Source organism: Nicotiana tabacum, chromosome 18, assembly GCF_000715075.1.
Source record: "Nicotiana tabacum cultivar K326 chromosome 18, ASM71507v2, whole genome shotgun sequence".
Taxonomy (NCBI): Eukaryota; Viridiplantae; Streptophyta; class Magnoliopsida; order Solanales; family Solanaceae; genus Nicotiana; species Nicotiana tabacum.
Window position 1 is genome coordinate 104,876,993 of NC_134097.1, and position 72,089 is coordinate 104,949,081.

Here is a 72,089-nt window from a genome sequence, read left to right on the forward strand (position 1 = left end):
TGTCTTCGTACAACCCTATACTCTTTCATAACATTAAGATTTAAAGTTGAAAGCTGAGAAGCTGTAGATCCCAAGAATGTCTTATAAAATCCTATTATTTCTGCCTTAGTTACGTCCTTACTTCATCCTTATTTATATTGATTAGTCTCTTGATCCTATTTTGACTGATCCTGCTTTTCATATTTGCAAAGAAGAAAGCATTTTTATAATCTCCTAGCTTCAACCATTATATTTTGAACTTCTATCTAAGGATACTATCTTCAATTTTGTCTCTTTTTTTAAAATTGTTGTTTGATTCCCATATCATTTAAAAAAGTTCATATTGGTGATCATGACGCCTCATTTGGACTTGAATATTTGCGAGCTATTGTCTTGGATTTTTTATTGTTTCAATCCCTCTAAATTATTTCATATTAGCTGCTTGAGACGACCCTTAAAATATCTTCAGTTTCTACCAGACTCTTTCCATAAAGTATCATTTTCATGACCTCAACCAAGTATTATCTACCACTTTCAAGAAATCCCCGCAAGTATATTATCGCCAAGTCTTATGCATAGATTTGAATGGTCAGAGCAACCTTGATCCAAAATAGATACCTCATGTATTGGAAAAAATCAAGTTAACATTTGGAATTAATTATGTACTGACATGTCAAGACACGTGGATCAATGAAAGAATGACATCTAGCAAAGAGTATTCAAAGAGACATGAGCCTTAATAGGTACGGGCAAAGATTCAAGAAAACAGGAAGGAACGATTACTCGGATCTCTTGGTAATTTAAAGAGACATGGGAGGAAAGAACCTAGATAGCAAAAAGCACAGATACATATTATCCGTAATTAATGAGCATCAATGATGGAAAACGTTACAGAATCATCATGAAACAGTTACGATTACCAATTATAATGATACGTTAATGCCATTAAATGCTCATTATGGCTCTATTATGAGAGGAAAGAAACATAGTACTTAGAAATAGATATAAAAGGAGAGAAATAACATTTGTAAAGGAACACAGATTATTATTGGAATACACTGATTTACTTTGCTTACTCATCTATCTTTCAATTTAATTCTTCTTATTTGTTTCATATTTGATTATCAGTAACCCAAGTTGTTCTAAAATTAAGCTTTGACCGAAATCCCTATTTTCTGGTTAAACAAATTGGTTATGCTGCCGGGATTCTAATAATCTTTTACTTTCCAAACCAACTCTCTCGTCGAAACAATCATGTCGAATGTCAATGACAACAACCAGCAAGATTTACAACACCAAGAAAATCAGCAACGACAGGAGAATCAACAAGGTGAAGGAACTCCAGCTCCATCCCCTCTCCTCGACAATCCCGAGAGGGGACTCCTGACGGATCTGAATCAAATATGAATGATTAGTTCGAAAATAACCAAGCTATTGATGAAGCTTTGAAAAAATTAATCGCCTAACAGGTCAGTAATACTCTTCAGGCTTTTGCTAACCAGCTGCCAGGTGCTGCACCACCAACACCAACTCCAAATAACAACACCATGGAAAATCCTGGCTCAGGACTCACTAACTCAGGCAGTGGAGGAACTCCTAGCGAATCTCGTGATAGAGGCTCAGGTAACCCAGTCAATTCTAATTACATAATTTAGTACTAACTTTACAAAAACAGCTCAAGGAGTAGAGCGATCGCATAGAGCAGATACCTGGAGTGCCACCTATAATCAAGGGAATAGATATGGACAAATACTCTCAACAACCTTGGAAGCCAAGTGTCACTCCTTTGCCAATTCCAAAGAAATTCAAAATGCCCGATATTCCAAAATATGATGGAACAACTAACCTCCGGGATCACGTAACCGTATTTACAACTGGCGTAAAGGGCAACGATTTGACCAAGTAAGAAATTGAATTAGTACTAGTCAAAAAGTTCGGAGAAACGCTCACGAAGAGAGCATTAATATGGTGTTCTCTTTTACCCAAAAATTCTATAGATTCTTTTGCTGAGCTTGCAGATTCATTTATCAAAGCACACTCGAGAGCTCAAAAAGTTTAAAAAAGAATGGAAGAAATTTTCAAAGTAAAACAAGGAGATACGGAGTTGCTCAGGGAATTCGTAGACAGGTTCCAGCGTGAGAGGATGATGTTGCCACGTGTACCTGATAACTGGGCGGCTATGGCCTTTTGCTAGTAATTTAAATGAAAAAAGCTCAGAACCCATGAGGATACTCAAGGAAAGTTTACGAGCATTTCTAGCAACTTCTTGGAATGATGTTTATAACAGATACAACACGAAACTACGGATAGAAGAAGATACTATCATTCAGTCTCGAAAAGATGAAAGGGTGAGTTCAAGGAGAGCTGAAACTGAAAAAAGGTCCCGCAAAAACAAGTACGAGCCTTACATGGGACCAGCAGGAAGAGACTCGCATTCAAAACCAAAAAACCCAAGGTACGATAATAGATCAAGAGATAGAGAGTCAGGTTCATCATCAAGGTTCAGAAAAGAACGAAATACACGAGAGACGCGAGATGATGACAGAAACTCGAAGGAAAAGATCGGCGGTTATAGTTTTAATGTTAGCACATCCGAGTTGTTGGTTGTTTTAAGAATCATGGGAGACAAGGTACGGTGGCCAAAGGAAATGAGATAAAACTTAAATAGGTGAAATCCTGATTTTTGGTGTGAGTTTCACAACGATCACGGTCACAAAACAGCAGATTGCAGATTACTACAAGGCGAAGTAGAACATTTATTAAAACAAGGGTATTTAATTGAACTGTTTAGTGAAAAAGGAAAGCAGGCATATATGAAGAATAGACAGGAACCGCCAAAACCTCCTTCACCAAAAAGGACGGTCAATTCATAAGTGGAGGGGAAGAAACTAATGGTGTGACATATACGGCAGTAAAGAAGGTATCAAAAATTACAGTTACCCACGGGAAATGAGTTCGACAGGTTTTGGAAGAAGATATTATTATATTTGATGAAGTCGATGCAGATAGTGTGCTACCCCACATAGTGATGCACTGGTAATATCTTTACTTGTACATGACACTAATGTAAAATGAGTTTTGATTGATCCAGCTAGTTCCGTGAATATCATTCTGTTAAGAGTGGTAAACGAGATGCAAGCCGATGATAAGTTGATACCCAAGGCACGCACCTTGTCTGGTTTTGACAACTCGAGCGTCGTAACGAAAGGGAAGATAATACTCACCACATTCACAGAAGGAGTAGTCAAGGATATAAAATTTCAGGTAGTAGAAATGGATATGGCTTACAATATGATTCTCGGCAGCCCATGGATTCACGAAACGGACGTTGTTCCATCTACCTTACATCAAGTTATCAAGTTTCCATCACCATGGGGAATACGACAAATTCGTGGTGACCAACAAGTTTCACGAAGCATTAATTCCGTTGCAGATTCAAACGCAAAAAGTGACAAAAAATAGCAATCACATAACGCGGCAACATGAACCTCAACTGAAGATAAGCAAACAGATGTAGATTCGAGGCCCGATACTATTCAGGAACTAGACAAAAATGAAAATATTAAAACAACGATCGAGGAATTGGAAGTTGTGGTACTATTTGTACATTGGCCGGACATAAAAGTCTACATCGGAACCAACCTCGGTCCAGAGATGAAACGTAAGTTGATTGAATTTTTAAAGGCTAACACAAATTGTTTTGCTTGGTCCCATTCAGATATGACAGGTAAACCACCAGAGGTAATGACTCACAAATTAAATGAAGACCCATCATACCCACATGTCAAACAAAAGAAAAGGAAGCAAGGTTCCTTCAAGAATCAGGTGATTCAAGATGAGGTGCAAAAACTTTTAAAAATCGTCCATCCGCAAGGTAAATTATCCAGATTGGTTGGCTAATACTGTAGTAGTACCCAAAAAGAATGGTAAGTGGCGAGTTTGTCTAGATTATACTGATCTAAATAAAGCTTGCCCTAAAGATTTTTTTCTATTACCGCATATAGATCAACTAATTGATGTTACTGCATGGCATGAATTATTAAATTTTTTAGATGTCTATTCAGGATATAATCAGATTAAAATGGATCCTCTAGATGAATAAAAAACTTCCTTTATCACAGACAGGGGGATTTACTATTACAAAGTTAGGCCGTTCGGTTTAAAGAATGCTGGGGCCACATACCAAAGGCTAGTGATCAAAATGTTCCAAGAACACCTAGGAAAAACCATGGAAGTATATATTGATGATATGCTGGTCAAATCACAACAAACAGGGGATCATATTCCACACTTGACTGATACATTTCAGATTCTTCGCAAATTTAACATGAAGTTAAATCCCGAGAAATGTGCATTTGGCGTGTCATCAGGTAAGTTCTTGGGATTTCTTGTTTCTAACTGTGGCATTGAAGTAAATCCTGCGCAGATTAAAGCTATTGAAGAAATTTCGGATATACTCACGAGCAAAAAAGAAGTTCAAAGGTTGACAGGAAGAATAACAGCCTTGGGGAGGTTTATTTCCAAGTCATCAGAAAAGTGCTTCAAATTCTTTTCAGCTTTAAAAAGCAAAACCAATTTGAATGGTATGAAGAATGTCAACAAGCGCTTAAAAATTAAAGACATACCTGTCAAATCCACCATTGCTAGCCAAACCAAAAGACGGAGAGAAATTGCTTATCTACCTTGCAGTTTCAGAAGTAGCAGTAAGTGTCGTACTAGTTCGAGAAGACTAAGGTAAACAATCACCGATTTATTATGTTAGCAAATCTTTGCTAGATGCTAAGACTCGATATCCTCATTTAGAGAAACTTGCATTAGCCTTAATTATGGTATCTAGAAAATTGAGACCTTACTTCCAATGTCATTCTATCTCTGTAGTAACTGCCTACCCCTTACGCAATATATTGCATAAACAAGAGTTATCGGGTAGATTAGCCAAGTGGGCTATAGAACTAAGCGAATATGACATTACATATCAACCTAGAACTGCAATAAAGTCACAAGTTTTAGCAGATTTCGTGGCAGATTTTAGCCAGGGGATACAGTTGGAGGTAGAAAAAGAACTACAGGTATTTAACGGATCTAATCCAGGTACCTGGATCTTATTTACTAACGGTTCATCAAATGTAAAGGAGCAGGCCTAGGGATTATCCTAGTACCCCCTGCGAGTGAAACCATACGTTAAGCAATAAAATGTTATCCAATCACTAACAATAAGGCAGAATATGAAGGTGTCATTGCAGGTTTAGAATTGGCACAAGAGCTCGGAATAAAGCAGGTCATAATCAAAAGTGACTCGCAGCTCGTTGTTAATCAAATGCAGGGGACTTATACGGCAAGAGAGACAAAGATGCAACAATACCTGGAAAAGGCACGGGATCTGGTTAGACAATTCTAAACTTGGAAAATCATGTAGATACCAAGGGAAGAAAATGTCAAGGCAGACACTCTAGCTAATCTTGCATCCGCTGTGAAAGTAACAAATGAACAAAACGCTTCCGTGATACATTTATTTCATTCAGTGCTTGATCAAGACAAAAATGAGGTAAATTACAATAATTTAACTTAGAATTGGAGAAACGAGATTGTAAATTTTTTGCAATACGGAATACTACCTGAAGATAAGAAAAAGTCTCAAGCTCTTCGCCAAAAAGCTGCTCGTTACTATTTAAATCAAGGCAATTTATATCGAAAAATTTTCGGTGGTCCTCTAGCAAGATGTCTCGGGCCTTCTCAAATGGAATATGTGATGAAGGAAATACACGAGGGACACTATGAAAATCATGTCGGATGAGAGATCTTTAGTGAAAACCATAATTAGAGCTGGCTATTACTGGCCAAACATGGAAGAAGAGGCAGAAAGCTTCATGGATAAATGTGACAAGTGCCAAAGATATGGCAACAACATGGATCGGCTAGCTGAATTGTTACATCCAGTTATTGCACCATGGCCTTTTATAAAGTGAGGGATGGATATTGTAGGTCCACTACCACAAGCCAAAGGTAAGGTAAGATTTTTGTTAGTACTCACTAATTATATTACTAAGTGGGTAGAAGCAGGAGCCTTCAAACAAGTGCGAGAAAAAAAGGTCAGAGATTTCATCTGGAGAAATATCATATGCCGATTTGGGGGTGCCGAAGGAGATTGTATGTGATAATGGTCCACAATTCATTGGTGCACAAATCATAGAATTCTTCCAAAGCTGGCAAATTAAAAGGATTTCCTCAACACCTTACCATCCGGTGGGTAATGAACAAGCTGAATCAATGAATAAAGTCATTATCAACAATTTGAAAAAAATACTGGAGGAATCAGAGGGCAATTGGCCAGAGGTATTACCCGGAGTCTTGTGGGCTTACCGAACAACAACAAAAACAACTATGGGAGAAATACCATTTTCACTTGTATACGGAGCTGAAGCCTTAATTCCAGTCGAAATTGGGGAGCCAAGTACGAGATATACTCAAGTTACTGAAGAGTCGAACGAAGAAGAGATGCGGGTAAACCTGGATTTACTTGAAGAAAGGAGGGAAATCGCATTAATAAGGATGACAGCGCAAAAACAAGTTATTGAGCGCTATTACTGTTACAACCCATATCCACATGTGTTAGTTCATTCCATATATTAGTTAACATAAATCCAAGAAGGAATTATCTTTGAGATGATAAGAAGTCAATCCTATTGGTCTTAAGTGATACAAGAGTGTATAAGGGTGATTAACCAGTATTAGAAGTTAAACGAATCAAGGATGTTGTAACTCGTATTTTCAGGTAATCTAGCGGTTCTTGATACACTCAAGAGGTCATTTATTAAGGTATTTTAATCATATAATATCCGTATCATAAGTCTTGAAGTCAAACGAGTTATGAAACAAAAGTCGACAAAAGTTGTCGCAACTTAGGTTCATAATTTTACTTAAACATTAGGTCAAATGTTTCTAATCTTTTCTCATAATTTACAAGGAATTACAGGGTGATCTACCAACCAAATTAAAGATCTATGAGTCTAGTTTCCAACTCATTAAACCGTTTATCGATACGATCTAGGAGTAGAGAGATATTCGCATTTTCGTGAGACTGCGCCAAGCACCTCTCTATGGGGCCCACTAAGTCGGTTTAAGATATTTGGACCTATATAGGATGCCTCCAACCCGTTTTAAGTCATTTATTTTCACTATTTTCAGACCTTAGAACCCTAGGAACATCCTCTCAAGGTTCTCTCAAGATTCAAGACCCAAAAAGGGGCAAACAACACAAATCAAGTGTCGGGAATTCCGTGGCGCTAGTAAGTCTCTTGTTCTTCTTGTTGTTGCTCATTTTTGTGTCGTTTCAGCTCGTGTGGGAGGTTGTTTTAAAGGGTTTATGTTCTGTAAATACTCCCTCATGTTCTTAATATCAATCCTAGGTAATTTCAAGCCTTCTAAAGTGATTCTAGTGCCGAAAAACACTAATTGATCGCTAGTTTCGCTCTTTTGTTGTTGTGGCAGCATTGGAGGGATATTTCATGGAAATTTAAGGTCAAATTGGAGTTGTTCTTTCTGTATAAAGGTAAGGAACCTCTTACTCTATATGTATTTAATATTATCCAAGTTGCGGCTAAGCCATTGAAGCTAGAACTTGTGAAATATATATCGAAAGGCTTGGAAGTAATGTTATTGTTTTGTGGACTGTTTTGCGTTGTTGTTGGGCTGCGTATTTTACTACTATCTTGTGGAGTTTTGGAGGAGGAAGGGTGTGGAGAAACACAATATATATGTAGGGTTATGGGCTGATAGTTATTCGTAACATTTCCAGGTTGTTTGACACGACTACGGTGGTCGTCGTATGTATGGAGTGATTAGGCTGTGTGTGGACTATTTTGGGAGGCTCAATATGTTTATTATTGATGTTGTTTGGGCTGTTTGGTGATTGTTTTGAATGGTGTGAGGTCATATATATAGGGGAGGTGCTGTCCGTTTCATCGTAAAATAGGTTGTGGTCGATACATAATAGTTATGACGCTTAAATGATAACGATAGTATCATTTCTCTTATTGTAGACTAAGGAGTTTTGACAATTGCATAGCTTGAGATTGGGGCATTATATACAAGGCATGTGAGGCTATCCCTTTCCTTCTTTTGCACGACTCCGATTGTACATAATGTAATGAACGATCTTCCAAGATACTCTACTCTTAGAAGCTAGCAGTACTTACATTGTTTTCCCTCTTATGGAACGATTGATGTTAATGTTGCTTCTCTTATTCTTATGTTATCAATGTTATTGGTACTTCCTGATTCTTATAAGGTTTATAGTGAAGAGTTAGTCCTAATAACGTGTACAGAGGATACCGACCTTACGTCACTCCGAAAGGTTTAGAATGTGATTCCATGAGTTGAGCATGCATTATATATATGTATCTATTTTACTCTACCGAGCCACGCTATAGTTGGCCGGGTACGGCACCTATTGTGCAACCACTGATCAGTTGGGTTTTACCGAGCTCCACGTGGCCGGGTACGATTCTACCGAGCCTATTATGGACGGGTACGATATGATGATGATGATGCCCACAGAGGCGAATGCTTTAAAGGTTTATGTATTTATACATATGTATCATGCATTTCATGTAAGTAGCCCTCAGAGGTACTAAGATGTTACAGGTTGTATATTCTCTATCCTTACTTACATTACTGATCGTATTTATGGTTCCTTGCCTTACATACTCAGTACTTTATTCGTACTGACGTCCTTTTATTTGTGGACGCTGCATGTCGTGCTGCAGGTCCTGATAGACAGGCAGGTGCAGCTCCCCCACCACAGTAGATTGTCCAGTTCAGCGGTGATTGGCGAGATCCCTTCTCCGGACTTGCCTTGGTCTTGGTATGCAATTTTTGTTATAGACATTATGGGTATGTCGGGGCCCTGTTCCGGCTATGTTGCAACACTTATGTTCTTTTAGAGGCTCATAGACAGGTGTCGGCTCATGTATAGTTTGGTATGCCTTGTCGGCTAGTTTTTGTTGTATAGTCTTTCATAGTAGCGTGGTAGCTCATACCTTATACGTAGTTTCTTGATTGTCTGGTCATCCCCTGCTATGTATGTTCATGCCGTCATATTTTATTGCTGGTTGTCCATGATCTAGGTCTACCATTTATATTGATCTCGTCAGCCTTAAAAGATAATAATGAAGGTTAGATGAAATGTACGTTGGTGCTCGGCAAGTGTGGTCGGGTGCTAGTCATGGCCCTTCAGTTTGGGTTGTGACAATTACAATCGGAAAGCTCGTCTCAGATACTTCAAGATTGGGGACTACGTACTCAAGAAAGTTTTCCAATCCATGAGGGCAGCCAATGCAGGAAAGTTGAGTCCAAATTGGGAAGGGCCTTACAAGATTTATGGTATCACAGGAAAAAGGAGCATACGAGCTTGAAACTTTAGATGACAAGATTCTACCTTCAAATTGGAATGTTGTTTATTTGAAGGAATACTACTTCTAAGGAAAGGAAATACCAACGATCAGGTATCCCCCCTCACGATTTTTATTTTTGAATTATTAAAATTTTACTAACAATTTTAGATGATAGGCAAAAATTTAGCCCGCACTAAATGATGAATTACGACCTGAAAGACACGTGGAAAGAACATAATTCCCGGTCTAGAGTTACAACTATTCTGATAGAAATTTAAATGGGTTGAGCATTCTTTATCTAAAATCGTACCTCCGAGTCCAGTATGTTTTTCCTTTTCAGGAAAAGGACCGCATGGAAGGAATAATCAAGTGCTCGAGATTTCATACTTCAAAGCTCTAACACTTGGGGGACTATATAATATACATATGATATATGTATAAGGAAGGAAAAGAAGGCTGAAATTTTCAAGTCAAGCCTAAAGTTTACTCAATAAATATCAAGTTCAGAACAAAGTCACGAGCCAAAAACGCAAGTCTGATCCAAAAACTTGTGAAGAATACACTTGTGGATACAAATTTCAACGAATATTTAGGTTAAAGGCAGTATTTAGCCATGGGTCATAAAGAAATCCTTGGATTTTCTTTTTTACAAATCTATTGTAAAAGAAAACAGTTACGGAAGAGTTATAGAATATAATTAAATTCATGTATGGTATTATTTAAGCTTGACAAGTTCGAATGAATTTTTTTCTCAAAGTTATTTCAAAAAACATGTGTGTTCCTATTTCTCTTTTCGTATGATTACACCATTATGAATGGATGTTGATCCTAAACTATGTAACCTACCTCCTCTCCTGCTCCTAGTTAGAGCAAGAGGAAGTTCATCAACAATAGGAATTTTTTGGGGATTAGGGTTCGAAGAAGACATAGTTGTACGAGGAAGAAAAGAAGATTGAATATTCAAAGAAGGAAAACTCTTATGAGAAAGAAAAGACAAAGGTTATATTTATACTCAGAAGCAACGTCAAACAATAATGTAATGATGGGAACGTCATGATGAAAACTGTCACTTCGTGATTGATGTAAGCCGTAAAAAAGCCTTAAAAGGCGCTGAAGGGTTGGAGAACCAATCAAATGTCACCATGTGTCACATGCATTAAATAGAAGTGACATGCGAAGTGTTAGTTCTGGAGAAAGTATGATGATATGTAGAATGGTGGCAAAAATTCCCGCTTTAATGAGATCAAGTTCCCAAATATTCAATTGATGAATAAATGGCAAGTGGAAGGATTATTTATATTGGAAAAAATAAGTTAACATTTAGAATTAATTATGTGTTGATATGTCAAGGCACGTGGATAAATAAAAGAATGACAACTAGCAAAGAGTATTCAAAGAGACACGAGCCTTAATAGGTACAGGCAAAGATTCAAGAAAATAGGAAGGAACGGTTACTCGAATCTCTTGCTAATTTGAAGAGACATCGGAGGAATGAACCTAGATAGCAAAAAGTACAGATACATATTATCCGTAACTAATGAGCATCAATGATGGAAAACATTATAGAATCTTCACGAAACAATTATGATTACCAATTATAATGTTACATTCATTATGTCTCTATTATGAGAGGAAAGAAATGTAGTACTTAGAAATAGCTATAAAAGGAGAGAAATAACATTTGTAAAGGGACACAGATTATTATTGGAATACACTGATTTACTTTGCTTTCTTTTGCTTACTCAGCTATCTTTCAATTTAATTTTTCTTATTGGTTTCATATTTAATTATCAGTAACGCGAGTTCTTCTAAAATTAAGCTTTGACCGAAATTCCTATTTTCTGGTTAAACAATGGGGAAAGATAATCATCCAGTATGCATTCACCAAAGCCCAAACTATTCTGCTGAAGACGTGACTATTAGTCCAAGTAAACCACACGACATACGTCTACATAACTACTATACCAGTATCAAACAGATAGTCATTACAATCTCTTACTTCTACTACGTGTACATGGCTTCCACAATGCCTATCCTGGGCTAAGAGGATAGTGTTATGATCTCCCGTAGTTAACCAAGGTCGTTGTTGAGTGCCTTGAATTGCTCGAAGTTCCTCCCATAGCATGTTCCTCTCTTCAATGGTATGTAGCCCATAAGCAGCTGCAAAATAGAATTATATGTTCATGTTATTACATATTACCTTGCCATGGATACACTCCTCTAGCGCACTTATCATCGTATAATTAATTACTCTAGGATCTTAGAGAATTCGTACTCTACCTCTATTACTTTGACTATAGTTGTGATACCAGCCTCACCCTTACTATCCTTATCCTTCATTCTGAATGCAATTTTTTCTTTGATTCTATGCTCAAGACTACTATTTACGAAATATTTTTATTCCTCAAGCACTCCTCAAACTCTTTTTGCTTGTAGCATTTATTAAACCCTCTAATATTCTAGGTAATAAGATTCATGCTTGGATATGATAAGAAGATGTGCCCCCGAATCTACCTCTCCATTCCTCTGTTCCTTCCTTGATTTAGTCATACATCCTGCCTTTTGTAACTAGGAATTTGTCTTATCCAATGGACAAAAACCATTTACAACATTCAACTCATGTCGCCCACCGCTTTGCACTCCCTTAGCAGCTGATTTGCCTCTGACGGTCTGCCACTGTTCATCTTGTATTTGGCTAGAATTTACTACCCTCGCTAGGGAGAATTTTTATTTTGTATCTCGTACAATTGGCGCTAGTTGTATGAGGCATCTTTTTGTCTCACAGTTTTGTGGACCCAGATTTTTGTGGACCCAGAAGTGTAAGATTGGGGTCCACAAATTTGTGAGACAAAAAAGAGCCTCATACAACTAATGTCAGTTGTGTGAGGCACACCATAAAACTTCTCCCTCCTTGAGGTTCTGCATTACAATAGTCCCAGCCTCTCATTTTTGCATCTTTTTGTTTTCTATCACAACGAGCATTCGTACTCGCGCGTTGCGCGAAAAATGAAAAAAATAAAATAATTTTTTTTACTTGAATAATACGATGGACACAAAGGAGCATGAAAGAAATATGATTTTGTAATTCATTCGTTATATATGTTAGGTCTTGTTGCTCTTCATATATTTACATACATAATCGACACACATTGTGTTTTCAGACAAAGAAAAAATCAAGATAGATCGCATACATAATTTACTTAAAGCTTCTAGCCAATACTGTAAAGTAAATTTTTGGGCTTTATCATTCTTAGATAAACCTTTGCCTATCTGCATGAAGAAACGAAAATGTTAGAAACTAATTACTTATAGAATTGATGTGATCCAAATTTCTTTGACAGCTCTAGTTTCTCGCTCTTGACCATCACGAAATTGATGTCTCATGCTTCTCGAGATCAAGAAATGAAATAGAAGTGTGTTCGACTTATGCCAACTGTAATAGCTTCCACCTGTAACAAATCGAAAAGGGTATCAGAAAAAATTAAAATCAATACAACTTTATTTTAACAGAAAGGAAATCAAAATACATACCAAATATGCTGAACGAATACTGTAATATATGGTAATTTTTGTCTCGTCCAAAAGCTTTTGCATACTTTCTCTAAAATTATAGTTGTATCATATTTTGTGCTACTACTATATGCCAAAAGCTGTAAGATTTTTCATGATTTTCTTTTAAGGATAAGGACTTGACAGACTTATCAGTTTGGGAATATTAAGCAAGTGTTTGTAATGGACTGTGCAAGCTTGCGAGAGAAAAGTAGTTGTACGAAAATAAATGTGCATTTTCAATCAACATTTTATGGTCCTTAAAAACACACGTTTCATAAAGAGATACCACCTGAGTTGAGTAAATTCCAATTAAATGAGCTTCCTGCTCATTAGTTGCAGCTTCAACAATACATAAGTTTATGAACTCATCATGTGTACCTCCAAGTTGAGAATAAATGCTAACTAAATCATCTTCTTAATGCATAAATCCATAGCATAAAAATTTAAGATATATCAATCAAAAATTATCCCGAGCACTTCTTAGAAATAAAATTACATCAACTTTATTATTTGAACCGGAAAAGAAGGAATACCAAAGAAGATGGATAAATAGTACTAATTATAACAAAATTGTTGACTTTAATAAATTTTTCAATCAATCGTCTTCCCTACTAACTTAGAATACATTGATCATTTGTGGTTTATAAAATCTGAATAACTAGGATATTGTACTAGTACAAAAAATAGTACTAAAAGAAAGGCATGTTAGAGCTCAATTGATTTGTGTTTTCAATTTTAAATTTTCTGAAAAAATCAACTAGCTTGTTCATGTTCAACCTCTTTCTCCTCACACAACCAAACAAGCTTTGACAGATAAATGCTATTCTAAAATCTATATTATAAAAAAAGTTAATAAATAAAATTTATTTTAGTTCAACCCCATTTTCACCTTGAATTGGTCAAACCAGCTTTTCTATAAACAACTATAGATCTAGAATATAGGAACAATGAAGTTAAATAACTATAAGAATAATTCTATATAAAAAATATGCTATAAAATTAATAGTTTGTTTAATTTAAAACCATACCATAGATTCGTCAATTCCAAATTAGAAAAGATACAAAGATGTGAATGATCATCGACAATCAAAGCCATAGACCCAACTAATAAGAAAGTTTTAAACAACCCAACACCCACACAAGATAGAGATAGAAATTTATAAACTCTTTTGGTTGTTATGGTGGCCAGCAATTTTGGTTGCCGATGCTAGCGGGTGAGATTTTTGTAGTATAGGGTTTTTCAATTAAGGTAACTCCTGATTTTTTTTTTTATAGTCTTTAGACTAAATTGAGAGGGTATATATTTAGGCGGGAAGCTATTTAGAGGAAAAAATAAAAATTAAAGGCAATACTAAAAGCAAAAACAATAGTTTTACTATATGTTCTCTTGAATGACAAATAAAGATATACTAATTACTCGTTAATTTATTGGCCGCCAATATTTGTCTTCCATGAATATATTAGCGACAATTAGTTTATTGTTATAAGCAATTGTCACTAACTCCTCTTTTTATTGTAGTGCTTGGAAATTCCCCTTTTCTTTTTAGGAGTTTCTTATGCATTAAATAATTTTTTTTCAGTTTCTATTTACTTTCTAAAATTGTTAGAATTGGTAAACTAAAAGAAGATGTCTGGAAATTCAGATGAGTAGTGACAGGTAGTCAAAAATTGAAGTGATAATACTTTAGAAATTTGCGTGTTAGTCCTCTCAATGCGCTGAATTGTCATGATAGGCCTATTCGTAAAACTGTTAATTTTTAAAAGTCTCAAGTATTTATTTGTTTTAAATTAGACGTTTACATAATTCAACACATGCAAAATGAGAATATGTCATGCTTCTCATTTGTCATTTGCCAATTAGACTGGGAAATTTTTGTTCTGGCATTTGAACAAATAGCAACTTTGTATTGGTTAAAATTTGACCGTCATGACTGAACTAACAAAGTGACTGGGTAGTGAAAGATAGCGTAGCCCACTCTGCGTCTCTTTCCCGACACCCGTCGAGTCGGAAGAAACAGCGCCTAAAAGGACGACCGAGACATATTGGAGGCAAGAGGGTGTCGGCCCAAGTAAAGGACAAGGGTGACTTGACTATATATAGTAGGGAAAACCTTCGATTAAGAGGGTTGCTCCCTCCTTTCTCTCTCTGAAGCTCTCTTCTTGTATTCTTGATAGGAAGGAAGTAATCCATAGAAGAACATGTAAAGTTATCCCCATCGATCGATGGGAGACACAATATTGAATTTCAATAAGATCATTTACATCCCTTTTATCCTGTATGCGATCCATACTACTAGTTCTTTGATCTGGAATTAATTATGTCTCACTAAGATTTACCCCTTCATCTTCTTTGATTGATTTGTTCAAAAAGGTATCGATATCTTTTGAGTCAAACAATCTTGTTTTTTCATTATTTAAGATTTGTTCTTTTATGTATTTTTTAATGTTCCTTCAATAGAAAATAGGCAGTCTCTTGCATGGTCTCCTCAAACTCTTTGGTTGTCTTTTGGAGTATTGTAGACATGTGATTTTTGACCCTCCCCAAGGTTTTACATATTTTAGCCTTTAAATACTTAATTTAGGTCTAATATAGTTCTTTCGACTAATTTTAACTCTTTTATATTATCTTTATCACAAAATTAAAAAAATACAAAAATAAATAGTTCTATATTTCTCTATTTAATTCACGCATTAGGTATTTTAGAAAGGTATATTACTTTGAACCTATTTTATTTTAATATAATCTTTGAAAATAAAAAAAATAGTTTCATATTTTATACTATATAATTTAGTTCAATTAATTAGATTAATTTTTGTATTATGTAATATATTATCTTATATTAAAAGAAATTTAAATAAGATTTGGACATTTATTTCTTTTAGACAAGAGGAGTTGCTCTGATGGTAAGCAACCTCCACTTCCAACCAAGAGGTTGTGAGTTCGAGTCTCCCCAAGAGCAAGGTGGGAAGTTCTTGGAGGGAAGGATGCCGGGGTCTATTTGGAAACAACCTCTCTACCTCAGGGTAGGGGTAAGGTCTGCGTACACACTACCCTCTCCCGACCCCACTAAGTGAGATTATACTGGGTGGTACCCTCTCCAGACCCCACTAAGTGGGATTATACTGGGTGGTTGTTGTTGTTGTTGTAGACCAATATTAAGGTCCAATTTCTTTCTTCTCTGACTCATAAGCCCATACCCCCAACAAAAGGGGGAGAAATTTAAAAATAGTCAGATTTACAACTGGTCATTCAAAAATAGCTACAATTTCAAAAGTAATCGAAATTTAGCCATTATTCATGTAAAGATGAATCTGAGCGAAAACACTGTTCAAAACCCGGAAAATACGCCCGTATATTTTACTGGAGTTCCAGCATAAGTATGCTTGAACTCCAGCATATTATACGGGAGTTCCAGGATAACTATGCTGGAACTCCCGTATAATATGTTGGAGTTCCAGCATAAGTACACTAGAACTCCAGCATAATATACGGGAGTTCCAGCAAGTATAAATGTCCAGTATAATATACTGGAGTTTGGAGCACCGGTGCTCCAGTCTCCCGTATATTATACAGGAGTCAGCAAAGTATACCGGTCCAGCATAATATGCTGGAGTTCGTACACAGATGCACCGAACTCCCGTATATTATACGGGACCGGTCTCTGTTGCAGCAAATAGTGGCTATTTTTCATTGATTTCATAAACGGTAGCTATTTTTGATTGACCAGTCCGAAAACTGGCTATAGCAACAAAAGGACCATCAGATTTTTGAACCTAAAAAAGAGACAGCCGTTGCCCTAGCTTCTTCTTGGTGGAGACAACAACAAAGACTCTAGCAGAACCCTAGACTCAAAACACCATCGCCACTGCATCTTCCTCGTCTCAACACCACCATCTCCATCTCCCTCACCAACAACAACCAGCGACCAACCTTCCATCAACCAGAATCGCTGCCGCCGGCTGCTCAACCAAAACCCGCCGGAACTCCACAAAAAAGCCACCGCAGAACACCAAACGATCCCTTCTTCTTCGAAATAGCGGCGGCAGACCTGAGACCAGTTGAAGCAACGAAACTCCTTTCTTCACCAAGCAGCTTCAGCCGTTTCCAGCCGCCGGACCACCCCCATCGCCGCTCTTCTTCTTCACCTCACACCATCGGACATCCCTTCTTCTTGACACCTTCAAAACAGCGGCACCACCAAAAGCCATCGTCTCCAATCCCTGAAGTGAAGTGAACGAACAGAGGGATATAGAAACATTAATTAAAGGCTTCAGTTTCGGATCTTATCGCCTTTTCTTCTTCTTATTTCCCCGTCTCTTTGAACAATCATAGAACAATTAAAAAGTAACTAGAGAAGGCAGAAATCGAAAATAAGAGGTCGAAAGTTTTGTGAATTCGAGGTGAAATTCCGGTTTCTGTTCCGTCGTTCGATCTTTTTTGCTGATTGTTACTCCGTGGAGTTCCCGTTGACGGATTCTTTCTTTTTTCTCCTCGCTGGATCGAGTGTAAGGCTGTTGAAGGAAGTTCTGCTATTGAAAACCATTTAAAGGTCCACTTCTATCTTTAATATCTTACCTCTTGATTTTTGTCACATATGTGTTTGGATGGTTGATTCAGATGGTTTCCACGTTTGTTTGTGATATCTTTTGATCCTTTGATAAATTTTCTTGAGTTTGATGGTTAGATTTGCTAATGACGTGAAAGTGACAATAAGAATGTCTTTCTTTGTGGTGTTTTTATGTTACTGATTCAACCGAATGTGATTTAGCTTTAATGAAGGGAGAGGTTCCAACTTGAAAACTTATTCTGAATTGATTTCATTGTTTGGGTTGCGGGGTAAAAAAAAAAAATTAAAAGAAAATTCAGGTTCAAGATAATCATATTGTTCTTTTATTCTTGTTTTATTAACTTTCCGGGTAGAAGTATGTTTAGGCCGTCATTACTTGGGTAGGCAAGCCATAGGATTTTCTTAGTATCGAGGCGAGAGGTCGTTTCTTTTAGTTTATTATCCGGGGATGCCCCGAATGATTTGTGTATATTTTTATTCGGGGTATGCCCCGAGGTATTTGTAAATGGATGCCAAAAGTAGAAACTTGTAGTATTTTTATTTTATTTTCATTTTTCTTTTTCTTTTATTTAGGTAGGAACAACCTCGAGCCTCTTGTGTGTTTATTTTTCTTTCCATGTGTTTTCTACCTCAATTGAATATTTTAAAAGCCGACTAGATCAAGTATGCAACCGTACTAGTCACGGGACTTGGGGAGTGCCTAACACCTTCTCCCCGAGTCAAATGAACCCCCTTACCCGAATCTCTGGTGCAGACTTAGTTTTGTAGTCTCAAGTGTTTTAAAAGGAAAAATTATTTTTAGAAAAACACTGATCTGACACACTAAAATCAAATGTCAGGTGGTGACTCTGAGTTAATCCTTTTGAACACTATCTTTTGTCACTTTCAAAATTGAAAAATCCTTTAAGCTTTACTAAATTCCTTTTTATTAATTTAAGAGGGTTAAGTGAAGTGGTTAAAAAAGGGGTGTGACATCTCTGGCGACTCTGCTGGGGAGTTGCAGGTTCGAGCTGGTACTTGATCTTGTTGGCTTTTAGGATATTCGGTTGAGGTGTTTGTTTTCTTTATTTGCTTTGTTTATTTGCTTTGTTTGTCTTATTTCCTTGTTTTGTTGGTTATTGGTTTATCGTTTTTCTTAATGTGTTACTGCTTTATAAGCTGTCATCATTTGCATAACCATGGGTCTTCGTTCTGCAACAAGTTTCGGAGTACGCGTCGCGTGCACGAATTCTTTGTTGAGTCACCCTTAATTTAGGAGGGGGGCTGTCGGACATATGAAGTGGGTGGAAAGCTTGAGCAGCCACCATCGACCATACGCTCCCCCGAATTGCTTTGTTAGTGAAACCCAAACTTAGGTCAGCCTTTAAGACATTTTTATTTGCATAATGTCATTTAGACTTAGTAGGGCTCGGTTCTAGGTACTGTGTCCCTTTGTATGAAGCCTATCCAAATTTTGTCAAAAGGGGCCGGTGGCCCAAAAAGACATTCAATCATCCCTATGTGATACATGTTGCATATTTGAGGGTAAAAAGATTGGCGGACCGATGCTTGGGAAAGAAGGGTAAAAAATGTAGCAAGTAGGGCCCAGTTATATTTTTCTTTCACAACTTTTTCAAAAAAAAAAAAAAAAATGAAAACGAAAAATCCAAAAAAAAAAAAGATTTTGCACTTTCCCATCATTTTCCAAAAATCCAAAAAAAAAAAGAGTAAAAGAAATCCAAAAAGATTTTACATTTTTCATCATTCTTAAAACAAAAAAAAAAGACAAAAAAATATAGCTTTTCTAAACTAGTTGCATTTTTTTTCCAAAGCTTTCTTCCATGTCCAATTTTCCCGAACTACGCGAACCTGATTCTCGTCTTTCGGGGCAGGATACGTAGGCAACCCACATAGGGTCCGGTCTTCTTAGTAAGTCTTAGGTTCTTGGCTTCGCGGGGTCTTAGCCAAATCTTGCATGTCTAGCCACTTTTGGCCACATCGACCATTCTTGCAAAAATGGGGTCATTTGCGCAAAAGTGGTTCAATTACCCATGTCTTAGGATTCTGAGTCCACAACTAGGTGCCATATTACTTTGAGGTCCATCCTCTTTGAGTTTGCATCTTTAGCCACTTCTGGCCATATTGGCCATTTTTGCAAAATGGGTTATTTCTGCAAATTAATTTTTTGGGCCATGATTATTGGGAGTGTGTATCTGAGTAGTCATCCATGTTGAGTTTTCAAAAATAGCCCAATCATGTCTTGCATGTGTCCAATAGGAGGTGTTGTGGTCTCACTTAGTGTCTCGAGTCACTAATCTATTTGGTCTTATTTTTATCATTCAGGTATGGATTCATTTACTACAGCTCGAGCATGAGAGATACCTCAGGACCATTGCATGAACGAGCTGTTTGAGGAAACTTTTCATTTTCAATCTATTTTATGTTTTTAAAATTTTTAGTCTTGTACAGTAGTATCGAGTCTGTCAGTCTAGTTAAGACTGTCGAATCTTTTGTTATAGTACTTGCTTCTATTCTTTTCTAGGTTCCTGTCTTTGGCTGCTCCTTTATTTCCCAACTCCTCTAACAAAGCTAGATCGCATCACCTCCCTCTGCCCGTTGATCATATCTACCTCAACTATTGCTTCCCCACCTTATAGCTCGAAATCAATTACTAGTCATTTTAGGTGAAATAATAGTTTTGGACACGTGTTTTCGGGCGAAGAAGAAGTGCGAGATAGAGAGAGGAGGTTGGTCTTTGAAAAGAGAAGAAGAGGGAGATTTATGAATTCCTTGAGTGGGTCTGTGGTGACACTCGTGGATGACATTGATCCTTGAAATTGTCGAGAAAGTACACAATTGTAGGTTTTCTCGTGAAATTGGGAAAAGAGTCAAAGACCCAGTTCAGCTGTTAGCGTACAGATTGTTTTAGTTGCGATGAGTTCAGGAAATGTGGGGTGGCTGCCATTGATGAATGTTGTTAAATTTAAGGGAGTGCCAATTCTGCAGCAATTGCATTTGGAGGAACGGTTACTCAGGACTTCACCTCAAAACTGGTGTATTGTAAATGATGGAACCAATGAACCCACAATTGTCATGGGTATTTCAGGGTGAGCTATCAATTTTCACCCTATTTATGGTATGACTCTTTTTTTCCATAGTAGTACTTTTGCTAGAATTGTTTCTTGATTGTTTTTATTGGCGGGTTCATTATACAACTTGTTTTGACGATTGGATTTGCACTTTCCTTCTACTTCACTAATTAATCTTTCACCATCTTTAAACTATATAGTGCTTGTGGGAAATGGTGGAGTCAGGAAGGGGATTCGAAAAATACGAACCTAAAGCAATTTAACATATCTGTGTCATAAATACACTGATAATGAGGCCAGTTTTTCCACTTTTTGATATTGTTTAGGCTGTATATTCTTTGGAGCTAAGCTATCAGTATTAACTGCACTGCTGTTGTGCAAGTTCTGATCTATCAGCTTACAATTGATGCAAGAAGTTATGAGTACTTGATGTATGCCATGGCCGTAATGATAGGACATTTTTTGTTTTATGTCTCTAATTGAGTTAATTGTATAACAACATTAACCATTGTCACAGAAAACCAGCTGAACTTCTTGAAATCGGTTCTGTTTTGCAAGACAAGATTCCAGTAGTAAAGAGGTTTACTGGAGGAGGCACTGTAATAGTCGATCACAGGACAGTTTTCATCTCCTTCATATGCAATAAGGATGCTGTCCCTACTGTACAACCATATCCTAGGCCCATCATGTCATGGAGCAGCCAACTCTATAGCAAGGTGTTTCAAGGAGTTGGGGATTTCTCTCTTCGTGAAAATGGTACTTTTCTGCTCCAGGATTATTTTCATTGTTGACTGTCCAGCTTTTTGCAGGAAGAGCTGCAGGTTTTCTTCAAGAACCAACCCCCCCCCCCCCATCTCTCAAAAAAAAGTGTAACCTTGCTTTTATGTCAAAAAAAGGGACTTGCTTTTAAACTTTGTTATGGAGGAAATACTTGCTTATACTTGCTGTATGGTATTTTTGCACTATATATTTCTCTATCTATATATTTGTGACACTGAGTTAATTTGATATTGTTGAAATTTATTTGACTAATCAAAAAACAAAATTAGAAGTTTCAATTGGCTGACAATGTATTTTTGCATGTACTTGTGCTAAAAACCAAGGTTGAGTGTCAGACTAACAATGCTATTATGTTGCACTCATCAAGGGAGCTTCCTTTTATGTGGATTTAATTATTTGTGGTAGATAAGGTTCACACACTTTCTAACTAACTTCCTGACAAGAAAAGTGCCATTCATTGGATTGGATGCTTCCTTTTCTGTTTTCTTATTTCTTCTTGTTAGCAATATTGTATTCTTTCTTCTCTGTGCAGTTGGTTCCCATTTCTATGTACATTGTGTTACTTGGCCTTAAAAGAATTGTGAATACTATCTCCCCCCATTCTCTTGCCCTGTCTTGATATCCGTCTGACTGCTTGTTTTGTCCTTTATTTTTTGTTCTTTCTCTTTTGCTCACACGGAGATATGACTTGAGGAATCCTTGTTTTATGTCTTGCTCACCAGCTTTCTAAGACATCCGACTTCATATTGTTTTTTACATGATCACAGACTACGTTTTTGGCAACCGCAAGTTTGGGGGAAATGCTCAATCTATCATAAAAGGCCGTTGGATCCATCATACATCCTTTCTTTGGGATTATGAGATGATGAACATGGCTTATCTCAAACTTCCAAAACGAGCTCCTGACTATCGACAGGTTTGCAAAATTTTCAAGTTCTTTGTTCTGCTTGGTAAATAGTCTTGTGAGCCTTTTTTTATGAACTTGACGCAGCTGATTTTTGAACACTCTGTTTCTGGAAACACCGATTTAAGTTGTTGGCAGAATAAACTTAATCGTGTTCAAGATCGATGCAAAATTTCATTCTCGTACACTGCAACATATGGAACAACTATGTAATTAATAGAATTACATTATTATTGAATAATTTCATAATCGTACATATTTTTCTCTTCCCTCTAATATATAGTACATTTAGGTACAGAGAATAGATAAAGCATTTTCATATAGAAAATAGTCGTGGTGGTGCTTGCACTGCATGCATACTCTTCTAAGCTGATGGTGTGAAGACCTCTAAGTTGGTGCTGACATCATGGTGAAAAGATGAAGCATGGGTAGTCTTCTCTGTTTCACTTGGCTTGAGGAATGGGTACTGGGATTAATTACTTCGGAAAATCTGCAAAAATTGGCTCATGTCACTGTTAAGGGCTGTCCCAATGTGGTTATAAGATAAATTTACTGAAAGGCTCTTTCATGTGTTCTGAACAAATCATCCCTGAAACTATGGTTGTGGACTTGTGGCAGTGAGCCTAAGAAGTTGTTTACTATCAAGTATACTTGGTAGTTGGCTTGGCTGAAAAGGTAAAGCTAGTTAATCTCAGATTGCAAGCAGCCACAATGTTGAAGTCTGTGGTACATGCATCGTCATTTACTCACATATGAAATTTCCAAGTTTGTCTTTTACGCCTTTGTAGTCTTCTAATTTCCTGCCTGCATATCACCTAATATATCATAATCTTGAGTGTAAAATACACTCGTGTCCTCTTAACTAACCTCTTGCTTAAGGTCCACATATGAAACTATCCTCTTTTCAAGTGCTCACGTGGGCAATCAAGAACCCAACTATTTCATTATTCTGAATTTTCCCCTGGAGTCATGTCCATACCAGGAATCCAAGTTCCAATAACTGCATGCTGTTGTGATGAGCTGAACCCAGACCTCCCTCGCGATGAGCATGCGCCGCATGCTCTGTGTTTGGTACTGGAGGGGGAGCATGTGATGGACATGCTATGGGACCAAAACATTCTGTTCCAGGCTCCCTGCCTTGACTGCACCGTGCTCTCTTTTCTAGCGATAGTTCCTGGCGATATCACCTCTTTCGGGTCATTTTCCAACAGCCACTTTTTCAATAAATTCCAAGTGACCAAACTTTTTCTGACTATTTTCAGCAAGTTTTGTGATGCCTATTGAATCTTTTTATGTTTTTGACGATAAATAAACTCAAATTGGTTTTCAACCTTAGCGGGCATGTGAGAATGTTAAGTGCCAGTGTTAGAGTGTTAGAATTAGAATTTTGAAAGAATTAAGTTCTTTAGTTGGATATTCTCACACATTGACAAATCTTTATATATGTTGAGTCTGACACCTACAAGTAGGGTTCTAGTATATATTGAATAAACAAGTTATCAAAGTATTCCTTCCTTTTTCTTATTTTTCACATTAGACTTTTCTCTTAGATGTAAATATCTTCCTCAGCTGCTACATCGTAGTACCATTATATCTTTTTTAGCAAACTAAACTAGTAAACTTATTTATTGACGTGTTATTCATAACTTATCAACTAGATGAGATCCACAGTAGTTGGGATCCATTTGTGCTTATCACTGATTCATTTACTCCCTCTCCTGGAGTGCTTGTCCTATTTTTCTTTCTGATATTCAAGTGATATAATCTTTGGCTAATAATTCTCACAATAATTTTCTTCAGTGTTAAGTTGGAAAACTTACATTTATCTGTATTCTTTTTCGTAAATTCTAAATGTCTGAATGTCATTTAAATAAGAATTTTTTATAAATCCACTTAACTCAATCTAAAGTATAATCATATAATTGTAACAAATATTATTAAGGGAAAACAGGAAGATAACTTCTACTTATTATATGAGATCCACTGGTGTCAGAGCCTACTTGTGCCTGTACCAAGGTCTCGATTGGGAAGTTGATGAGTTCCTTATGTGCAAGATAACTAAAGCTATCCATGATTTTATCTTATGGAACGCCGTGTCTAAACAATGCCTTTTGAGGCTCTAGTAGCTAAAGTAAATATGGAGGAGCTCTTGTTTGCCTGTTATGTTTGGAGCCTCCTGGTCATCTCTATGGTGCATTCACTCTAGGCTCTAACACTGTTAACTCACTAGGAGCCTGAGTATTCTGTGGCTTGAAGGTTTCTAGCCAGATTCGTCCCTGGAGGCCTTCTAAGCCACTGTCTCGACTTCTGGACGTAGAGAACATTTAGTCGAGTATCAGCAACTGGTGATAAAACCTATTCCCAGTTCAATCTTGATCAGTCATTTTTTCAGAAATGGTAGTCAACGCAATCTGATGTGTCTGAACATTCTCCAACATCCAGATCATGCTCTTGCTTTCACCTCTTCGAAAGGACGTAACATATTCCCAATCCTAGCGACAGCCGGTGCTTTCTTTGGTAAAGTATTCCACAGAGTATCGAAGTAACAAAAAGTTGTTTCTTTCATGAGCTTCCTTACTGTACTCTAACTCTGTCATTTGATGTCTCTCAACCCTGCTCTCATTTCTGCTTATAGTACTTTTCCAGCTTATTTCACTTTAATGCCTCCACATGCTTTTTAGATGGCTTTGCGAACTTGAACTTCTTAGTATTTACTAGTGTTTTTCAGTCGAATTATGCATGCCATGGAAGTCTTATAGCTGAGAGAGACTGCAACATGATAATTACACCTAAGTTCTTTGGTTTGAAGGGATCTTTTATGCTTGAACTTCAAGTTGAGTATAAAATATTCTCATGGTGAAGTCTTGCTATGGTTTCTCCATGGAATTATGCATGTCATGACCAACTTATAGCTGAGCAAGACTGCAGCATGATAATTACACCTATGTTCTTTGGCTTGAAGGGTGTCTTTATGTGTGAACTTCTAGTGAGTTAAATATTCTCACGCTGAAGCCTTGTTCCTATTTTACTCTCATTTGTTACTTCATACTTGACAATATGCCATTTTGGCTCATGAGATACTTCACTACTTTTTTATTTGTACAAGTTACTTTTGCATTGAACATTAGTAATTTGCTTGCTTTAGTCTCTGATGGAGAGTTTGCCTACTGGTTATTCAGGCAAGAGACCATTCAGACTTTATCTGCCGCATGAAGGATTATATATCTCGGCAAGAATTCATAAATAGAACCATATCTGCACTTGACAGCCACTTTTCTGTGACTTCTCTGGAGCTTAAATCATATGACTGTCCTGATGACACGAAATTTATGCCCTCCTCTAGACTGCTGGGAAAACAAGAACTGGAGGAAAGTTTTGAGTCTGAATCTGGGAATGTCATATTTCAGTCACTGTAACTGCTACAAGATAAGAAGACCTTCGCTTGAGGTGCTACTGTATGTCAATGTACCTTAATTGGTTATTCGTCGAGGAATAATTTTCCCTTTTTCCATGAGAGTATTTTTGTTGGATTGGGCTCCTAATCTGGTTGTGGTTGCCTACCTCCAACTCATTCATGTTGCTACTTCCTCGGATAAAAATACTAGGAGGAAGTGCTACCTTTTACCATTGTGCGTTACAGGGGGCATAATTAAGTCCTTGTTTGTAAGCACATCGATTGAGCGTTTACATTATTAATTCACAGGACAAACCACCATCTTTACAGATACTGTTTGTAATCTGACCATCTCTCTCGCCTTCATTTGGTTGTGGCTTTATTTCTTGCAGCAAAAGGACTTTGCTTCAAAATGTGAGTTGCCTAGACTTTGATTCCAAGAGTTTGTTGTAGCTAGTAGAGGTCTTCAGTCATTACCAGGAAAGAGAAAATTTTCAAATGTACATTTCCTGTTGATTGGTAAGTTTTGCTTTCCAATAATCATAGCTATTGTGTTAGCAAGCATACGCACCATGCATGCTGTCATAGGGGCGTTTTTCTGTCCGCCGAAAATACTGCCAGCCGGTATACTTTACTAGCTTCAGTATAATATACTGGAGACTGGAGCACCAGTGCTCCAAACTTCAGTATATTATGCTGGATCGGTATATTATACTGGAACTCCAGTATACTATGCTGGAATATTTTTTCGGATTCTGAACAGTGTTTTCGTTCAGATTTACATGAAAAATGACTAAATTTCGTTTACTTTTGAAACTGTGGCAATTTTTGAATGATCACTTGTAAATCTGGCTATTTTTGAATTTCTCCCTCTATAGAAGGTAGTTTTCTCTTTATTTATCGAGAAAACTACCTTCTATAGCCCCTTAAAATTTTAATAACCCATGTTTTGTCCCACTTACAGAATATGGCCCTTCGGCCCAAACATATTGCATTTAGTAGCAGAAAAGAATGAGCATGACAACACAAGCGCCTGTAGCTCAGTGGATAGAGTGTTGTTTCGTAAGCAGAATGTCGCAGGTTCGACCCCTACATGGCGCAATAGAGTAACCCTTTTTTGCCACGACTTATTTTGTATATTTTTTGTATAGTAACAGTCTTTTTTTCTATAGTGACGGTATATTTTATATATTTTTTGTATAGTGACAGTCTATTTAGTATATTGACAGTCTATTTTGTATATGTTAGCGGAAACGTAAAAGAAAGAACACAAGATTTAACGTGGTTCGGATCAAAATAATCCTACGTCCACCAGAGAACAGTTGCATTTTTAATATTAACAAAGGAAGGGGAGAGTTCCCAATTACACTTAAGAGAATTTCTCCCTTAACTCTCTACTCACTACAATTTGTTGTATTATTTTTGGGATGATTTCTACAAATGAAGGAGTGCATCTATTTATAGAGGTAAAGACCTCCTCTTGATGTCATTGGTGACATCAAACTACCTCCTCTTGATGTCATGAGTGATATCAAAGGAGGAAGCTTCCTCCTAGCATCCACACCAACTCTTTCCACCAACTCTTCCAATTGGCATGTTATTGTTGATTAAACATAAACCAACACCTTCAATCTTCACCTTGGTTTGCGTTTCGAGTGTGCGTGTGAACAACTCTGGCCAAAACTTCTAAGCTTACTGGGCAACCCCGTTGTAAGAAACAAGAAGAATCAAACCATTGTTGAACATACCACCTCCACCTAACAACTATTCTTTTCGGAGTTGCATCAGTTGATGCATACCCCCGCCAAGTCCTTGCAGTGTGCAAACTTAGCGAGTGAGACTATCTTGGTCAACATATCTGCAACATTATCGTCTGTGATAACCTTCACGACCTTGATAGTTCCCTCTTCAACAACATCTCGAATAAAATGAAATCTGACATCAATGTATTTAGTGCGCTCATGAAATCTCTGATTTTTCATTAGATGAATAACACTCTGACTATCACATCTAAGAGTTGATTCCAGCTGAACCAAACTCAATTCTGCTACTAAACCTTTCAACCAGATAGCTTCCTTCACCGCCTCCGCTGCTGCCATATATTCTGCTTCTGTCGTAGACAAAGCGGCAATCGACTGCAGAGTCGACTTCCAACTAACGACACTGCCAACGAGGGTAAAGATGTATCCAGTTGTGGACCTTCTTCTGTCAAGATCTCCTGCATAGTCAGAATCTACATAACCGAGAATTGAAATACCTCCACCACTTTTTTGAAAGGTCAGACCAACACTAGAAGCTCCTTTGAGATATCTCAATATCCACTTGACAGCTTCCCAATACCTCTTTCCTGGGCTGGACATGTATCTACTTACCACACTTACAGATTGAGCAATATCTGGACGTGTGCATATCATAGCATACATAATGCTACCAATTGCACTGACATAAAGAATCTTTGACATATGCTCCACCTCATCCTCGGACTGAGGCATTTGTAAATCTGAAATTTTAAAATGAAGAGCTAATGGTGTACTTACAGGCTTGCACGTATGCATATTGAATCTCTCGAGAACCCTTTCAATGTACCTCTTCCGAGAAAGATGTACAACACCGTCTTCTCTTGAAATCTCCATACCAAGGATTTTCTTTGCTGCTCCTAAATTCTTCATGTCAAATTTCTTACTCAACAGTTTCTTCAAAGCATTTATCTCTGTAATGTTGTTAGCAGCAATAAGCATATCATCAACATACAACGGTAAATAAATCATTGAGTTACCAGACATCTTCTTGTGATACACACAACTATCAAATGCACTCATTGAGAATTCATGTGTAGTCATGAATGCATCAAACCTCTTGTACCACTGTCTAGGGGATTGCTTCAAACCATACAAAGACTTCTTTAGTTGGCATATGTGATCTTCTTTTCCCTCAGCTAGGAAACCTTCAGGCTGATCCATATAGATTGTTTCTTCTAGATCACCGTGTAAGAAAGCAGTTTTGACATCAAGCTGTTGAAGCTCCAAGTCAAATTGGGCAACCAATGCTAGTAGCACGCGAATTGAGCTATGCTTCACGACTGGAGAGAAAATTTCATTGTAGTCAATTCCCTCCTTCTGACTGAATCCTTTTGCAACCAATCTCGCCTTGAACCTAACATCTTCCACTTCAGGAATTCCCTCTTTCTTTCGGTAGACCTACTTGCATCCAACTGTCCTCTTTCCCTTTTGTCTTTTCACTAAGACCCATGTCTGATTCTTGTGAAGAGACTCCATCTCTTCAGTCATGGCTAACCGCCATTGTACAACATCCTTGCAAGAAGTTGCTTCAATATACGAGGAGGGCTCCAGATCCTTAATCTCTTCTTGTGCAGCTACGAACGCATATGCAATCAAGTTTGCTTGATCTATAAGGCATTCCGGTTCTCATGTCTGCCTCTTCTCCCTCCCCTTCGCAATTGTGTATGGTTCATTGACAGCAAGTTCTTCAAGGTCTACATCTTCTGACTCATCTTTAACCTGAGTCTCTTGATCCTTTTCCTTGGCAAGCTCCACCGGAAGCTCCACCTGCTCGTCGTTCTTGTTTCCTGAAAACTCCACGGAAACTTTACGGGGATCAAGTATAGAGGATTCATCAAAGGTGACATCTCTACTAACTATAAATTTGAGTAAAGACAAACACCAAAGTTTGTACCCTTTTACTCCATCCACATACCCTACGAATATGGCCTTCTTAGCCCTTGGTTCAAGCTTTCCTTCATTAACGTGATAATAAGCTGGACACCCAAATACTCGTAAGTATGAATAGTTAGAGGGTTCACCTGACCATACCTCATTCGGAGTCTTAAAGTCAATTGCCGATGCTGGAGATCGATTGACAATATGAGCAGCAGTGTGAACTGCTTCAGCCCAAAATACTTTGGACATTTTGGCTTGTAGGAGCATACAACGAGCCTTTTCAAGAAGAGTTCTGTTCACTCTCTCGGCAACTCCATTCTGCTGTGGGGTATGCCTGACAGTCCTATGTCTTGAGATCCCATGAACCTTGCAGAATTCATTAAACTCTTCATTGCAAAACTCCAAGCCATTGTCTGTGCGAATACTTGATTTTTCGCTCCATTTGATTTTCAACCAAAATCTTCCACTCTTTAAATGCTTCAAAAGCATCACTTTTTGCCTTCAAAAAATACACCCAAACCTTCCATGAGAAATCATCAATAAAAGTGAGAAGATACCTCTTTTTGCCCTTCGATGGAAGTTTAGAGGGACCCCATAAATCTGAATGGATGTAGTCTAGCACTCCTCTTGTCTTGTGTTTGCCAGTGCTGAAGCGAACCTTCTTTTGCTTCCCTAGAACGTAGTGCTCACAGAAGTCAAGTGTGCTGATCTTCTCACCTTCCAAAAGGTTACGATTGCTCAACATCTCCAGTCCACGTGCGCTCATATGACCCAGTCTCATGTGCCATAGTCTTGCCTTGTCATCATTAGATAACTGCACTGTAGATGCATTTGCAGAGCCAACAATGGTGCTTCCGGCCAATGTGTAAAGGCCGTTCTCCAGCTTGCCTTTCAGCATGACTAAAGAACCTTTAGTCACCTTTATAGTTCCTGCTTCGCTCATGTACCTGTAGCCTTGTTCATCCAGAGTACTCAGGGAGATCAAATTCTTCTTCAGATCAGGAACATGACGGACTTGTGTAATAGTCCTCACGACTCCATCATGGTAGCGAACCCGAACTGAGCCAATGCCAACTATTGCACAAGTTGCATTATTGCCCATTACTACGGTTCCTCCACTTTTCTCATAGCTGCTAAACCAGTCTTTTCGGAATGTCATATGCAGAGTGCAAGCAGAGTCTAACACCCATTTGTTTCCATAACTACTATTATTATTACACGATGTTGTTAGTACATAATCATTATCAAAATCATGTACCTGTTCAACTATGGATGCACTCGCCTTTTCCTTGGACTTTGACATTTGGGCAGTCTCGTTCAAAGTGCCCCTTCTTGCCACAACCCCAACACTCTGTATTCTTCTTGTTCACACGAGACTTTGATCTGTGCTTTGATTTGCTCTTTCCCTGTTGGCTAGTCCGGCCTCTCACAAAGATTCCACTTGCCTGGTCATCTCTATCTCCTTCAATGTGCCTCTGCACATCACTAAAGTTAAGTGCCTGCCGCACTTGCTCAAGCTTGATAGGCTCCTTGCTATACATCATTGAATTCTCAATATCACGATATCCTGAAGTCAATGAAAATAGCAAAGCACATGCAAGCATTTCCTCCTCCTTTTTAATTCCTGCAATCTGTAAGTCCATGACAAGTTTATTGAACGCATCTAAATGATCTTGTAACGAAGTACCTGACCCCATCTTAAATGTGTGAAGACGCCGTTGTAACAACATCCTTGTTGTCACTTATCGGTCTTGGTATAGCCCTTCTAGCTTTTCCCATAACTGTTTGGCCGTCTCTTCGGTACCCGTACTCACTTCACAAAGCACGTTAGGTGCAAGGGATAGTTGGATTGCACTCAATGCATCCCCTTCAATCTTCTCCTTGTCGGGAGTTGATATATCCTTAGGATACTTTTCGTCAATAGCATGGATTGAACCTTCCTTCCGCAGTAACGTCATCATCTGGATCTTCCAGATATTGAAGTTGTTGCGTCCACTGAATCTATCAATTTCAAACTTCATGGAACTCATCTTTGCTTGTTCTTCCTCCTTGGATCGTTAAAGAATCCTGTTGCTCTGATACCAATTGTTAGCGGAAAAGTAAAAGAAAGAACACAAGATTTAACGTGGTTCGGATCAAAATAATCCTACGTCCACCAGAGAACAGTTGTCTTTTTAATATTAACAAAGGAAGGGGAGAGTTCCCAATTACACTTAAGAGAATTTCTCTCTTAACTCTCTACTCACTACAATGTGTTGTATTATTTTTGGGATAGTTTCTACAAATGAAGGAGTGCATCTATTTATAGAGGTAAAGACCTCCTCTTGATGTCATGGGTGACATCAAAGGAGGAAGCTTCCTCCTAGCATCCACACCAACTCTTTCCACCAACTCTTCCAATTGGCCTGCTATTGTTGACTAAACATAAACCAACACCTTCAGTATATAATTTTTATAGTGACAATCTATTGTAAATAAATTGTATAGTGACAGTTTATTTAGTATATTTTTGTATAGTGACAGTCTATTTTGTATATATTTTGTATAGTGACAGTCTATTTTGTATATAATTTGTATAGTGACAATTTATTGTATATAAATTGTATAGTGACAATTTATTTAGTATATTTTTGTATAGTGACAGTCTATTTTGTATATATTGTATAGTGACAGTCTATTTTATATATTTTTTAAATAATGACATTCTATTTTTGTATATCTATTGTATAAAATTTTTATAGTGATAGTCTATTTTTGTATATATTTTGTATAATGACAGTCTATTAGTTATAAATTGTATAGTAACAATCTATTTTGTATAATTTTTGTATAGTGACAATTTGTTTTGTATATATATTTTGTATTATACCAATATTCAAAAGAATTGCTCTATATGGTGATGACTCAGAATTATCTAAAATGAATTTTAAATATTAGCCTCATATACAATTGTTTATGGTGATGACTCAGCACTCCATTGTCGTTGATTCTTCGTTGTTGTTGAAATACATCCATTTAAGGCTTATGGACAATGGTTTTCATCTGAAGATTCTGATCGATCGGTAACGTTGACCGTGGCACGCCGTTCTGATTTTACTAATGATCGACGACAACAGAATCATTGTCGTCCGTCCGATTCAACGACCCGTTCTCACCCACGACCATGATTATTCCTTCTTTCAGCAACTATGTGCCCAATACTGGTCCTTTTTTCTCCTTCTTCTTTAAACCTTTCTTTCCCGTTTTGGGTAGGGGCGAAGCTACAGTTCGTCAAAAAATTACACTATATATACAGGTAAAAAATTTGAATTTACATATATGTAATACATATTGAACACCCTTGCAATAAAGAAGAGGCGTAGCCCAGTGGCAGAGGGTGGTCAAGAAATCCTCACGGTCGCAGGTTCGATCTCCACCCAACACAATTTGTGTTGCGTTTTAATTTTTTTAAGACTAAACGACGTCATTAGATTAAACTAATCAAAATTCCTAAATCACTAAATGGTCAAAATCGATCCCTCTGCTCTCAATTGCTCATTCCTCACGCAGACAAAGAAAAAACCTAGAAATTTTGGTCTCTATCTTCTCCAATCTCTATGCCTCTCTGCATAAATCACTGAAGTTTGGGGTTTGGAACTTGGAAGTTCTGGTTGCTCTCTCTCTCGGCGCTATTCAGTATTCACAACAGCTCTATTTTTGTGGTTAGAACTTAGAAACTCTTGTCTAATTGTCTTTTCTTTTCTGTTTTTGTTTCAAAGTTTTAGTTTTGCTTCAAAGTTTTAGTTTTCAGTATTCACAACAGTTTTAGTTTCTCTTTCCGATTTTTGGTTTGGTACTGTGGTTAAAAATGGTTTACTCAAGAGATTTGAGCCTAAATAGACACTAATGGATATAGAATATTCATGTAGCGCCCGACTAGTTTAGGTGTACTTGATTGATACATAGATTGAAATCTCTTTTTTGTTTGGTATAGGGGTGGGGGCACTTTCTGTCCACGGGATTGTTGTGCAATAGTTTTAGAATACTATGCTAATCCTATCATCTGGAAAAATAAATTAGTAAATTTGTTGAATCCAAGTTTAACACGGGTTCGAAGTTGTTTTAAGTAGCTTCCATTTAGTATAAGTGCATGAACTGGTTCATTGAGAAAAGACTTGTGTGTTCATGTAGATATAAGTGTGAGACTTCAGAGAATTCTAATTTGCCATAAAAAGCAAAAAATTTAGTATTGGAATGAGATGAGCCTAATTTTAAATAGAGCTTAATGACTGCAACTTGTTAACTGAAGTTGAAGATACTGAAGCAGATAGTGGTGTCACACCTCCTTTTTCCATACCCGCGAGGGGCGTAGGGAGTTTTCTCCAATTAAAGGACAATCGAAAGGGGATTTATTTGTTTATTTCAGAGTCGCCACTTGGGAGATTTAGGGTGTCCCAAGTCACCAATTTTAATCCCGAATCGAGGAAAAGAATGACTCTATATTACAGTCTGCGTACCAGAAATCCGGATAAGGAATTCTGTTAACTCGGGAGAAGGTGTTAGGCATTCCCGAGTTCCGTGGTTCTAGCACGGTCGCTTAACTGTTATATTTGGCTTATTTATCTGATTTTAAATACAATATGAACTTATGTGCAAATTTTAATTTTTAAACCGCTTTTATCATTTACTGTTATTTTAGAAGACTTGCAACGTTGTGAAAACATATCTCGCGCCACGTTGCATCAATGCACCCGTGATTGTTGACATATTTCGACTCGGTTGAGATTTGGATTTGGGTCACATAAATGTGCACCCGAATTAAGGAGAATAAATTATTAAGACGTGCCTAAAGCAACTAGCGTATTGTTGTTTTGGGTAAGGCCGAAAAATTTGCTAAACGGCATGTCCCGAATTCTAAGTGTTTTAATATATATATATAGTTAGAGGGCCCCGCAGCTGTGTACATTTTTGTTTGACGAGGCTTGTCTCGTTCTACTTTTAAAAGGAATTCGCGACGTCATGGATATGCCTCTCGGACCACGTCACAATCAATGTACCCGTGATTAGAAATACATTTCGAATCCGTCGAGATTTGGATTTGGGTCACATAAATGTGCACCCGAGTTTAAGAAGGTAGGGTTTATTAAAGCGTATCCTAAAGAGACTAACGTGTTGTTATTTTAGGAGGGTTGTGAGATTTGCTAAACAACCCGTCCTTGAAACTAAATGCTTCAATAATATACATTTAACAAGGGCCCCGCATCTGCACGTTTTGTTTATTTTGAGGCTCATCTCGTTCTTATTTTTTTTTTAAAAATGATATCCTATAGCAACTATGTTTCTTGTCGTGTTTGTCTCTATCAATCGAAAGCAGTAGATAGTCCTAATTAATTAATGCTTGCAAGTTATTTATAACAGAATTCGGAAATGCTTAAAATCAGGGACGAGGCTGCGTGCACAGTCAGTCGAATAAATAATCATGGGCCCAAATCCAACCCATGCGTGATGGGCCAAACCTGGGCCACTGCTTGCTCGAAGCAGGCCTGCTTGGCCTGTTTTGACCTGAACTCGACCTTCACGGGGTTTATATTACAAATTTTATGTTCTTTGTCTTAACAGGTGGTTTATTAGTTATATGAGACCATTAATCAGAAAAGGAAGAACTTAACCCCTTGTGTACAGTTTTCATGTTTGGCATATGTTACAGCATATACGGCAAAGTAAACTAAATCTGAGATGCAACCTAGTTCATTGAGGCCACTTTTATCTAACAGCTTACATATACAATTATCATTCGATACCCTACATTGACATCAACTAGGCTTGTAAGCTAACTTCAGTATCCCAAAATATGAGCTATTAGACATTACATGACATTCAACACAACAGTACATGTATTTAAACAATATCTGCAGATCTTCTCTTTTATACTCATTGTTCAAACTTTCGAGTTACATTGGTAGTGTAATTGTGTACCTGGTATAAAGGACAAAGAAGAAAGGAATGATCAGCTGGGCAGTACGCAGTAAACACAGCAACAACAGATACACAGCAACAGCACAGCAACAAACCAACAACCAAAATTGTTTTCCACAGTCCACGAACAACCAACAATAATTCCCAGAACAAAAGAAACCAGCAAATAGTCGAGTACCAAACCAGTAATCCCAGAAAAACAGAGTGGGAAACAACAGAGATAGCAGAGTGTTCAATGCAGCAACACTAACAGTTCAACAATCCCAAGCAGCCCAGTTAACGCAAACAACAAAACCTGGCCAAGACAGCTTGACCAATATGAATCCTTACACAACTTTTAGACAGTGTTTGGTTACAGTATTTACTGGGACTCTCTTATGTTTTCAGTCTTTTCTTTAAACTCACTAGACCTCTCTTCAGACTAAAAGCTTTCCAACCTTTTGTTTTCTCCCTTTTCTGAAGACTAAAAATCCAACCTTAAGACTAAAATGCCACTTTTGTTTTCTCTCTCTCTGAAGACCAAAAGTCCAGCCACTCTTAGGTTCTCAAAGGACCTATTTATAGGCCCAAAAGACCCAGTGCAGCTGAGCTGCCCTTATGCTGCAACTTGCAGTCTGCCCATACTCTGTTAAACCCATGCTTAAGCATCTTTGGTGCCAGCCCCTTTGGTTCCCCATGCTTGGTTTTGTTTAATCAAGAGTTATGGGCTCATTTTATTATTCATTTTAAGCCCCATACCCTTGTGTCTTGTTCCCCATTGGTATTAGTTTAATCTTAATTAGTACCCTACTTGTCAGCTTCATTTAAACTAACCTTTTTTGCCCTTTTCAAACCCCAGATTACCCCTGTTTAACCTTGATTATTACTGCCCTGCCTATTGCAGCATCAGGGCACTTTGGGCTTTGATCATTCGATTTCAGAATTGCCCCAGCCTGGCTTTTTAATTGTTTACAATGTAGTTACAAACTAACATTCATAAGTAATGCCCAATATTCAAATCATAATACAGGCCCATTCAGAATATTTGAACATTCAGTCGTAGGAAACTAATCGACGACATTTATCAGGTCGACTATACTAATCATAACAGGTAATAATCAGTCGCTCATATAAACAATACGTTCAGGGACCTAAAGGGCATCAGACAACTTTTGTTCAATTACTGGGGGCCTATATGAATTAACTCATTTGACGACTAATCTAATTGACGCACATGTATATCACAGAGTACATTTAGCACACAAACAGAAAACAACTGACCAAATAAGAGGCCTTTGACAGAGATGGAAGAAATCCGAATGAAAATAACAAAATAACAAACAAACATAACGAAGCATGCTGACAATTTAATTAGAACCAAACAAAGAGAAAAGGAAACTTACCGAAAAAGTTTGAAATCAAAACGGACCCAAATCAGACTCAACTTCGAACTCTTGAGGCCGAACAAACTTTAATCAGGGTGTTCTCACATGAGAACACCTTGATTAAGGTCTATTAGACCTCAAACCCTTGCCAAGACCGGCCGGATTCCCCAGGTGCATGTGTTCTAAGGTCTGGATTTTCAGATCTGGATTTTTAGGAGTTGTGGGTAGATTCGGACCAAACCAAGCTTGGTTTGGTCACGAGGAAGGTCAGGGGAGTGTCTGATACAAAGATGGTGAGGTTTGGTATAGATCGAGTTTTGTCTCAAATCTTCAAATCCAGATTCGAGACGACAGGAGGTGATTCGAGGTTCATGGTTAGTGGATTCGTGTTCAGGGGAGTGAGGGGGTCTTAGGGTGTTCGGGAGGTGGCCACCGGCGTTCATGCCGCCGGGTTTTGGTGGAAGGGAAACTAGGGCGGCTTGCTAGGGTTTGGGGGTTTCAGGTTGGGGAAGGAGACGAGTGAGGGGTGGGGTTCGGATAGGGGGTACGGGGTAAAGGGCTGAGTTTATATATGGGGAGGTTGATCGGATCTGAGCCGTTAGATCAGACGATCTCAACGGCTTGGATCTGATGGTGAGAAATGAAACGGGGTCGTTTGGTAATTGAACGGGGTCGTTTGGTTTAAGTGAGGGGTTGGGTCAGATTGGTTATTGGGTCGGGTTTGAACATGGGTTGCTGAAAGAGGTCCTGAGCCGTTGGATCGAGAGTTTGAACGGCCCAGATCGGACGCATGATGTGGCGTCGTTTCGGGAGGTGGTCAGGGCAGGCCTGGTTTGGACCGGATTTGAGTGCCGGTTTGGGCCTGTTTTTGTCTTATTTTTGGGCCCAAATTGATTTCAACTCTTTTTCTTTTGTTTTCCAATTTAAAGAAAATAAAAATAAAAAATAACAAAACAAAATAAATAATAAGACAAATTAAAACAGATAACAATGTAGCACTTCAACGTAATTATCATACCAAATTAAATGTTTAAGTAAGTTAAATCACAACCTAGAACGAACGATGCATATATATATTTTGAACTTTCTTTTAATGACACATATTTTGTATTTGTTTGATAATGATTAAATGCAAAAAATGGACAGACCCACAAATGACTAACAATACATGTCATGAAAAATTTGTACTGCGGGGTCATCTGTCACTATTATTTTTTGTTTTCCTTTTGGAGTGATTGCTCGTGAAGCAAAAATCACGTGCTTACAGCTGCCCCTCTTTGCACGAAGACACGAACGATTTTCGCACAAAGATAAAGCGAGCGATTTTTGCCCGTCCGAATACTCCGTGCGAAGCATTATTTTTTGAAAAAGATTTGACCGAACCTTTGCTTCAGAGGTTTCCTACATATCCTGGGCTGAACAGGAATCAGGTCAATGTAGTTCGAGAAATTTTGGTAGCTGGGACTACCCTGTGACTGTAGTGCTTGCTGCAGTTGTGCGCTGTTGTATGCTGCTGTAGGATGCTACCGCTCACTGATCTCCTTGTTACATTGATCTTGAAAGGAAAAACAAGAAGTTAAGCTAGAGTATGAGATCTCATCTATCTCCAATTTGTTCTTGTTGTCTTGCTTTCTTGTCGGCTAACGCTTTCCTCTGACGCCTTTTGTGAACTTGGCAGATTATGCTGGTCCTTCGCCTTTCTGAATGCCAGTTTTCATCACTTTGTTTGATTTGCTGGGAACATGGCTTTCTTCTTTAAATCTTCCAATGGTTTCTTCAGTGGTATGTTTCTTCATCAGTATTGTCATACTGGGCATGCTACAATGTTTCCGAACTGCTTCTTCTGAGACGCGTTCCTTCTTCCTTTTGAATGCGCGCTTGCTTTCGCAGCCTTCTGCTTCTTGGTGCTGGGGATTTTATTCTTCCCTGCTTGGGGATCTCTGTTGTAACCTTCCGTCTTCAGGTGGGGCTACTGATTCCAAAATCTAGAGCTAAAAAGTATTCCCACATTTTACTGGTGGGTGACCTAGAACTTAAATGTATTCCCGCATTATACTGGACCTAGAACTTAAATGTATTCCCGCATTATACTGGTGGGCGACCTAGAACTTAAAAGTATTCCCGCATTATACTGGTGGGCGACCTAGAACTTAAAAGTATTCCCGCATTATACTGGTGGGCGACCTAGAACTTAAAAAGTATTCCCGCATTATACTGGTGGGCGACCTAGAACTTAAAAGTATTCCCGCATTATACTGGTGGGCGACCTAGAACTTAAAAGTATTCCCGCATTATACTGGTGGGCGACCTAGAACTTAAAAGTATTCCCGCATTATACTGGTGGGCGACCTAGAACTTAAAAGTATTCCCGCATTATACTGGTGGGCGACCTAGAACTTAAAAGTATTCCCGCATTATACTGGTGGGCGACCTAGAACTTAAAAGTATTCCCGCATTATACTGGTGGGCGACCTAGAACTTAAATGTATTCCCGCATTATACTGGTGGGCGACCTAGAACTTAAAAGTATTCCCGTATTATACTGGTGGGCGACCTAGAACTTAAATGTATTCCCGCATTATACTGGTGGGCGACCTAGAACTTAAATGTATTCCCGCATTATACTGGTGGGCGACCTAGAACTTAAAAGTATTCCCGCATTATACTGGTGGGCGACCTAGAACTTAAAAGTATTCCCGTATTATACTGGTGGGCGACCTAGAACTTAAAAGTATTCCCGCATTATACTGGTGGGCGACCTAGAACTTAAAAGTATTCCCGCATTATACTGGTGGGCGACCTAGAACTTAAAAGTATTCCCGCATTATACTGGTGGGCGACCTAGAACTTAAAAGTATTCCCGCATTATACTGGTGGGCGACCTAGAACTTAAATGTATTCCCGCATTATACTGGTAGGCGACCTAGAACCTAAAAGTATTCCCGCATTATACTGGTGGGCGACCTAGAACTTAAAAGTATTCCCGCATTATACTGGTGGGCGACCTAGAACTTAAATGTATTCCCGCATTATACTGGTGGGCGACCTAGAACTTAAATGTATTCCCGCATTATACTGGTGGGCGACCTAGAACTTAAATGTATTCCCGCATTATACTGGTGGGCGACCTAGAACTTAAAAGTATTCCCGCATTATACTGGTGGGCGACCTAGAACTTAAAAAGTATTCCCGCATTATACTGGTGGGCGACCTAGAACTTAAAAGTATTCCCGCATTATACTGGTGGGCGACCTAGAACTTAAAAGTATTCCCGCATTATACTGGTGGGCGACCTAGAACTTAAAAGTATTCCCGCATTATACTGGTGGGCGACCTAGAACTTAAAAGTATTCCCGCATTATACTGGTGGGCGACCTAGAACTTAAATGTATTCCCGCATTATACTGGTGGGCGACCTAGAACTTAAAAGTATTCCCGCATTATACTGGTGGGCGACCTAGAACTTAAATGTATTCCCGCATTATACTGGTGGGCGACCTAGAACTTAAATGTATTGAAATTGTTTCCCCGTTTTTCCGAGAAAATTTTCGACAATTGGCAGAAAATTTTCTGCCCCGGTTCTTTGGTGATTTCCCTGGCGTTGCGTTTTGCTGCCCTTATCAATCCTTTGTTTTCCTGCAGCAGACAAAAGGATTTAATCAGTTTTCATTGTGGTGGTAGAGGGTGCCTTTTGGAGGATGATTTTCCTTTCTTCTCTTCTCTTGCTTTATGTCCCAATTGATTAGTGAGCAAAGTTGCCTGCTGGGGGCCTCTAGCCTGGTGGGGATTGTCTTTCAATTAATCCCCCTTTCCGCTTTCTCTTGAAGCATATTCTGTGGGAGTCTGCTTTTAACTCCCGAAACCACTCCCTTTAGGAGCTCACTTCTTCCAAAATTGCCGGGCACGATCCTTGCATTGGGTGAATTCCCCTCCGGTTTCTGGTAGTAAGCTTTGAAAAATTCTTTTCAAGACAAATTTTAGGAAGAGAAAATAAAAGCTAGAGGAAAAAATCTTTCTGAACCCATATTTGGTGGGGAGGAGAAACTCAGAAGAACTTATCTGGAGGACCTGACTGGTCCCCGTGATCACGACGTGCACCATAGATTCCTGACCCAGTCTATTTGTATCAATCGATTTGCCGGATGGTCTGACTTGCTGGGGATGATAAATGACTGTCCATTCTGTTGCAAATGTGGTAGCTTTTGCTGATTCGTCTTGTCGCCTCATAGTGCCCTTCGAGGGGTTTTCACTAATGAGACTCTCTCTTTTCTCTCATCTCCCGGCGCCTTATGGTGCCTGTGAAGGTTTTCACCAATAAGACTCTCTCATTTCATATCCCTCATCTTACATCGCCTCTCGGTGCCTGCGAAGGTTTTCACCGATGAGACTCTCTCATTTTATATCCCTCATCTTACATCGCCCCTCGGTGCCTGCGAAGGTTTTCACCGATGAGACTCTCTCATTTTATTTCTTTCGAGGAATCGGGGCGTTGTAGATACGACCCTCTCTTCTGGAGATTCCTTTGACTATCAATTCATTCCCAGTCTTACGATCCTCTTCTTTGCTGGGGATTGGTGTATTATTCTCAGTCTTATTTGCCTGACTCGACATCTCTTGAACATTGATCGGGAGGTCTTTGGGACGTTGATGTTGGTTTTGGTGTGTAGTTAAAGAAAGGCTATGAAAAATGAACATAATTTTGATGGGTGATGTGCTACAACTTTTGGAATCAAACCTTTGTTGGAATTTAAAACATAACTTCTGCCCCAGTTTTCTTGCTTGGGGAATTTTATTTTTTACACTTATGTTGCGCTATGTGCGTTACGCACGCTGTGCCTATTATGCACACTATGTACATTATGCATCCTATATTCGCTATGATGCATACTATGACCGAGCCATGAGGCGCCTACGTATCCTCTTTGAGGAATCAGGTCAAACGTAGTTCCCACGGTTTTGTATTTTCTTATGATTTTATCTTCTTCTCTTTTTTTTTCCTTCTTTTCATTTTCTTTCTCTTTTCTTTTTCTCTCTTTTTTCTTTTTTTTTTCATGTCTTTTCCCTTAGTGATTCCAAAAATGGGGTATGAAAGAATTACTTAGGCTCAAATGGGGAAGCAAGGGTTAAAAGTGTTTGGATAGAAGAAAGAATTGCCTCCGTCATCTCATTATCCAACAAATGCCAAATACAAACAAATAAACCAAAAATTGCCATAATTAAAGAAATTACGCATAATATCTCTTGACTGCATCTGAATTGATAGCCATGTCGACACATCTACTCTCGACATCTGTCAAACACAAAGCACCGTTGGACAATACTCTGGTCACGATATAAGGCCCTTGCCAATTTGGGGCGAATTTGCCTTTTGCCTCGACCTGATGTGGGAGGATCTTTTTCAATACCTGCTGCCCTACCTCAAACTTCCTGGGGCGCACCTTCTTATTATATGTTCTTGCCATTCTCTTCTGGTACAGCTGACCATGGCACACTGCTGCCAATCTTTTCTCATCTATCAGGCTCAACTGTTCCAATCGAGCTTTGACCCATTCATCATCATCAATCCCGGCTTCAGCGACAATTCGGAGGGACGGAATTTCGACTTCCGCTGGTATTACGGCCTCAGTTCCGTACACCAACAAATAAGGAGTTGTGCCTATGGAAGTTCGGACGGTGGTGCGGTAACCCAACAAAGCAAAGGGTAATCTCTCGTGCCATTGTCTGGAACCTTCCACCATTTTTCGCAGTATCTTCTTGATATTCTTATTGGCTGCTTCGACTGCTCCATTCACCTTGGGACGATATGGGGTGGAATTGCGGTGTGTAATCTTGAATTGTTGGCATACCTCTCTCATCAAGCTACTATTAAGATTCGCACCGTTATCCGTGATGATCACTTTTGGGATCCCAAATCTGCAGATGATATGGGAGTGAACAAAGTCCACCACTGCCTTCTTGGTTACTGATTTGAAGGTTTTAGCCTCAACCCATTTGGTGAAGTAATCAATGGTCACTAGAATGAACCTATGTCCGTTGGATGCTGCTGGCTCGATGGGCCCAATGCCATCCATGCCCCATGCCACAAACGGCCAGGGTGCTGACATCGTATGTAACTCTGTTGGCAGAGAATGAATCAAATCTCCATGTATCTGGCACTGATGACATTTCCTTACGAAAGTGATACAGTCGTGTTCCATGGTGAGCAAATAACACCCTGTTCGAAGGATCTTTCTTGCCAATACATATCCGCTCATGTGTGGCCCACAAACTCCAGCATGTACCTCTGCCATAACTAACGTTGCCTGCCCGGCATCTATGCATCTCAACAATCCCAAATCCGGGGTTCTTTTGTACAATATTCCCCCACTGAGGAAGAAACCATTCGACAAACGCCGAAGGGCTCTTTTTTGGTCTCCAGAGGCATGTTCCGGATATATCCCCATCCTGAGGTACATCTGCTTCTTCTTCTATGGCATTGCAGTAGGCGTGCTGATCACGGACCTGGATGTGCAGAGGATCAACATACATTTTGTCAGGGTGGTGCAGCATTGATGCTAAGGTGGCTAAGGCATCCGCAACCTCATTGTGAACTCTCGGGATGTGTTTGAACTTTACCGATCGAAATTGCTTGCTCAGATCATGCAAGCATTGTCGGTATGGTACGAGTTTTAGATCTCGTGTTTCCCATTCTCCCTGAATTTGATGTACCAAGAGGTCCGAGTCTCCCAAGACCAAGACGTCTTGGACATCCATGTCAGCAGCCAGGCGCAGACCCAGAATGCAAGCCTCATACTCGGCCATATTGTTGGTGCAATAGAAGCGTAGTTGAGCCGTAACAGGATAATGCCGTCCTGTTTCAGAAATGAGTACCGCTCCTATTCCAACCCCTTTTGCGTTTGCAACTCCATTGAAGAAAAGCTTCCAACCCGGTTCCTCAGGTAATTTCAACTCATTTGTATGCATTACCTCTTCGTCAGGAAAATACGTTCTTAAGGGCTCGTATTTTTCATCAACGGGATTTTCTGCCAAATGGTCTGCCAGCGCCTGGGCTTTCATGGCCGTCCTTGTTAGACGATATCAAACTCTGTGAGCAGAATTTGCCAACCTTCCCGTGGGCATAGGTTTCTGAAAGATATATTTCAATGGGTCCAAACGGGATATGAGATAAGTAGTATATGAAGACAGGTAGTGCTTCAACTTCTGAGCTACCCAAGTTAGGGCGCAACATGTTTTCTCGAGTTGAGTGTACTTGACCTCATGCACTGTGAATTTCTTGCTAAGATAGTAGATGGCTTGCTCCTTCCTTCCTGTGTCGTCATGTTGCCCCAACACACAACCAAATGAATTTTCCAAGACCGTCAGGTAAAGAATTAGGGGCTTCCCGGGCTTAGGCGGGACCAATACAGGTGGATTAGACAGATACCCTTTGATTTGGTCGAAAGCCTCCTGACACTCTGCCGTCCAACCTACCGCAGCATCCTTTCTCAGCAACCGAAATATGGGCTCGCAAGTTGCTGTGAGTTGAGCGATGAACCTGCTGATGTAATTGAGTCTACCCAGCAAACTCATTACCTCTGTTTTGTTCCTTGGCGGTGGCAAATCTCGGATGGACTCAATTTTGGATGGGTCTAACTCAATCCCCCGTCGACTGACGATGAATCCTAGCAACTTTCCTGATGGAACCCCGAATGCGCATTTGGCCGGGTTAATCTTGAGGTCATACCTTCGGAGTCTTTGGAAAAATCTCCTTAGGTCTGCCACATGGTCCTCCTGACGCCAAGATTTGATGATCACATCATCGACGTACACCTCGATTTCCTTGTGTATCATGTCATGAAACACAGCAGTCATTGCTCGCATGTACGTTGCCCCGACGTTCTTTAACCCGAACGGCATTACCCGATAGCAGTAGGTTCCCCATGGTGTAATAAACGCTGTCTTCTCAGCATCCTCCTCGTCCATTAGGATCTGATGATAACCCGCATAGCAATCCACAAAGGATCCGATCTCGCGCCCAGCGCAATTATCGATCAGGATATGAATGTTGGGTAACGGAAAATTGTCCTTGGGACTTGCTTTGTTGAGGTTGCGGTAGTCGACGCACACCCTGATTTTTCCATCCTTCTTTGGGACTGGTACCATATTGGCCAACCACTCGGGATATCGAGTGACCCGAATGACCTTCGCTTGCAATTGCTTAACCACTTCTTCTTTGATTTTTACACTCATTTCTGTTTTAAATTTCCTTAGTTTTTGCTTGACCGGAGGGTATGCCGGGTCAGTGGGTAATTTGTGAACCACTAAATTGGTGCTTAACCCAGGCATATCATCATATGACCATGCAAAAACATCTTTGAATTCCATGAGAGTTTTGATCAATTCTGCTCTGACATTCGGCTCAATGTGGATGCTAATTTTGGTCTCTTGGACGTTATCAGCATCTCCTAGATTCACAGCCTCGGTGTTATTTAGGTTAGGCTTGGGTTTCTCTTCAAATTGGCACAGTTCTCGGTTTATTTCTTCGAAGGCTTCACCTTCGTCACATTCAGATTCATCGTCACAAACGACCTTTTGCATCATTGAGTCGGTTTCAGATTGATTTATTAGACTAGGTCGAAGATCCACTGTGCATGCCATGTCATTAGAACCAGTAAAAAGAGAACTGTTCAGAAAGAAAAAGAACAAAACAAAAATTAAAATGGGACAAAAGAAAAGAACTTTATTAAATTTGCGGGATAAAAGGGTTCACACTTTTACAAAAACGAAAGTAAAATTTGGATTACACCCTTGAATAATCCGATCAAACAAACAAACAAAACATTAATCAAAGCCTACTACCAAGACTCCCCTCGGACAGGAAGAGGAGTAACTGTCCAATTGTTGGTCTTGGCCTCAGGCCCCACAAATTGTATCTCTGCTCTGCTGGAACCTTCTCCAGCTTCCACCATACTGACATCCGCGAATAGTCTCTCAAAACTCTGATTCAGGTCTTCATTTATACCGATCAAAGGTCCTTGAATCTTTGGGACCGGTGACCCCTTGGCGCTTGCTTTGACAAAAGACTTTGAGAGGCGTGGTACTGGTTTAGGCAAAAACCAGACCCTCTTCTTCATTTTTCGCGCTTGCTTCCTGTCTGCTGTGGTTGGTTTGAACCCCAATCCGAAAGTTTCCAGATTTTTAGGAAGGGAAACAGGTTGGACTATCCCTTGAAGCTCGACTCCCAGGCCTTTTCCCGGCACAAATCCATTGCCCAGCATTTCTGAGACCATCATGATTGTTGCGGCAGCTACCCTAGGGTGCGGGATGATTTCTCCTTCAGAAATTTTGTTGGCCGACCCTGTATCGAAAATCTGGTAGACCCAAGGACCTTTGTCATCAGTGGTCTCTATGAAAGGTACAATGGTTCCGCCCATGGTGCATGTTGTATCCTCGCCGTGTAACACGACCTCTTGTCTTTCCCACTCGAACTTCACCGTCTGATGTAGGGTGGAAGGCACCGCTTTGGCTGCATGAATCCAGGGTCGTCCTAACAGCAGGTTATAAGAAACTGTGGCATCTAATACCTGGAATTCCATGGTAAACAGGACTGGACCAATGGTCAGTTCAAGTACAACATCCCCCACAGTGGCTGTTCCGTTTCCGTCAAACCCCCGGACACAGATGTTATTCTCCCGGATTCTTCCACGGTCAATCTTTAACTGGTCCAGGGTGGATAATGGACAAATATTGGCGCTTGAGCCGTTATCCACCAATACTCGAGTTACCACCGAGTCTTCACATTTGACAGCTAGGTATAGAGCTTTGTTATGCTCTGTACCTTCCACCGGCAGGTCATCATCTGAGAATGTTACCCTGTTCACCTCGAAGATCTTGCTGGCAATGGTTTCCAGGTGGTTTACAGAAATCTCACTGGGTACATGAGCCTCGTTCAATATCTTCAACAGGGCCCGACGATGCTCCTCAGAATGGATCAGCAACGACAACAGTGAGATCTGGGCCGGTGTTTTTCTCAGCTGTTCGACCACAGAATAGTCATGTACTTTCATCTTCCTCAGGAACTCTTCAGCCTCTTCCTCGGACACTTGGTTGCCATTGGGTTGGTTTTTCTTAGCTCCACCGGAGCAAAACATCGACCTGATCGAGTCAGCCCTTGCGCTTCACAACTGACTTCTTCCACCTGTTTTCCTTTGTACGTCACCACTGCCTTTTCATATTTCCAAGGCACAGCCCTGCTATCAATCATCGGCAGTTGGACCACAGGCTTTATGGTCACCCGTTCTCTACATACCCCTTTCAACACGACTGCCGGTGTGGGCAGGATCCCTGGTATTACCAACTTGCTTGGCTCGGGTTTGCTTGCTATGACGGACGGGCTCTTCCCCAATATCACTACCGGCTTGACGCCTTCTCCCTACGACTGTATACTCGTTCCTCCACTGGTTAAGACTTCTTTCGGGGCGGCTTGGATCATCATCACTGTTTGTGAGGGTTTTCTTAATTCTCCTCCCTCACACGCCAACTCAATCATGTGAGTTTCGTGGTGCGCTGGCAGTGGGTTTTGGTTGATGTTAGGAGCCTCCGGTGTCTGGACCTCGATCTTATTGGTGTCAATAAGATCCTGTATGGCATGCCTTAACTTCCAGCACTTCTCGGTATCGTGCCCGAGCATCCCTGAACAGTATTCACAACTGATTGAACGATCCAAATTCTGAGGTGGGGGATTTGGTTCTCGAGTCTGGACAGGACTAACCAAACCCAATTGCCGCAGCTTGTGGAACAAAGCGGTGTAGGTTTCTCCCAGCTCTGTGAAGGTTCTCTGCTTCCGCAACCTATCATTCCTAGCATCTGGATTTCCCCGGAAGCCTGCCCCTGAAGGGTTTCTATATGCCCTTGGTGGAGTGTAGGTGTTTTGTGGCGGTGCATATATGTTCTGGGGAGCCGGTGCGCGCCATTGTGGGCGAACCAGAGGCTGAGTGTATGCCTGGGCTTGGTGTACGGAACAATGTGGTTCTCGAGGTGGATAGAAATTTTGTGGTGGGCTGTATGGGTATTCTGACCTGTGGGGTCTGGGTTGGTTGTAGTGTGGCCTGCCAGCCCTGGACCAACTGCCTGCCTCGATTGTGGCAACCTCTTCTTTCTTTCTTCTCAACGCACCTCCCGTGCCGTTTTGAATGGCCTGGGTTGTGGCCTTGAGTGCCGAGTAGTTCAAGATCTTGTCAGACCTCAAACCCTCTTCTATCATGACCCCTATCTTGACCACCTCGTTGAAAGATTTTCCAACCGTTGTCACCAAGTGACCAAAGTAGGTTGGATCCAATGTCTGTAAAAAATAGTCCACCATCTCTCCCTCTCTCATGGGAGGATCGACTCTAGCTGCTTGTTCTCTCCAGCAGAACCCGAACTCGCGAAAACTTTCCCCGAGTTTCTTCCCAGTTCTCAATAACGTGAGACGGTCAGGGACTATCTCTAGATTGTACTGGAAATGACCTGCAAAAGCTTGCGCCAGATCATCCCACGTGTACCACCTGCTGAAATCCTGCCTGGTATACCATTCCAGTGCAGATCCGCTCAGACTTTGGCCGAAATAAGCTATCAAAAGCTCATCCTTGCCTCCTGCCCCTCTCATTTTGCTGCAGAATCCCCGCAAATGTGCCATGGGATCACCGTGCCCTTCATATAAATCAAACTTGGGCATCTTGAACCCAGCCGGGAGTTGGACATTTGGGAAAGGGCACAGATCTTTGTATGCCACGCTGACTTGATTGCCCAGCCCGTGCAAGTTCCTGAAGGATTGCTCCAGGCTTTTGAACTTTCTCAACACTTCATCCTGTTCAGGGGCCTTAACCGGCTTCTCAACCTCTGCCGGTACTTCCAAATGTGGATTGTAAGCCTGTGGTTCGGGTGCATGGAATGTAGGCTCAGGGGGATAGTATTGGGTATCGTGAGCCTGAAACAATGGCTCACTGGTCGTTCGCTGCAAAGGGGCTGATGCAGGTCCCACAAAAATGGGAATATTGGGTGTTGGGAGAGGTTGATGGGGTGGTGGAGCTTGGGAATCATGAGGGCTTCTTTCTTGATGATAGAGGGGATTTGGGCGGCTTGTGGAAGGGCCAGAGTGAGGGTACTCCGGCATGTGTCCCAGTGTTTCAGGACTCTTTTGTGTTTTGGCTAGGGCTAGTTGCATTGCATTCATTTCTAGTCCCATCCTTTCAATCTTTTCCATCGCTTCTTTTAACAACTGGCTCATCGGCCTTTCTTTCTCATTGCTATTCTCCGAAGTAGTCATGCTTGTTGCTACCGGTCCTTTGGATCTGGTTTGGTATGAGTGTGCTGCCAGAGTTCTTTAACAACTAACTTGTCTGGATCAGACAATAACAAACTTCGTTAGCGTTAGAGTTTAACAGATTTGATCATAACACACAGAGGATGCAATGCACCTATGCAGTTAACCGTTCTTACATGCTTTGCTTCAAACAACATGCGTCATCCTGGTTTGCTCATTCGTCCCTTTAAGGTATTTTGGAAACTCTGTGTTTTATTTTATTATGTACTTTATTTTCTTTCTTTATTAAAACGGTCGAATCTTATGGGGATTGCCTACGTATCACGTCCCCGCGTGAATCAGACCAGGCGTAGTTCTGCCTCAAAGTAAAGACACGTAGAAATTCTTCCGGAATCACTTAATTTCATTATCAAAATTTGCTATTACACATTGCTTCAAACAAAATAGCAACAGCATAGACTCCACGGTTCTTTGACCCTATTTGATTGAAGGAAAATAGAAAACAACATATGGGAAAACATCAAAGCTCAACCAAAACAAGACTCGACCAGAGGTTAATTTTCCAACTTAGGGACCCACGAGGCATCATCCGGCCTTTTCGCGGTTCTAGGTGCGAGATCCCTTTCGAGCTGCTCCAACTCGTGCATGGTCTGTTTGACATAACCCATTACTGCTGGGAGAACGGTAACGCAGGTCATGCTTTCACACCGCCGACACCTTCTGACGATGGCATGGGCAATGGCCCTGATCTTGTCTCTGGTTTGTTTCTTTTCTATGAGTAGGTGTCTTATCTGATCACTGCACGTCTTGAATACCTGTGAGTCCTATATATGCTGATCCCTCAGCTGCCGCACTTCTTCCTTCATTTGGGCCAACAAGTCGTAACAGTATCTACTCTCCATTTGGAAATCCCTGGCCTGCTCAACTGCTTTAAACTCAAGTGTAGCCATCTCCCTCTTTATTTTGACAACAGCCTTCTCGTGGTCACGTTTCAATTGGTTCAAACATCGGCGATGCTTATCTACTCTTGTTCCCCACCGTGCTTTGAACTCTGTCATGACCTTTTCGGATTCTTCTAACCTGTCTCGCCATTCCGTGATCTCTCTTTTCAAACCCTTTATCAACCGCTGGTCTGATTGACTTCTGGGTTGCTCATCAAGAAACAATCTCAATTTTTGGACTTGGGCCTTAAGTTCTTCATTCTCTTGGATCAACCTATTCTTTTCGCTTCGATCCGCCGCGATTTGTACGCTGTTATCGAATTTCAGACTATCTATTTGTAGCTTCAAATTGCCAATCTCTGCCCGATAACCCTTCTCTTTTGCTAACCAGTTCCATTGCCCTTGGGATGATTCTACGAAATCTTTGAGATGCGGCCTCTTAGCCGGTCTTTCGTAAAACAGGCTACCTCTAAACCAAGCGTGATATCCTGGGGCGACTTCCCCTTTTGCCGTATCAATCACACAAGTGTTTGCTGTCAGATGTTGGCATTCACTCCAGATTTGGCGAACTTCTTCTTCAGGGAAATGACCGTTCGGACTGATTTCAATCACTTGGGTACTCAAATCTTCATCTTTCGGTACTACTTGGTACCTCCCAAGTTGCCTCAAAACCCGATATGGTGCATAGGGTTGGATACTTTTCAACCCCATCAACAGAAAGTGAGGCCGGGTTGCCGGCATGTATATGATTTCCTCGATAGGTGACCATCCGAGCGTCCATTGGATTTGGCTGGCAGTGAGAGTTCGGAGAAATGAGGTCCATGATGTGACTCCCTCAGGTAAATTGAGCCCTTTGATTCTCGTGTAGAATTCTCCAATACAAGTTTTCTCTGGCGAACCATAACCCAAAAGTGAGGAGCGATGGCATAAATGATCGGTCATCCACATTTGCAACAGTAGGTTACATCCTTCGAAAAAGTCGCCCCTGGCTCGACAAGCAGTGAGAGCCCGGAAAATGTCAGCCATAATCATAGGCGCCAGAGTACTTTTATCTTGGGTAAGCAAAGTATTGACGACCCCGGTTATCTTTAGATCAATGTTTCCATCTTTCCTAGGGAACACTATAAGACCCAGAAAGGCTGTCATAAAAGCTACTAGCCTGTGTTCGTCCCACTTTTGTCGGTTGCCTTTACTGCATAGTTTGAAATCCGGCTTATTGAACCCGCCCATGTGACCGTATCTAGCATATATGAGGTGGAGATTGCAGAATCCTTTGGCAAGATCTGGATGGTGGAACGTTCGAGGTATTTTTAGGAAATCCAGAAACCTGTGTACCGTGACAGCTCTAGGTGCAATCAAGTATTTGAACCTAAAAGGGGCTTCATCACTCCCGATGTATCCTGCTATTTCTTCCAACGTCGGGGTGAGCTCGAAGTCCGAAAAATGGAATACGTTATGTGCGGAATCCCAACAAGTGACCAATGATCTGATGATATCACCCCGAGGCTGAACGTTTAGTAGGTCCGGGAGACCTTTCAGATATTTCCTTACTTTGTCTTGCCCTTCTTTGCCTAAGTCGTTCCACCATAACCGCAACTCGAACGGGATCCTGGTCATTACTGAAAAAGGTTCGTTTTGTACCGTGCTCATCCTGCACATTTATTGGGGTGATTATGCCAAATGAATAAAACTTTATTTTGAAAATTAAGGGTCTAAAACTTTCAAGACTTTTGGCAAGACAAATATTTTTTGCCACAAATAAAGACATATATTTATTTACATATATGTATAAATATATATATATATAAAATAAGACTCTTTTTCATCTTCATTTTTTGTGACAGGACAAACTATATATTAAAAAAAACAAAACAGAACAACGACCCCTCTTTTTTTTTTGTTTTTTTATTATTATTTTCCTCTGCTTTTAATAAAACAAAACTAATAAGACATGTTCTTTTCATTTTCTCAAAATTTCGGCAGAGTTTTGATGGTATTTTGGCATTGGCTTTTTTTTTTTTCAAAAGTAAACAATTTTCTTTTCATTATTCAAACACCGGTCAGCATGCGGGCTCGAGACAAATAAATGCAACGAAAAAAAAATAGGATGCATTAGGATGGTCCTTTCATATCAGGTTGCTAGTCCTAGACGGACCCAACCCCTGTGTTGAGTCTCCTAAGTCAAATGCAACATGATGCAAATAAGCGTTCCTACTAGGGATCCGGCATGAAGTCACGTTATTCTATGTTCAAAAAAACCTGGGTCAGTGTTCTAGACAGTGTACCCGAGCGTACAACTCGAGTCGAGGAGGGGCAACTTACCGGGAACCAAAAGGCCGTCCGGCTTCGTAACTTATCCGTCCTCTTTCTTATTTCGGGTATTGACACTAACAGAATAGGGAGTCTCGACCAGCGAGCTTCTCCCCAGAGGTAAGAAGAGATGGGTTTCGGCACAGTTTATATACAGTTCAGATAATATCAAAGCGGTAAAAGCAGCATTTAGCACATTAGGCTCAAACATGTGAAAATCTGATATAACAAAATATAACAATTTATCTAAGCTCGAATTTCTAACCCTGAACCAGTGGTTCTGGGTCAATCCCCAGCAGAGTCGCCAGAGCTGTCACACCTCCTTTTTCCGCACCCGGGGGCGCGAGGGAGTTTTTTCCAATTAAAGGACAATCGAAAGGGGATTTATTTGTTTATTTTAGAGTCGCCACTTGGGAGATTTAGGGTGTCCCAAGTCACCAATTTTAATCCCGAATCGAGGAAAAGAATGACTCTATATTACAGTCTGCGTACCAGAAATCCGGATAAGGAATTCTGTTAACCCGGGAGAAGGTGTTAGGCATTCCCGAGTTCCGTGGTTCTAGCACGGTCGCTTAACTGTTATATTTGGCTTATTTATCTAATTTTAAATACAATATGAACTTATGTGCAAATTTTAATTTTTAAACCGCTTTTATCATTTACTGTTATTTTAGAAGACTTGCAACGTTGTGAAAACATATCTCGCGCCACGTTGCATCAATGCACCCGTGATTGTTGACATATTTCGACTCGGTTGAGATTTGGATTTGGGTCACATAAATGTGCACCCGAATTAAGGAGAATAAATTATTAAGACGTGCCTAAAGCAACTAGCGTATTGTTGTTTTGGGTAAGGCCGAAAAATTCGCTAAACGGCCTGTCCCGAATTCTAAGTGTTTTAATATATATATAGTTAGAGGGCCCCGCAGCTGTGTACATTTTTGTTTGACGAGGCTCGTCTCGTTCTACTTTTAAAAGGAATTCGCGACGTCATGGATGTGCCTCTCGGACCACGTCACAATCAATGTACCCGTGATTAGAAATACATTTCGAATCCGTCGAGATTTGGATTTGGGTCACATAAATGTGCACCCGAGTTTAAGAAGGTAGGGTTTATTAAAGCGTATCCTAAAGAGACTAACGTGTTGTTATTTTAGGAGGGTTGTGAGATTTGCTAAACAACCCGTCCTGGAAACTAAATGCTTCAATAATATACATTTAACAAGGGCCCCGCATCTACGCGTTTTGTTTATTTTTCATCGAGGCTCATCTCGTTCTTATTTTTTTTTTAAAAAGGATATCCTATAGCAACTATGTTTCTTGTCGTGTTTGTCTCTATCAATCGAAAGCAGTAGATAGTCCTAATTAATTAATGCTTGCAAATTATTTATAACAGAATTCGGAAATGCTTAAATCAGGAACAAGGCTGCGTGCACAGTCAATCGAATAAATAATCATGCGCCCAAATTCAACCCATGCGTGATGGGCCAAACCTGGGCCACTGCTTGCTCGAAGCAGGCCTGCTTGGCCTGTTTTGACCTGGACTCGACCTTCACGGGGTTTATATTACAAATTTTATGTTCTTTGTCTTAACAGGTGGTTTATTAGTTATATGAGACCATTAATCAGAAAAGGAAGAACTTAACCCCTTGTGTACAGTTTTCATGTTTGGCATATGTTACAGCATATACGGCAAAGTAAACTAAATCTGAGATGCAACCTAGTTCATTGAGGCCACTTTTATCTAACAGCTTACATATACAATTATCATTCGATACCCTACATTGACATCAACTAGGCTTGTAAGCTAACTTCAGTATCCCAAAATATGAGCTATTAGACATTACATGACATTCAACACAACAGTACATGTATATAAACAATATCTGCAGATCTTCTCTTTTATACTCATTGCTCAAACTTTCGAGTTACATTGGTAGTGTAATTGTGTACCTGGTATAGAGGACAAAGAAGAAAGGAATGATCAGCTGGGCAGTACGCAGTAAACACAGCAACAACAGATACACAGCAACAGCACAGCAACAAACCAACAACCAAAATTGTTTTCCACAGTCCACGAACAACCAACAATAATTCCCAGAACAAAAGAAACCAGCAAATAGTCGAGTACCAAACCAGTAATCCCAGAAAAACAGAGTGGGAAACAACAGAGATAGCAGAGTGTTCAATGCAGCAACACTAACAGTTCAACAATCCCAAGCAGCCCAGTTAACGCAAACAACAAAACCTGGCCAAGACAGCTTGACCAATATGAATCCTTACACAACTTTTAGACAGTGTTTGGTTACAGTATTTACTGGGACTCTCTTATGTTTTCAGTCTTTTCTTTAAACTCACTAGACCTCTCTTCAGACTAAAAGCTTTCCAACCTTTTGTTTTCTCCCTTTTCTGAAGACTAAAAATCCAACCTTAAGACTAAAATGCCACTTTTGTTTTCTCTCTCTCTGAAGACCAAAAGTCCAGCCACTCTTAGGTTCTCAAAGGACCTATTTATAGGCCCAAAAGACCCAGTGCAGCTGAGCTGCCTTATGCTGCAACTTGCAGTCTGCCCATACTCTGTTAAACCCATGCTTAAGCATCTTTGGTGCCAGCCCCTTTGGTTCCCCATGCCTGGTTTTGTTTAATCAAGAGTTATGGGCTCATTTTATTATTCATTTTAAGCCCCATACCCTTGTGTCTTGTTCCCCATTGGTATTATTTTAATCTTAATTAGTACCCTACTTGTCATCTTCATTTAAACTAACCTTTTCTGCCCTTTTCAAACCCCAGATTACCCCTGTTTAACCTTGATTATTACTGCCCTGCCTATTGCAGCATCAGGGCACTTTGGGCTTTGATCATTCGATTTCAGAACTGCCCCAGCCTGGCTTTTTAATTGTTTACAATGTAGTTACAAACTAACATTCATAGGTAATGCCCAATATTCAAATCATAATACAGGCCCATTCAGAATATTTGAACATTCAGTCGTAGGAAACTAATCGACGACATTTATCAGGTCGACTATACTAATCATAACAGGTAATAATCAGTCGCTCATATAAACAATACGTTCAGGGACCTAAAGGGCATCAGACAACTTTTGTTCAATTACTGGGGGCCTATATGAATTAACTCATTTGACGACTAATCTAATTGACGCACATGTATATCACAGAGTACATTTAGCACACAAACAGAAAACAACTGACCAAATAAGAGGCCTTTGACAGAGATGGAAGAAATCTGAATGAAAATAACAAAATAACAAACAAACATAACGAAGCATGCTGACAATTTAATTAGAACCAAACAAAGAGAAAAGGAAACTTACCGAAAAAGTTTGAAATCAAAACGGACCCAAATCAGACTCAACTTCGAACTCTTGAGGCCGAACAAACTTTAATCAGGGTGTTCTCACATGAGAACACCTTGATTAAGGTCTATTAGACCTCAAACCCTTGTCAAGACCGGCCGGATTCCCCAGGTGCATGTGTTCTAAGGTCTGGATTTTCAGATCTGGATTTTTAGGAGTTGTGGGTAGATTCGGACCAAACCAAGCTTGGTTTGGTCACGAGGAAGGTCAGGGGAGTGTCTGATACAAAGATGGTGAGGTTTGGTATAGATCGAGTTTTGTCTCGAATCTTCAAATCTAGATTCGAGACGACAGGAGGTGATTCGAGGTTCATGGTTAGTGGATTCGTGTTCAGGGGAGTGAGGGGGTCTTAGGGTGTTCGGGAGGTGGCCACCGGCGTTCATGCCGCCGGGTTTTAGTGGAAGGGAAACTAGGGCGGCTTGCTAGGGTTTGGGGGTTTCAGGTTGGGGAATGAGACGAGTGAGGGGTGGGGTTCGGATATGGGGTGCGGGGTAAAGGGCTGAGTTTATACATGGGGAGGTTGATCGGATCTGAGCCGTTAGATCAGACGATCTCAACGGCTTGGATCTGATGGTGAGAAATGAAACGGGGTCGTTTGGTAGTTGAACGGGGTCGTTTGGTTTAAGTGAGGGGTTGGGTCAGATTGGTTATTGGGTCGGGTTTGAACATGGGTTGCTGAAAGAGGTCCTGAGCCGTTGGATCGAGAGTTTGAACGGCCCAGATCAGACGCATGATGCGGCGTCGTTTCGGGAGTTGGTCAGGGCAGGCCTGGTTTGGACCGGATTTGAGTGCCGGTTTGGGCCTGTTTTTGTCTTATTTTTGGGCCCAAATTGATTTCAACTCTTTTTCTTTTTTTTTTTCCAATTTAAAGAAAAAAAAAATGAAAAATAACAAAACAAAATAAATAATAAGACAAATTAAAACAGATAACAATGTAGCACTTCAACGTAATTATCATACCAAATTAAATGTTTAAGTAAGTTAAATCACAACCTAGAACGAACGATGCATATATATATTTTGAACTTTCTTTTAATGACACATATTTTGTATTTGTTTGATAATGATTAAATGCAAAAAATGGACAGACCCACAAATGACTAACAATACATGTCATGAAAAATTTGTACTGCGGGGTTATCTGTCACTATTATTTTTTGTTTTCCTTTTGGAGTGATTGCTCGTGAAGCAAAAATCACGTGCTTACAAGGTGTACTTGATTGGCACTTTATACATTCAGGGAATTGAAGTTACAATGAACTTGTTGAAATTTTAAAACAAAGTACCAAAAATAACTTCGGCTTCTCAAATCAATCTACCAAAATAAGTAGAATATCTTTTTGATGCTTTTTTATATTAGTTTGCATTTATCCAATTGTTTGTATTATTACCTGTATTTTTATAATTTAGCTCGATATCACGTTGTTTGATTTAAATTTTTCGATGCACCTACTTGTTGAGAATTTTTTTTTCTTGTTCAAGTTTGAACACCCTTGAAAATTTTTCTAGCTTCGCCACTGGTTCTAACTTCCCCTTTTAACATTAATGACATACTTCTACAAAAACTACATGGCATCAAAGCTGGAGTTTTAATATCATTTCATTCCTAATTTATCAACGGTCAACACGGAAAAGAAAAAGATCAGTCATTTCATTCCTAATTTATCAAGCTGGAGTTTTAATATCATAATTTCCACCAAACAAAATTATTTCATTCCTAATTTATCAGCTTGGGTTCTGTGAAAAAGCCAACACGGAAAAGAAAAAGATCAGTCATTTCATTCTTAATTTATCAAGTTGGAGTTTTAATATCATAATTTCCACCAAACAGAATTATCAGAAAAAGAAAAATGAAAATCGATATTTGTACCTGATGGGTCTAGAGGGCGGTGCGGGTGATTGAGGAAAACCCTAAGATTAAGGAAGGGATTACTCAGAAATTTACCAACTATTTGCGCCGGGCGGAGGAGATCCGAGCTACGTTGGATGAGGGTTGGACCGGGCCAAGTCAGAATGGAGGGGATGCGGCTACCGGTAGAAACTAATATCAACCCCTAGCCACAAAATTGTAGTATGCATTTTATAGCCTAAAACTAATTAAAAGGTTAACCTAAGAATCCTCCCCATCTTCGCCATCCTTGGTTTTCGTCTTCGTCGTGTCGCCACACGCTGGGCCTTCAAGAAAGAGATCACTCTACTAGGGATATAATCAGTCACACCACGCCACTCGATCCGCGGTACACCCGGCATAGCCCAAGTGACTGTCTTAGCATGACTGTCTAGAATAGCACAACACGGAGATAACCAATCCATGCCCAAAATGACATCAAAATCCACCATGCTCAATAGCAATAGATCCACTCGGGTCTCCAGATCCTCAATAGTCACCACACATGACCGGTACACATGGTCTACAACAACAACATCGCCCACTGGGTAGATACATGAACAGGTAAAGCAAGAAACTCACGGGGCATACCCAAATAACGAGAAAAGTATGATGACACATAAGAAAAGGTGGAACCGGGATCAAATAATACAGAGGCATCTCTGTGGCAGACTGAAACAATACTTGTAATGACAACATCTGAAGCAATAACATCTGGCCTGCCAGGAAGTGCATAGAAACGAGCCTGACCGCCCCCTGATCGACCTCCTCCTCTAGGGCGACCCCTAGCTGCATGACCTCCACCTCTAGCTGGCTGGGCGGGTGGTGAGGTAACTGGAGCAGAAGTCGAGGGCTGACCCCTCTACTGGGACGAACTAGCAACACGACGAGGACACTGCCTCCACACATGCCCAAACTCTCCACACTCAAAACAACTCCCAGGTGCTGGAGAAGGGGACTGAAGGGAACCCCTCGCACCAGAATGACCAGCTGATGCACTCGGCATAGAAGAACCCTGAGCTGATGGGGCACGAGATGAACTCTGGGCTGGAAGGGCATTGAGTGATGACTGGCCCCGCTGAGATCCATGATGACCATGACCCGAAGATGCCCTACGATACTCTGGGCGGGCTGACTGAGCAGTGTAAGCACGTGATTTTTGCCCTATATGAGAATTACTCCCAAAAAATTCAAAAATAAAATAATTTTTCTTGGTGTGCAATTTTTGTGATATTTTGTGTAACTATTTGTATGTTTGTCTATGCATGTTTATTTGTTAAATTAATAAAAAATACAAAAATAGGCATCTTTTGCATTTTTAGCATTTAATGTCCAAATGAACAATTTTATGCTTAATTATTACTTAATTGTGCATTAATTGTTATTGGAAGTTAATTTGCGCTTTTATAACTTAATTTAGTTCTTAATAATAATTTAAGTACTTTTATAATTTAGTTTTAGAAAAATAAAAGAAGAAAAGAGAACAAAAATACAAAGAAAAATCGGATTGGGCCACTTCTTCAATTTCAAACCACAGGCCCAAATAATTGCCCAACTTTCCCCATGACCCGGTCCGTTTCAAACCGGGTCGATCCGGTCCGCTCCATTAACCCAACACCCCTTCTTCATTTTTGTCCAACACAAAACAAAACCGAAAAATAAAAAATAAAAAGTGAATTATCACTATTAATAGTTTTATTTTTTGTTTTTTTATATATAAAAAAAATCCGAAAATATTTTATTTTATTTATTATTTTTATTTTAAAAAATATATATATATATATATATATAGTAATTTCGGAAATGATTTTAAAAAAATAAAAAATAAAAAAATAAAAAAAGTAAAAGAATGTAGAAAATTTAAAAAAAGTAAAAAGTTTTAAAAAATTTAAAAGTAAAATAAGTTTGGAATTAAAAAATAAATATAAAGGTATCTGAAAATTTAAAAAATTTAAAGTAATTGAAAGTAGCATTTTTAAAAGAAAAAGAAAAGATAGTGGTTTGTTTTTTAAAGAAAAGTTAAATAAAGTGAGATTCTCTTTTAAAAAAATAAAAAGTGGGATTTTAAATACGATAAAGTAATTAAAGTTGGAATTTTAAAAATAAAAGTAAATAAAGGTGGGATTTCTTTTTCTAAAAAAATAAAAGCAATTTGTAAGTGGGATTTCTTTTAATTAAAAAAATAATAAAATAATAAAAAAACAAATCTGAAAATTTCGAAAATTTTGCTATAAATAGAAGAAAAAATTTAGGAAGAAGGGGTGGAAAAAAAAGAGGAAAAACTAGATAGAGAGAAGAAAAAAAGAGGGGGCGGAGTGAGAAGTATACATCCGATATACATTCTGGATACACTGAATATACAGGGGCAGAATTCATTTTGGAGAGTTTTGAAGTTGAAAAAGAATAGTTACTGTTTCATTGCCTCGCTTAAGATCTGAAATAGTCAGAACCTTCCTGCCTTTTACTTCTTCTCTATACTTGGAGTCGTTTATAGTCTCCTGGGTTTTCTACTATTCCTACTGTTACTGGTCTATTCCTGTGTTGCTGGACTGTCGTTGTTGTGCTACATTGTTACTACTGTTGCTGCTTCTCAGCTTCATCTTCTCTTGTTTTCCAATACCAGGTACACGAATGTAATACTAGTTATTGCAAGCTAAAAATGTGGAAGCATGAATACATATGAAGAATCGAATTTTGAAGTTTTAATTTCGCTTTTTCTCTGTTCCTTTTATTGATTGTATTTAGGCTATTTTATGTATTACTGAATAATAATTGGAATAAGAGAAAATAACATAAGTTAGTCTTTAATGAATCGGCTTGGCAAAACGGGTTAATTCACTAGCTATGAAGGTTCTAAAATTATCAACAGTAGGTTAATTGTGAACAAGTACTTAAATTTAGCTAAGGCATGAATTTGAACTAAATTTCGTGAATTAGGTATTAAGGCATGATTTGAGTTCAAACAAAATTAGAAGAACGTTTAAGTCTAATAAACTTTCTATTAAGCTTTAGTAATTATGGTTAAATCCAGTTTCAAATGGTTGTGAATAATTAATTCCAATAGTTTTTTTATATATAACAATGCGAGCTTCAATCTAACTATATTTGATTCTTTTGAATATTAGTTGTCAAATTTTTATTTTATTTATAATTTCGAATTTTTTTAGTAAAATTCTTGTTCATCAATATTTGTATTAATATAGCAATTAGTATGCCATGCTTTCTTAAATAAAAAAAAAGCTCGTAATTAATTAGGATTTTCTTTATTTATTTTAGAGACTAATTTTAATAGAAAAGATGTAGTCGCTTTAGGATTTGTCCATTTAAAATAAATGAGATGAGCCTCGCCTAGTAAAATATATAGATTGCGGGGCCCTCACAAATGTATGTGTTAATTACTTAGAACTCGGGATCGGCCGCTTAGCGAACTTTACGGCCTTTTCTCAAAATAACCCTGCGCTAGTCGCTTTAGGCGCGTATTTAATAATGTTATCTCCTTAAACTCGGGTGCACATTTATGTGACCCAAATCCAAATCTCAACGAAATCGAAATGTGTCTCTAATCACGGGTACATTGATTGTGACGTGGTCTGAGATGTATTTCCATGACATTACAAATTCTTTTTAATAATGAATGAGACGAGCCTCGACAAACAAAAAATGCACAAGCTGCGGGGCCCTCTAAATGTATATACTAAAATACTTAGAATTCGAGGACAGGCCGTTTAGCGAATTTTACGGCCTTCCCCAAAATAACAAGACGCTAGTTGCTTTAGGCACGCCTTTAATAATTTATTTTCCTTAACTCGGGTGCACATTTATGTGACCCAAATCCAAATCTCAACCGAGTCGAGATATGCCAAACAACTACGGGTGCATTGATGTAACGTGGTTCGAGATATGTTTCCACGACGTTGCAATTCTCGTAAAATAATAACAATAAGTAAGAAAGCGGTAAAAAGATAAAATTTTGCACATAAGTTCATATTTGTATAAAATCAGATAATCAAGCCGAATATAACAGTTGAACGACCGTGCTAGAACCACGGAACTCGGGAATGCCTAACACCTTCTCCCGGGTTAACAGAATTCCTTATCCAGATTTCTGGTGCGCAGACTGTAATATGGAGTCATTCTTTTCCTCGATTCGGGATTAAAATTGGTGACTTGGGACACCCTAAATCTCCCAAGTGGCGACTCTAAAATAAATAAACGAATCCCGTTTCGATTGTCCTTTAATTGGAAAAAACTCCCTTGTACCCTCGCGGGTATGTAAAAAGGAGGTGTGACAGCTCTGGCGACCTGATTCCTGTTTAGCCCAGGATATGTAGGAAACCTTTGAAGCAAAGGTTCGGTCAAATCTTTTTCAAAATAAAAAAATAAAAAAAAATGCTTCACACAGAGTACTCGGATGGGCAAAAATCGCTCGCTTTATCTTTGCACGAAAACCATTCGTGTCTTCGGGCAAAGAGGGGCAGCTGTAAGCACGTGATTTTTGCCCTATATGAGAATTACTCCCAAAAAATTCAAAAATAAAATAATTTTTCTTGGTGTGCAATTTTTGTGATATTTTGTGTAACTATTTGTATGTTTGTCTATGCATGTTTATTTGTTAAATTAATAAAAAATACAAAAATAGGCATCTTTTGCATTTTTAGCATTTAATGTCCAAATGAACAATTTTATGCTTAATTATTACTTAATTGTGCGTTAATTGTTATTGGAAGTTAATTTGCGCTTTTATAACTTAATTTAGTTCTTAATAATAATTTAAGTACTTTTATAATTTAGTTTTAGAAAAATAAAAGAAGAAAAGAGAACAAAAATACAAAGAAAAATCGGATTGGGCCACTTCTTCAATTTCAAACCACAGGCCCAAATAATTGCCCAACTTTCCCCATGACCCGGTCCGTTTCAAACCGGGTCGATCCGGTCCGCTCCATTAACCCAACACCCCTTCTTCATTTTTTGTCCAACACAAAACAAAACCGAAAAAATAAAAAATAAAAAGTGAATTATCACTATTAATAGTTTTATTTTTTGTTTTTTTATATATAAAAAAAATCCGAAAATATTTTATTTTATTTATTATTTTTATTTTAAAAAATATATATATAGTAATTTCGGAAATGATTTTAAAAAATAAAAAAATAAAAAAATAAAAAAAGTAAAAGAATGTAGAAAATTTAAAAAAAATAAAAAGTTTTAAAAAATTTAAAAGTAAAATAAGGTTGGAATTAAAAAATAAATATAAAGGTATCTGAAAATTTAAAAAATTTAAAGTAATTGAAAGTAGCATTTTTAAAAGAAAAAGAAAAGATAGTGGTTTGTTTTTTAAAGAAAAGTTAAATAAAGTGAGATTCTCTTTTAAAAAAATAAAAAGTGGGATTTTAAATAAGATAAAAATAAAAGTAAATAAAGGTGGGATTTCTTTTTCTAAAAAAATAAAAGCAATTTGTAAGTGGGATTTCTTTTAATTAAAAAAATAATAAAATAATAGAAAAACAAATCTGAAAATTTCGAAAATTTTGCTATAAATAGAAGAGAAAATTTAGGAAGAAGGGGTGGAAAAAAAAGAGGAAAAACTTGATAGAGAGAAGAAAAAAAGAGGGGGCGGAGTGAGAAGTATACACCCGATATACATTCTGGATACACTGAATATACAGGGGCAGAATTCATTTTGGAGAGTTTTTAGGACTTGAATGAAAAAACATTAAGGAAGACTTAGAGATTATTGGGAGAATATTTTTGAGAGTAATACATTCTGGAGAATTTCAAGAGTGTTAGAGAGTAAAAGAGAAAGACAACTTGAACTTCTACTTGAATAAATTCCGTTTGTCTTTTCTCAAGTGTGATTCAAAGTCAGAAACTACTGCATCTTGTATCTTTTCTCGCTTCTGCTTTGATTGTGATTGCACTTTGGCATTGCTGATTTTTCAATCCGTTGCTGGGTTATTCTACTGGTTGTTACTGGTTTGCGGTGTTGCTGAATCTGCTGTTGCTGTGGTATTATTGCCGCTGACTCTCCTTCTTTTGTTCTTGTACTGCTGTTTCCAGGTACACATTTGTACAATCTCGGCTTGAAGCAAAAAATGAAATATTAATCAGGCTTTGTTCCTGTTGAATTCCTCCTGTTTAGATTTGTGGTTGAATATAATTTTCTTTTCTTTGTATAAAAATGTAGTTGAATGATTAATGAGTAATGAGGTTGCATATGTATAATTTCTTCATCTAATAATGTTAGTTTAAATTAATCGGAGAATAATTAATCTGTTTTTGATATTATTATGTATCTATCTCATGTTCTAGCATTAGTAAATAACAGAATGAAAGCAGTTTTTCTTTGTACAAACTCGATCGCAATTTTTTCCTTCGCATTAGCCGTAAACTAATAACTAATAAGTTACGTTTTTCAGCATGTAAATAATTAAGAGATTTTCTTTTATTTTAGAGACGAATTTAATAGAAAATATAGTCACTGTAGGTTTATCCTTAAAATAAAAATGAGACGAGCCTCGCCAAATAAATCACACATCGCTGGGGCCCTCAATAAATACATAAGCATTTACTAGACTTTGGATTTGGCCGTTTAATGAACGTTCACAGCCTCTTCCTAAAATAACAATACGTTAGTCTCTTTAGGACGCGCCTTAATAAATCTTACCTTCTTAAACTCGTGTGCACATTTATGTGACCCAAATCCAAATTTCAACGGAGTCGAAATGTGTTTCTAATCACGGGTACATTGATTGTGACGTGATTCAAGATGCGTGTCCACGACGTTGCAAATTCCTTTAAAAAATAAGAATGAGATGATCCTCGCCAAATAAAAATACAAAATTGCGGGGCCCTCAGTAAATATTTGCTTTCAAATTGCTTAGATTTTGGGATAGACCGTTTTAGAAAAATTCCACGGTCCTACCCAAAATAAATACTCTAGTCGCATTAGGCGCGCCTTTAATAATTTAATTTCCTTAAACTCGGGTGCACATTGATGTGACCCAAATCCAAATCTCGACGGAGTCAAAGTGTGTCGACGACCACGGGTACATTGATTGTAACGTGGTTCGAGATACACTTTCACAACGTTGCAATTCTTGACAAAAATAATAGTAAATGATAAAAGCGGTTAAAAGTTAAAATTTGCACATAAGTTTATATTCGTATAAAATCGGATAATCAAGCCAAATATAACAGTTGAGCGACCGTGCTAGAACCACGAAACTCGGGAATGCCTAACACCTTCTCCCGGGTTAACAGAATTCCTTATCCGGATTTCTGGTACGCAGACTGTAATATGGAGTCATTCTTTTCCTCGATTCGGGATTAAAATTGGTGACTTGGGACACCCTAAATCTCCCAAGTGGAGACTCTAACATAAATAAACTAATCCCGTTTCAATTGTCCTTTAATTGGAAAAAACTCCCTTGCACCCCATCGGGTGCGGAAAAAGGAGGTGTGACAGCTCTGGCGACTCTGCTGGGGAATACTTTGACCCAGAACCACTGGTTCAGGGTTAGAAATTCGAGCTTAGATAAATTGTTATATTTGGCTTTATCAGATTTTTACATGTTTTGAGCCTAATGTGCTAAATGTTGCCTTTACCGCTTTGATATTATCTGAACTGTATATAAACTGTGCCGAAACCTACTCTTCTTACCTTCGGGGATGTGCTTACTGGTTAAGACTCCCTATTCTGTTAGTGTCATACCCTAAATAAAAGAGGCTCGGAAAGTTTCTAAGCCGGCTGGCCTTTTGGTTCCCGGACAGGAGCTCCTTCCTCAACTCGAGTGGTCCGCTCGGGTGCACTGTCTAGAACACCGACCCAGGTTTTGAACATAGAATAACGTGACTTCATGCCGGATCCCTAGTAGGAACGCTTATTTGCATCACGTTGCATTTGACTTAGGGGACTCAACACAGGGGTTGGGTCCGTCTAGGACTAGCAACCTGATATGAAAAGGCCATCCTGATGCATCCTATTTGTTTTCCGTGCATTTATTTGTCTCGTGCCCGCATGCTGACCGGTGTTTGAATATTATGAATATTGTGAAATTGAAAAAAAGGAAATAGCGGTTAGGGAATTGATTGTTTATTTTTGAAAAAACCCAATACCCAAATACTGTCAAAACTCTGCCGAAATTTTGGAAAGAAAAAAAAACGTCTTATTAGTTTGTTTTATTAAAAGCAAAGGAAAAATAGAAAAAAAAATCGTTGTTCTGTTTTGTTTTTCAAAAAAAAAAAATATAGAAATATATAGTTTGTCTTGTCATAAAAATAAAAATTAAAAAGAGTCTTACTTTTTTAAAATGGGTTTTTTATGAAAATTCAAAAAATAATAATAATAATAATAATAAAAAAGAGTCTTTCATTATTTGTCACAATTGTCACAAATATATACATGTATATATATATATATATCCAAAAGTTTTTATTTCCAAAATATATATATATGTCTTTATTTGTTGCAAAAATATTTGTCTTGCCAAAAAGTCTAGAAAGGTTTTTAGACCCCCAATTTTCAAAAACAAAAAAAAAATCCAAAAATATTTTCCATTATTAACTTCTTTAGAAAGTCTTTTAACTATTTTTTTTTAAAAAAAGTATAATAAGATAGAAAAAAATTCGAAAATATTTTTCTTCTTTCAAAATTGAAAAGAAAATTCAAAATTCAAAATTCAAAAAAAAAATATTTTTTAGAAGCATTTTTTTTATTAAAGGTAAAATTCCGAAAAATATTTTCTTCTTCCTTTAGAATAAGAAAAAAAAAACAAATGGAAATTAAAAAAAAATATATATCTTAGAAGTCTTTCTTTTAAAAAGAAAATCAATCAAAAATATTTCCTTTCTCCTTTTAAAGTAGTTCTTTCACAAATTCAAAAAAGGAAGTTAGTTCATCTACTTATTCTTGATTGCCCGAACTACGCGAGTTTGATTCTCACCGGATGTGAGATACGTAGGCAACCCCCGCCGGGTCCAACCTCCCATTTTTTTTGAAAATTAATAAAGTAGCAAAAACGCCAAAAGTGTATTTTTCTTTCATAGGGTCGGGTGACGCCATTTATATCAAAAACAGCCAAATGTTCCCAAAAGGAACCCGGAAGGCTGCCTTTGTACAAACGGCCACCTCTTGTTTTTTCACACAACCTTAAAAATCTTCGTCCCTGAAGTACTGAGAGGTCGTGTTCAGAAATCCTCTTGAGGAAAGTGAGCATATATTTTTTTTGTTTTGATCAAAATAAGTTTTGTTTGTTAAAATCTTATTAATAAATGTGCAGAATGAGCACGACTCCAAATGAACCCTTTGCAATCATGAATAAAATTCCCCTCCAATTGCGGCTTTGGTGGAATGATTTAGGCAAAGAAGGGCATGACGAAATCAAGAAATATCTGAAAGGCCTCACGAGTTTGTTGGATATCAGGCCACGGGGAGATATCATAAGGGCACTAGTCCCTCACTGGGATCCTGCGCACAATGTCTTCCACTTCTCGGACTTTGAACTTACCCCAACTTTAGAAGAAATAGCAGGGTATATCGGCAGTGCTGAGGCTCCATTGAGGCATAAATACCTGGTTGCTCCAAGAGCTGTGGCAGTACACCGGTTTCTGGACTCATTAAAGATAGTCAGAACAATTCGTAACCCTGACTTGGCAAAAGGTTTTTGCACTGTGAGTTTCATATACCAAAGATATGGTCACATAGGAGGATTCGACAAACCAGAAAACCAGTTGTGCAGCAAAAGTAACCGTCGAAAGTGGGATGAACATAGACGGGTTGCTTTTATGATAACTTTCTTAGGGCTCTTAGTGTTCCCAAGAAAAGACAGGAATATCGACATAAAGATAGCGGGGGTCGTCAGTACTTTGCTCACACAGAAAGATAGCACGCTGGCGCCCATGATTGTATCCGATATATTCCGGGCTCTCACGTCCTGCAAGGCCGGAGGAAACTTTTTCGAAGGTTGCAACTTGTTGTTGCAAATGTGGATGACTGAACACCTATGTCACCGAGCTCAGTTTCTGAGCCATGGATCCGCTGACAGGACCTGCATAGAGGAGTTCTATACCAGAGTTAATGAGGCCTACCTACCTAAAGGAGTTTCGGCATGGACCTCATATTTCCGTGCCCTCAACGCCAGTCAAATACAGTGGACGCTGGGTTGGTTACCGATCGACGAAGTTATATACATGCCAGCAGCCAGGCCCCATTTTCTCTTAATGGGACTTAAGAGCATTCAACCTTATGCGCCGCATCGGGTTTTAAGGCAACTTGGGAGATGTCAAATAGTGCCAAAAGACGAGGATTTAAGCACCCAGGTGATTGAGATCAGTCCCGATGGCCAGTTTCCTGAAGCAAGGGTTCGCCAAATGTGGGGCCAATGCCAATACTTAGAGGCAAATACTTGTGTATTGAATCGGACAAAAGGGGAAGTTTCGCCCGGATATCAGGATTGGTACAAAGGGGAAACGTCATCTGCAAGGCCGGCTAAAAGACCGCACCTGCAAGAGTTTGCCAGATCCTCACAAGAGCAGTGGGACTGGGTGGCCAAAGAGCGGGAATATCTTGCCGAGACAGGCAAACTAAAGCAACAAGTTCAGGATATGAAGTTTGATAGCCAATTACAGTCCGCTACCCACAAGAGAGAAAAGAACAGATTAATCAGAGAAGGTGAGATCCTCAAAGCTCAGATCCGGAAGATGAAAAGGGAGGCCAACAACCAACTGAGAAGCCGGGCGGATAAAAGATTGATAGCAGGGTTAAAAAATCAGGTTGCGGAAAGCCAGGAAGACTTGGAAAGAGCCAAGGCTAGCACAGCAAGATTACGAACCAAGTGGGCAAAAAGTACCATGGCCCGGAGGCAGCACCTGCAACAAGTCATAAGGGATTATGAAATGAGCATCGGGATATTAAGGAAAACGAACTCCATTCTGCATGATCGGATCAGCAAACAAGCACGAGATGCCCAAGCTGACAGAAAACGTTGTTACGATGCAATGGCCTGCATGGAAAGACAAATGGAGATGTTCCAGGATCAGCTTGCCGACAATGCGCAAGCACTAGGATTAAAAAACCGACAAATAAGACAATTGTTCGTTGAAAGGGACAACATTCGAGGAAGGATCGACGAGATTGGGCACTACATCTACATGAGATGCCTAGCATGTGAGCAAATGCCTCAGAAAACCCTCCTTGTTTCCATCATGGGCTGCGTCCATCGGATCATGAATGAATTGAAAAGCTTGCAGAGAGACCTCACACCTAGAGCCGCGAAAAGGCCGAATGATGCCTCGTGGGCCCCTAAGTTGGGAAATTAATCTTCGGTCGAGTCCTGTTCAGGCTTTGTGCTTTCCCATGTGTTGTTTTCTTTTCTTTTAGCCAAATCAAGTTAAAAACTATGGAGTCTGTACTGTTGCTATTCTTTATTGGAAGTAATTTGTAATAGCAAATTTTGACGATGAACTTAATGATTCCAAAAAGAATTTTGTGTGTCTTTACCTTATGGCAGAACTACGCCTGGTCTGATTCGCGCGGGGACGTGATACGTAGGCAATCCCCATAAGATTCGACCGCTTTTAAGAAAGAAAAAAAGGAGAAATAAAATAAAATACAGGGTTTCCCAAAGTACTTTAAAAAAGGGACAAATGAGTAAGCTGGGATGACGCATGTTGTTTGAAGCAAAGCATGTAGAAACGGTTAACTGCCTAGGAACATTGCATCCTCTATGTGTTGTGATCAAATCTGTTAAAATCTAACGCTAACAAAGTTTGTTGTTGTCTGTTTCCAGACAAGTTAGTTGTTAAAGAATTCTGGCAACACACTCTTACCAAACCAGATCCAAAGGACCAGTAGCAACAAGCATGACTACTTCAGAGAATAGTAACGAGGAAGAAAGGCCGATGAGCCAGTTGTTAAAAGAAGCAATGGAAAAGATTGAAAGGATGGGACTAGAGATGAATGCAATGCAGCTAGCTCTAGCCAAAGCACAAAAGAGCCCTGAGCCACTGGGGCACATGCCGGAATACCCTCACTCCGGCCCTTCAACAAGCCTCCCGAATCCCCGTTATCATCAGGAAAGAAGCCCACATGATTCCCAAGCTCCACCACCCCATCAACCTCTCCCAACACCAAATGTTCCCACTTTTATGGGACCCACATCAGCCACCCTGCAAAGATCAACCAGCGAGCCATTGTTTCAGGCTCCTGATACGCAATACTATCCCCCTGAGCCTACATTCCATGCACCCGAACCACAGGCCTACAACCCGCACTTGGAGGTACCGGCAGAGATTGAAAAGCCGGTTAAAGCCCTTGAACAGGATGAGGTATTGAGGAAGTTCAAAAGCCTGGAGCAGTCCTTCAGGAACCTACACGGATTGGGCAACCAAGTCAGCATGGCTTACAAAGATCTATGCCCTTTCCCGGACGTCCAACTCCCGGCTGGGTTCAAGATGCCTAAGTTTGATTTATATGAAGGGCACGGTGATCCCATGTCGCATTTGCCGGGATTCTGTAGCAAAATGAGAGGGGCAGGCGGCAAAGATGAGCTGCTGATAGCTTATTTCGGCCAAAGTCTGAGCGGATCTGCGCTAGAATGGTATACCAGGCAGGATTCCAGCAGATGGTACACTTGGGATGACCTGGCGCAGGCTTTCGCAGGTCATTTGCAATACAATCTCGAGATAGTCCCTGACCGTCTCACATTATTGAGGACCGGGAAGAAGCCCGGGGAAAGTTTTCGCGAGTACGGGTTCCGCTGGAGAGAGCAAGCAGCTAGAGTGGATCCTCCCATGAGAGAGGGAGAAATGGTGGACTACTTCTTGCAAACACTGGATCCAACCTACTTTGGTCACTTGGTGACAACGGTCGGAAAATCCTTCAACGAGGTAGTGAAGATAGGGGTCATGATAGAAGAGGGTCTGAGGTCTGACAAAATCCTGAATTACTCGGCACTCAAGGCTACGACCCAGGCTATTCAGAGCGGCACGAGAGGTGCGTTGGGAAGAAGAAAGAAAGAAGAAATTGCCACGATTGAGGCAAGCAATTGGGCCAGGTCTGGCAAACCCCACTACAATCAACCCAGGCCCCACGGGCAAAACTACCCATACAGCCTACCACAACACTACTATCCACACCAAGAACCACATTTCTCCATACACCAAGCCCAGACATACACTCAGCCTCCGGTTCGCCCGCAATGGCGCGCGCCGGCTCCCCAGAACACATATGCACCACCCCAAAACACCTATCCTCCACCAAGGGCATATAGAAACCCTCCAGGGGCAGGCTTTCGGGGAAATCCAGATGCTAGGAATGACAGGCTGCGGAAGCACAGAACTTTCACAGAGTTGGGAGAAACCTACACCGTTTTGTTCCACAAATTGAGGCAGTTGGGTTTGGTTAGTCCTGTCCAGACTCGAGAACCAAATCCCCCACCCCAGAATTTGGACCGATCAATAAGTTGTGAGTACTGCTCAGGGATGCTGGGGCATGATACCGAAAAGTGTTGGAAATTGAGGCATGCCATACAGGATCTTATTGATACCAATAAGATCGAGGTCCAGACATCGGAAGCTCCTAACATCAACCAGAACCCATTGCCAGCGCACCATGAGACTCACATGATTGAGTTGGTGTATGAGGGAGGAGAGTTGAGAAAACCCTCACAAACAGTGATGATGATCCAGGCCGCTCCGAAAGAAGGACCGACCAGTGGAGGAACATGGGTACAGTCCCAGGGAGAAGGCGTCAAGACGGTAGTGATATTGGGGAAGAGACCGTCCGCCATAACAAGCAAACCCGAGCCAAACAAGTTGGTAATATCAGGGACTCCGCCCACACCTGCAGTTGTGTTAAAAAGGGTATACAGGGAACTGGTCACAATAAAGCCCGCAGTTCAGTTGCCGATGGTTGATAGTAAGGCTGTGCCTTGGAAATACGAGAGGGCAGTGGTGATGTACAAAGGAAAACAAGTGGAGGAAGTTAGTTGTGAAGCGCAAGGACTGACTCGATCAGGTCGGTGTTTTGCTCCGGTGGAGCTAAGAAGAACCAACCCCGCTACAACCAAGAAACCTGTGTCCGAAGAAGAGGCTGAGGAGTTCTTGAGGAAGATGAAAGTGCAGGACTACTCCGTGGTCGAGCAGCTAAGGAAAACACCAGCACAGATCTCGCTGCTATCATTACTGATCCATTCTGAGGAACATCGCCGGGCCCTGATGAAAATACTGAACGAAGCTCATGTACCCAACGAGATTTCTGTAAACCACCTGGAAACCATTGCCAACAAGATTTTCGAAGTGAACAGGGTAACGTTCTCAGATGATGATCTGCCAGTGGAAGGTACAGAGCATAATAAAGCTCTCTATCTGACTGTCAAATGTGAAAACGCGGTAGTTACTCGGGTATTGGTGGATAACGGGTCAAGTGCCAATATTTGTCCATTATCCACCCTGAACCAGTTAAAGATCGACCACGGAAGAATCCACAAGAATAGCATTTGTGTCCGAGGATTTGACGGAAATGGAACAACTACTGTAGGGGATGTTGTACTTGAATTGACCATCGGTCCTGTCCTGTTCACCATGGAGTTCCAGGTATTAGATGCCACAGTATCTTATAACCTTCTGTTAGGACGACCATGGATTCATGCAGCCAAAGCA

At 39.5% G+C, this 72,089-nt stretch overlaps 1 protein-coding gene across 4 annotated transcripts; it reads left to right on the plus strand.

Annotated features, from left to right (window-relative positions):
- The first annotated feature begins 16,705 nt into the window (after nucleotides 1-16,705).
- On the plus strand, nucleotides 16,706-26,934 carry LOC107799435 (uncharacterized). Of its 4 annotated transcripts, none has more exons than XM_075237123.1 (7): nucleotides 16,706-17,473; nucleotides 19,814-20,606; nucleotides 21,123-21,315; nucleotides 22,107-22,255; nucleotides 25,423-25,698; nucleotides 26,030-26,156; nucleotides 26,602-26,934. In XM_075237123.1, exons 2-5 carry the CDS (start codon nucleotides 20,535-20,537, stop codon nucleotides 25,657-25,659), a joined length of 651 nt encoding a protein of 216 aa, XP_075093224.1. In that variant the 5' UTR covers nucleotides 16,706-17,473; nucleotides 19,814-20,534; the 3' UTR covers nucleotides 25,660-25,698; nucleotides 26,030-26,156; nucleotides 26,602-26,934. The 4 variants fall into 4 exon arrangements, with proteins under 4 accessions (XP_075093224.1, XP_075093221.1, XP_075093223.1 ...); XM_075237120.1 differs by having other exon boundaries at nucleotides 19,814-20,577; nucleotides 21,077-21,315; XM_075237122.1 differs by having other exon boundaries at nucleotides 25,423-26,156; nucleotides 26,602-26,855.
- The last annotated feature ends 45,155 nt before the right edge of the window (nucleotides 26,935-72,089 follow it).

Bases quoted from the DNA above. Each gene is read 5' to 3' on its own strand.
- LOC107799435 (XM_075237120.1), top strand. From the start codon at position 20,405: ATGAGTTCAGGAAATGTGGGGTGGCTGCCATTGATGAATGTTGTTAAA. The intron at 20,578-21,076 runs GTGAGCTATCAA...CCATTGTCACAG, and splicing joins ATTGTCATGGGTATTTCAGG to AAAACCAGCTGAACTTCTTG. The intron at 22,256-25,422 runs GTTTGCAAAATT...CTGGTTATTCAG, and splicing joins GAGCTCCTGACTATCGACAG to GCAAGAGACCATTCAGACTT.